The sequence below is a fragment of the Artemia sp. Qi Xiang Cuo genome, chromosome 10 (genome assembly GCF_049724085.1).
Source record: "Artemia sp. Qi Xiang Cuo chromosome 10, ASM4972408v1, whole genome shotgun sequence".
Taxonomy (NCBI): Eukaryota; Metazoa; Arthropoda; class Branchiopoda; order Anostraca; family Artemiidae; genus Artemia; species Artemia sp. Qi Xiang Cuo.
The window spans coordinates 23,485,463-23,551,902 of NC_142803.1; the positions used below are offsets into that span (position 1 = coordinate 23,485,463).

The window sequence follows — 66,440 nt, forward strand, 5'->3', positions numbered from 1 at the left end:
TGGGTGGGCCTTTGGGGGACCGGTGGAGGGCCTTTGGGAGTGTGGGGGGCTTTGAGGCCCGGGGGCGGCGGGCGGGTGGGGGGTAGGAGGATGGTAACCCTTTGGGGGTGGGTTAGAGGACCTCACAACACTGTTCAAATGAAACTTGTGTATTATAACGACCACACTCAAAACCTCTTCCAAAATCTCTTCAAAAATCTTCTTTTAAAATGTCTCTATCTGTTTCGCAGAAATAGTTCCATAACCTGTCTAAAACGGTTTCGCCCAAATAATCACTAAACGTAAATTCAGCGTGTTCCTTTGTTATTGGCATCTCTGTGCTAACGCATTTCAAATTAATAGGAAACCTTCTCGCGCGCTCAAACAATTCATCGCTAAGATGTTTCTTGCCTAATTGTTTCCATGGCCTGGGGTTAGTAATATCCTTTGGAGTTCGACCAAAAGAGTTGTTCCCGAGGCAAAGACATTACTGATATGGATCTATTCCTGGAGAAATGTTTCTAGTTCGAAATTTTTAAAGTCTGACAGATGATGTCATTGATTGATTGATCTGTCAAGAAGGTGAAAATAATTTGTTGTTTCTAAGGGGAATTATTGATTCACGATAGGTGAATTGAGGTCGACTGCACAGGTGTTCCACGGTCGATGTTGTTGTAAGTGCACGCTCTCAGCGAATGTCAAGGTCGTTGTTGTTGTTGTTTACACACATTGATTACGCAATCAAATTATAGGAAAATCACATCCCCGTCGATTACGCAATCAAGTTCTCGGAAAGCCACTTCCCCTTCGATTACGCAATCACTTTCTCGGAAATCCACTTCGCCTTCGATTACGCAATCAAGTTTTCGGAAATTCACTTCCCCCTCGAGTCCTAGATCAATAACATTGGTCCCGTTAGAATTCAATGCTCATGTGCAACCTTCACCCTGGAGCTATTATTGAGCGATTACGTAATCTTTCTCCCTAGGGACTCTACGAGTATATTGTTTCATAATTCCCCACGCTCGTGAATCAATAATTTCCCCATCGATTATGTAAATCGTCCCTCATGTCATTCGCACGTGGCCAAACAACAACAGATCTATTGACCTTGAAACACACACATTAGACTATTTCGATAATTCATTTATTAAATATGTCCCCCATCGATTATGTAAATCATCCCTCATGTCATTCGCACGTGGCCAAACAACAACAGATCGATTGACCTTGACACACCCACATTAGACTCGATCGATAATCCTTGAATAAATTATGTCCCCCATCGATTATGTAAATCACCCCTCATGTCATTCGCAAGTGGCCAAACAACAACAGATCGATTGACCTTGACACACACACATTAGACTCGATCGATAATCCTTGAATAAATTATGTCCCGTCAGCATTAAACTAAATTGTAGATGGCAGCAGGGGTGCGTGACACGAGTCAATAAGGCCCTTCTACTTTTGTCCTTCTGTTTGATTTTAGTGCTATTATTTAATGTTATGTTTAGTCTCCCACTCTCACAGGCCAAAGAGCCTTTGTGGGGGGGGGGGTCTATGTTTTGTAAATTTTTTCTCTGTTTCTTTTAAATAAATTGATTGATTGATTGATTGTTTTTAGTGCTATATCACACTTAAAAATTGTAGAATTGATAAAAATCACGTAGATATGAGCAATAGCTTTCAAATGAGCCATTAAACGTCACTTTAAAAAGTTCTGGTAGTCCACTAGCCCCAGCTTTTCCACTTGAGACAAGGCACCAAAAGTGCCGTTCTTAGTGCCATTTGGAACTTGCTGATGGTGGAATTTATAGAAAGGAAGAACGTATATATGAGCAGTATCTTTTATATGAGCTACTAAAATTTTGTCTAAGATACAGGCGATACCAAAACGCCCAATAACAATACGCCCATACCGATACGTGTGATATCGATACGTCCGATACCAATACAGCGTACAGCCCTTTCCCCAGGGACTATGGAGGGTCATATCATCACTAAAACCATAGATATTGGACCTTTTAACTATGTTGCACAAAATGGCTATATCAAAATTTTGATTGGATGACTTTGGGGGGGGGGCTGTAAGGAGGGGGGCTGGTTGCCCTCCAATTTTTCGGTCACTTAAACAGAGCACTTACAAATTTAAATCCCTTTCGAATGAGATAGCACACATCTCTCTATGATGCTCTGGTCACCCCCTAGTCCTGCTAGAAAAAAAAGGAGAAAAAAACGGGAGACAGATCAGTGCTAACGATGCAAAAAAGCGATTTTCTTTGTTGTTCAAGGAGGGGGACTGTAATTTCCCTTTGAAAGGTTTTCTACCATGCTGATTCCAATGGTACACTTTTATTTTGATCTGACGCCATTTTCGAGGGGTTTCAGGCTTTTTTCGAAATCACCATAAATTTCTTTTCGCAATAAGCTTTAACTTTCAAGACAAACCGAAATAATAGTCACAATTTCTGAATCAGTCTAAGATGGCAATTTTTTTCACTAGGTAGCTTTTTTCTAAACGCAGTTTTTAACTTTTGGTTACTATGGGCTGTGGTTCGCTCAACCATGATGTTCCACATAATTTCTGTCTCTTATTTTTCTCTCGAGCATGTAAACAAGATTTTTTAGGAGTCATTCCTGCAAAAATGAATCTAACATTGCCTTAACAAGAGCCGAATTATCGGGTAAGAATTAGGGCGACGAAATAACAAATTTAGATTGAAGCGTGCATGTCAACACTACAAGGACTGGGGATAACAATTAAGTCTTGATACAAAATTTAGTGCCATGAAATTATAAAAAGTTGAGACAATGGCAAAATGAGTTTCTACCAGGGAGTTTTTGGCAACAAAGAGGGAAAATAATTTCTGAGACCACACTGGCTAATCATGATAAAACAAAAAATTGTTAAGAAAGGAAGAAAACGAGGACAATTTAGAGCCAGTGAAAAAATTGAAAAATTATGCAAATATTTCGGTCAAGACCTCCGCTTGACCGTCCTCAGTGCAGAATAAAACTGATAAAATTATAAAAGACCAAACCTTAAGAGAAAAACACAAAACTAAAATTGGACGACCCTTTCCTAGTAACGGTGAAAGGGTAAGTGAATAAAAAACAAGTTTAAATGGCATTTCACAATTTCATTTTACGTAAAGCACTTTTAAAGGCTAATCGCTTTCCAGTTAGATTATTATCAGAGATTCTATTTGATTGCACAACATAATTTTGTGGATGTATGTAAAAACGATCAGAATTAATAATTTCATCATAAACTGGACTTGGAAAAGTTTCGCCACTCCAGTCTATTGAGAGCTACCTTTTGGTGAATGTGCTTTTTATTTCAACTGCCTCCCTGAAAACTTGCGTGAGACCTTTAACGGGGTCAACAATGCAGGTTTCGTCAAACAAAATGAAATGGTGTGGACTGTCATATGCATGTTGAGCCAAGGCGGAATCAAAAACCTCAGGCCTTTGGCGTAGTCTCATGGCCTTGTCGATTGAGGACCTATGTTCAGATAACCTCTCCCCCAATTGCTGTTGGGTTCTACCAACATAAAAATAGCCACAATAACAAAGACTTCTCATAAACACCACTACCTAGAATGGGGCTGGTTTTTATCTTTGCCTCTGTTGAAGAAGCTCTGTATAGTACTTGAAAGTTCCAAACCAATGATAACTGATTCCCCGTATCCCTATGTCCTCCATTTTGAGAGTAGGAGAGTATGTGATATGCTGTCGAACGCTTTTCTGACATCAAGGAAAATTGCAGCTAGAATTTTACCCTCATCATGTGCCTTGTGAATGAACTTCAGCAAGGCCATGGAAGCATGTTCTTGTGAGTAATAAGGGCGAAATCCAAACTGATTGTAATGGAAATTTTTTTTTTCTATCAAGAAACGACAAAAGTCTAGAGTAAATACATTTTTCAAAAATTTTACTAAAGGTTGATAAAAGAGAAATTGGTCGAAAATTAGAAGGATCATCTCTAGAACCACTCTTATGGCGAACAACTAATCTGGCAGATTTTAGGGCACTAGGAAAAGTTCCATTCAAAAATGATAAGTTAACAAGAATGGTGAGATGAGATAGAATAGAGGGTAGAATAAACTTTAAAGCCTTGGCAGGAACTTGGTCAGGTCCACAAGAGGAAGATCCTATTAGCTCAGAGACGATTCTCTGGACTTCAGACTCAGAAACCGGATCCAAAGCCATCGATTTTTGACAAGAAGGACCGAGGTACTTTCAAAAGTCACTGGCAGAAGAAGCACTAACCAAAATATTTTCCGAAATTAATTTCCCAATTGATTTAAAGTAAGAGCAAAATTCATCCATTATGATCTTACTATTAGCTATCTCTACCCCCTTAGACATTAACTTATTTGCCAAGTTATTTCTTTTGGAATTGGGATGAAGAACTGTGTTTATAAATTGCCAAGTTTTTCTCATATTCTTGCCGAATTTAGCGAACGTCTGGGAGTAATAAATATACTTGGCTTTACGAATTAAGGAATTCAATAAATTTCTATATTTTTTTATACCTTTCAAGATGATGATGAGAGTTAGAGGATTTGAATGCCTTCCACAAGTAAGGGTTTCGTTTAGTGCTCTTAAGAAGAGCTGAAGTCTTCCAAGGGGCACAAGGAACTTAACGCGTGGAGCTTCTAGCAGCTGAGGTTACACAGCTATCAACAAAGGCCTGTTTGACCACATCATAGAATTAATTGAAAAGACTATCAACAGACCGACTTGAATCGGTGAGAAACTCCCAGGAGGTGTCAGACAATCGAAATTTAAACTGTTCGAGTTGATGCTGTTGGTAACGGACTGGTAAATTAAAAGTAGTGGAAGGAAATGAAGGTGGACCAGAGATTGAATAATTCGTAATACATGGAAAATGGTCAGAGATGTCAGATATGATAATAAAGCTCGAATTAGGCATTAAAGTTGAAAAAAATATTGTCGATTAATGTGGCAGATGTGTCAGTAAATCTAGTAGGAATAGTGATACAAGGAAAAATATTAAATGATAAAGCAGAGGATAAAAAGTCATAAGAAGTTGTAAGCGAAGTTTTTAACAGGTCAATATTGAAGTCTCTTAAAAGGATAATTTCATAATTACTTCTGCATATTCCAGACATAACCGTGTCAAAAGTTCCTAGAAAAGGGAGGTATCGACCCACTTGGTGGGTGGTATATTTCTCCAATGATAGTTTTCTTGTTGTCAATCAAAATTTCAATGAAAACAGACTCAAAAACACCATCCAAGTGCTTACACGGTACACTATGCAAAGTATAATCCAGGTACTCAGCAATATAAAATGCTAAGCCACCTTTTTTCTCTCCAATCTGTTTACAAACTCCAAGTTATACCCGGAAATATCTAAAAGCGTTTGCCCTTGTGGAGAAATGTTTCGCAGAGTCCAATAATCTGAGGAGAAGAATTAGCTATGAGAGACTTCAAATTATTATAGAGAAGAACCGAGTCCTTGAATGTTTAAATGAAGAACTGAGAAATTAATACCAGAATTTATATTTTTGGTCATGTCATATCTATATACACAATTAGCAGTAGAATTACTAGTCAAAGAAGAGATATTAGGTGGGGTCCCAGATGAGTCATCAATTAGATTTAAAACATTTAGAGGAATCATCTCAAGCAATTTAAATTGAACAAGAATAAAGTCATCAAAACTAGAGTGATCATCATCAACAGCTGTCATTTATAAGATGCAGATGTACTAAAAATCTAGACATAGTTAAAGAGGAATGCACAGAAAAGGAAAGAATTAACAGGTAATTAATAGAAAAATTATTTGCACAATGATCAATCATCGTATGAAAGAAAAACAAAAAATCATTAGCAATGTAAAACACATTGACGTAGCCAAGAAGTTTGGAAGAAAAACATAGAAACTGAAAAGATAAAAAGAAAGAGAGAGAATTTAGTAGCCTATAATTAGTTCATTTTATACAGAAAAAGAATTCAAACAAAAGATAAAAAAAGAAAACTGGTTGGGAGGCAGGCTCAATAGTAATCGAACTTTTAAAAACGGAACTTTGACGTCAATAAATGTATCAAAAGAATGGGTTTATAATGCTGATTCTAAATATATAAATTTTATTAAGTTTAGTATTACTCATCAAAGGTTACGAGCCTGAGACAATTTACCCAATTTTCTAAATAGGGGGAAACATCCCCTACAAGTGAGAGAATTTTAATGAAAATCATACCGTCAGATTCAGCGTATCAGAAAACCCTATTACATAGGTTTCAAGCTCATATCTGCAAAAATCTGCAACTTTGTATTTTTTGCCAGAAGAAAAATATACGAATATAGAAGTTAGTTCCGTAAGTTCATTTGTAAATTACGTCATAACCAAATTTAGAGACATCCATTTAGCAAAAGAAAAGTAAAATTTTTATGCAAATTTTGTTTACTTATTCAATGACGGTGAGCCAAAATAAAAGCTGCATTAATTAAAAAAGGATCAGAAATTAAATAAAAAAAACAAGTTTTTTAAACTGAAAGTAAGGAGTGACATTAAAACTTAAAACGAACAGAAATTATTTCGTATATGAAAGGGGCTGTCCCCTCCTCAACGCCTCGCTCTTTACGCTAAAGTTTGACTCTGTCTCACAACTTTTATCAAATTTAGAACTATATCACAAACTTAATATTATCTCACAACTTAATACTATCAAACGTCTTGGGAATTAACAGGTTTTTTCTTAGAAGTAACAAATTTTTCTGCTAGTGTATTCCCAAGGATAATACATTTTAGAACCAGCAAACAACACAAAATTACACTTCTTAAAATTTATTTTAAGCTTATTCAACCTAGTCGATATTTTCAATCAAACTTATATCATGTTCGACTGCACAGATCAACCCTTCTTCAGTTCTCGCGCATACCGTTAAATTAGTATCATCAGAAAATAAACCTAAAGCTTTTACAGGGATCACATTTGGGTCTCCGCTTTATACTGAATCATCAATATTAGATAAAACTTCACTAAGAAAAAAACTGCTAGTTCCGAGAGAAATTTGACAATATTAAGTAAAACTTTGTTAGTACCAAGGAGAAAGTGTTTACCTTGAAGAGAGAGTTTGGTAGCGCTAACAAAAATTTTCAGTTTGCAGCAGAAAACTGGTTATCATAAACAAAAAATTATGACTTCTAAGTGAAATTTGTTATCTTTGATGGTAAACTTGCTGTTATTAGAGAAAAATTATTGCTATTAAGAAAAACCTGTTACTTCCAAAGACATTCGATAGTATTAAGTAAAACTTTGTTAGTTTTAAGGAAAAAATGTTACTTGAAAGAGAAAATTTGTTAGTGTTAAGAAAAAACTTGCTAGTTCTACCAGAAAACTTGATATCGTAAACAAGAAATTGTTACTTCTAAAAGAAATTTGTTAGAGTTAAGAAAAACTTGCTACTTCTAGCGGAAAACTTGTTATCGTAAGCAGAAAATTGTTAGTTCTAAGAGAAATATCTTATCTTTGACGAACACTTGCTGCTAATAGAAAAAGTTTGTTAGTTTTAAGGAGAAAGTTGTTACTTCAAAGAGAAAATTTGTAAGTCTTAAGAAAAAACTTGTTACTTCGAACAGAGAACTTGTTATCATAAACAAAAAGCTGTTAATTCTAAGAGAAATTTGTTATCTTTGACGGAAAACTTGCTGCTATTAGAATAAATTTGCTACTATTAAGAAAATCCTGTTACATGGGGAATCAATTACCAGTATATCGTTAAGCATTTCTACCATCAATGAAGAGAACATGGTCTGCCCGATAGCCCAAAGCAGCATCAAGCCCGGTGAAAACACAGTTATATTATCTGAGAAAGGAGCCGATGGCGTTAATATTGCAAGTAAAGAAAGAGGTAGAGTTGCTGCGACGACCGGAAATGAAGTCCACGCCGCGTGTCGTCGTAACTTCTGTGACAGACATCGAATCGACCAAGAAAAAACCCCTAAAAGGAAACACAAGCAAAAAGAACCTGTTGCAGTCCCCTGGACTAGATCGTCGGCTCCAAGCTTTGACTTTCCAGAAAACTGCCTGTTCTGTGGTCAAGCTGTGAAATTATGCAAGCTCACAAGGTGTTAATTCGCTGAAGCTTGTGCAGTACGAATTTTTAGCTTTGACCACTCAATTAGTGAAATATGTAAGAGTAGTGGGCCATGACAGTGCTTGGTCGGATAAATTCAAAGACTTATGACCTTCATGCAGAGGATGCCCTTTATCATCAAATATGCTCAGTGAAGTGCAGGACAGGAAAAGCGATTCCACAAAAATTCTTTGGTCAAGAAGAAGTGAGTCACGTTCCTCCACCAAAGAAACGGAAGGGAAGACCGGGCGATAGAGCAAGGAAAGCCGCTGTCGAAGAAGTGCTTTTTTTTTTGCCAATAGTGAAGAGCCTGTACCTCTGACGATCATTTTAACAAAGATGGTCCATATTCTCTCTTAAAATGACTGTGAAAGTTCGGCCTACAACTTTTGTCAAGTCAAGGATTTGCTCGTTAGTGAGTACGGCGAACAAGTTGTTGTGTCCAATTCAAACGGGAAAGAGACTCTCGTAACATTTAGAGATACAGTTGACAGGATATTACAATAATTTCAACAAGAGGTGAAAGCAGATAGTGAAAACGGAGAAAGGATCAGATCATCAAAGTCATTGGAAGGATAATAACAAGTGAAATCAAATCCATAACGACAAGAAACGATTCATACGAACTTCTTAACAAATTATCGTCAGTAGAGAAGTGTTTGAACTTCGTGTGCCCATCTCTTTGTTTGCTGCTTTCATCAGTAGGGGAAGGCTCGCCTCTTCTAATATATTCTATTGAACTGGCTATATTTCAGGCATGCAGAACGCAGCTGTATCACCATTTTCATCCCAGTTTTAAATTGAAACACTGCACAATCTCGGCTTCTGCTCTTTGTACTCAGAAGTAAAAAAAAAATAAAGATGTGTAGATAATTTCGGAGATGACACTGCCTTTCCATGACGATAAATAAAAGTTTTACTTCTGATGACGGTCACTGTATATGTGACCGAAATATCTGGTATTTTTGTGAATTTCTATCACTGTTATCATCATCACTGTCTATTAAAAGGATTTTATCCCTATTTGAACTTTTATTTAAAGATGTGTAGCAGTAAATCTAACGCTGTGGAAGAGTCCAAAGAGAAAGCACATTTTTATCAGTATGTAGGAGACAACGTCGATCATGATATTGCTGCTATCGACCGCCTGAATACCTTTCATGGTATGAGGCTTATTGAAGTGTCTACACCTGAGTTGCCGGCAACAGAGCTTTTAGTACCAAGAAAAGAAGTAAGTGAAGATGAGTTGAAGTCAATTGGCATCGTGCCATTCTACACTTACCAAAAACTCGCTACGTTGCAATCAAGGACTTTTGTTTGCTTGACAACAGTAGTGACTCTAATGACAATGAATGGAAGATTGAAACGCTCTGGCGCCCCTCTGTATTTTTCAAAAGCTCATACGTGAGTTTGTCCGCCTTTATGGGGTTAATACGCCAGGAGTTACCTCATCCGGTAAAGTCGAATATTCGTTTTTTGCCAATGATTAGCCACAACCCAAGCGATATCTCCTGTGTTTATTCTACACTTGTGCATTCTAACGAGCGGGCTAGTCGAGCTGGAAAAACTAGTCATTACCTTTGACTAACCGCTTTACTGGAAGGCAAAGTGTATCGTTTGATGCAGAGCTTTCACACCCGCATCAGTTTCCTAGGAGCCATTGGCTTCCTTATGGTTGACTCGGGACTTCCAGAAATTGTTATTCGAGTATACGTACCTAACACTGGGTAAAGTATGTTACAAGGCAAAACTGTCCCTCGTGCTGTGCGAGGCCATGGACTGTTAGAGATAGCCCTTTCTGTAAACCTTTTATCATCAGAACTGAATAGCAGAGTTTTTGGTGGCAATTACATACTACCAGAACCCCTTCAAAAGGCAAAACAGGCGTACGAGTCTCTCCTTGAGGGAGATGCCATTGACGAAGCGCAGGTGTCCGAAGCAGCATATCCATAAAAAATTGCATAGTGTAAAAGAACGATTATCTTAGTCCAGAACTGCCCGTCTTTGGTTTCAGCACCTGGACCCGCTTGGAATCTTGAGAAAGAACATGAAAGCTGAACCAAGTGGCAATTTCGAGCTTTATCTACAGTCTTTGTTAGAAATGCTTCCTTATTTTGCTGCTTCCGGCCACAATCTTAACACGAATCTAATTGGCTGTTCCTGCAGTCGATTTTTCAGTTGAGGAAAGACAACCCAGAGCAGTTCACAATGTTACAGGAATACCTGTTCATCCGGAGAACTGATCTCTACTGAGCGGCACTTTCTCCTGATCCGGTGATCGAACAAACGTTAATGAGAAATATGAAAACGAGTGGTGGTCAGACTAGAGGTAGAGGCATGACTGAATTGCACCAAAGAATTTGGACATCCGCCATGCCTACTTTGGTTCTCGTTAACGAACTCATGCAGAACCTGACTGGCCTTGCAGAGTTGAATGTTGAAAATCACACAGAAGATCTTCGAGGAAAGCTAGAGATCTGTTGGACATAGAAAAGATAGTTCGATACATTGAGCACCTAGAACCCGCCAGTCACGATTCACAGCTGTTGAACGTGGTTACCCGTGTCCGGGTTTCGTCAAATGTAAATGTAGACAATGCCAAATCTGTGGGATAAAAGATCCTAAAAGACATGGAAGCGAAAGAAATTGACAAATATGTTTCCAGGAGAAAGGAGAAAGCTGTAACTATGGCTGATAAGGCATCTGTGGTGATATACAGCAAGAGGAACTTGTCAAACCAGCTCTAATCTTCCAACGTCTAGCCGGAGTGGATAGCACCAGTGGTTCTGACTTGAACAAGGTTCTGTCGTTCGACCTCTGTACTTTTCCACCATCGCTCTTTAGTTCGTTCGAGGTGATGAGGACATCCGACAAGTTTAGGTTGTGCTTTAAAATCAAAATGTTTTTGTGATTAAATTACCTGAGTTCTAGACGTTCCTTATTATAATTGATTGATCTGAAGTTTCGACCTCGATTAAAGAATTGTTTTTAAAGAAGTTATACTTATCAACCCCTCATATTACAGGGCTCTCAGGGGTGGAAATCAGGTAAATAGTAAAAAAAAAACTGCTTCTTGACCTCATATTTGGCATTACACTACTTTATATGATATAAAATGATCCTTTAGTCACAGGAATCCGTCAAATAATGATCCATTACCTGAAGCCGAAAGCTGATACTATGATGTGGAAAACTGGATTTCTGACATCGTATTCGGATTCATCATGCTTGATTTGATAGGAAACGACTATTTAAACTCCAAAACATTTATAAACACAAGAATCGATTTCCCCCCTCATTTTCCCCCTTCATGGGCAAATTTGGGACACTTGTGCGTGAGGGATTTTGGTAGATTTTTTGTGTAATTCAGCTGATTTTTCTGAACATTTTGGTGTAGAAAAAAAAATTATGTTGCAACTTCCCCGAGGTCAAACCGTATTTTTACTCTATAATTAAGCCTACAGACTCGCTTTAAAATTTGTATCAAATCTTGAAAATCTCCGTTTTATAGAGAGAAATAACTAGATCTCCACAGTCCATATTATGGGTGATACGTTCTTCATTTCTAGTAATACTAGGTGAGACCAAGATCTTACCCGATAAATCAATCCATTATTTTTGCTGTTTAATGACTGTAAACTATTATTTTATTCCTAAGTTTTAAGATAATTTTAATTGTAAACTGAAAATTACTAATATTACAGCTCCTGTAAGACTACGAAAAGCGTTATAGATTAGTCTGTTATTGTGAGGGTACTTATTTACTTTTGACTCCTAAATCAATATTCTTTTTTTTATACTTGGCTTTTGTGTTTTCAGTGAAGCGCTAGTTTTCTGTAATCGTACAAACAGAGGGAAATATCACCAGTTGATTTATTTGCACTAGTTTTATTGATATATGTTAGTTAGACTGTGAAGTAATAATTTTTTTTTCGTTTTAAGTTTCAACTTCGCTCTTAACTTCCCTCGGAAAAACTTTGTTCTTTTTTAAATTAATATGTTGTAAGAAATGAGCCTTAGTGATAAATCTTTGCTACGCTTGTCCTGCTCTTGTCAAAACTTGACAGTTTTTCCTTGTTTTTCTTGATGGGACAGGAAAGTTCTCTTTGTTTTTCCTAAGACAATCTGGTTGAATCTGTCATAGACTTGCCTCATTGCAAGTTCTTTTCAAAAAAAACTTTCTTTGTCAACATGTCTTTGAAGGAGCAAAAACTCAATACGTTTCATCAAATTAAAAAGAAGGAAAATGTGACACGTTTATGCAAAGTTGTAGGAATTTATTCAAGGCGAGGGCACAACATTTTGGGATTGGGTAAGAGGATGTAGGTGTTTACCCGCCCCCCTGAAAATATCCCTGCGGAAAATACCCCCCTTCCCCGGAAAGATCTTTTTTATAAGTCAAAGTGATTGGAGACCAACCAGCCCCTGTCTTAAAATCGTTTTTGATATTTGGTCCTTTTGTTACTCCTTACAACATCTGATCGATATTTTGAGGTAAATATTTTGTACTTTCTCTGTGGCTGCTTAATTTTGCGTGTGCGGGAATTTTCCATGAAGGGAATTTTCGGGGGAAGATATTTGTGGACGGGTTTTTTTCCGGGTGGGTTATGGCCGGATCCCTTGGTAAGGGTGGTAACTCGATTTTTAAAACGTGCATTCTCTGGAGGAACTAAGGTTATTGGTTGATATTGTCCACATTTGCACATAGTTGCGTTGCAAGGAGGAGAGTGTTGACAAAAAAGCATGGTGTTAAGGGGGTCGTCGTCTTTGACAATCAAGGTTGACCTCAAAGTGAACATATATTACTCTACTGACAAGAGGAGTGGCCACACTTTACGCTAGTTGCCAAAAACACGTTCATGTCAACATGTCTTAGTAGGAGCAAAAATTTAATAGGAGTAATCAAACTTAATGTAAGGAAAATGCAACATGGCTAGACAAGTATGTAGAATTTCTTTAAGTTGAGGCCCAAAGACTTTGGGATTGGGTACGAGTATCAATTAGAGCTTTAAAAGCCGTCAAATGTTCTGGAGGAGTTAAGCTTAATGGTTGACATATTACTCCAAGAAGGGGTATCAAGACAAAAAGTATGTTGTTTTAGTGTTGGTCCTCTGGATTTTTCTTCGACAATCAAAGTTGCTCCTAAATTGAGCATATATTACCGAGGGTTGGCTGCACTTTACGCTACTTTCAAAAACTGGTTCTAGTCAACATGGCTTAGTAGGAACATAATTTTAATTTTTAAAAACTGAGGCTTTATTTGTTGGTTTCTCATGTTCCATGAGTTGGTGAAGAGCTCAAAAGCAATCACCGAAATTTTGCTTCCAGGTATTGTGTAGAATCAGTTATGTCGCTATAGAAAAAAAGCACCGCCTGAATAGTTAATTTTTTATGCCGCGGGCGGCATATGCCTAAATAAATTATATAGCCGGAGGAGCTGAAGCAGTTTGCTCTTTTAAGAGAATTTAAACCTGCAATAATTGTCTCTAAAAAGTTTGCCCTTGTTCTGTGTAGACTGGGTCTTATACTCTCAAACCCTTAAAGGTAAAAGAATGTGTTTGGGGACCACAAATAGTTAAAAAAAAAAGCGGAAAAGACATACGGTATTTTAAACATTTAATGGCATGTCTTTCTATGGTTGCGGCTAGTGCAGGTTCTATTAAGATTTTTTTTACAATAAAATATGCAGCTGTCAGGGGGGTAATAAGGGAGGGAAATGTACAGTTTTTTTTTAGGAAGCAAGGTATATGTGTATGTGTACCTTGATTTTGGGCAATTGGCAGAATATGGAGGTGGCAGGGAATTATAAAACATAAACAAGTCATATTGAAAAATATATGGAATTGTAGGTTGAACAGGATAAATCTAAGTATTTTGCGTGGGTTCGGACCAGAAGCCCCCTTCCTATATTTATTTATGCCTGCTTATGGTTTATGTATATCTGCTACACTAAACATTTGCAGTAGGCTTATTCCTAAATGAAAAAACGTGTCGGAAAACAATGCTTTTAGGGTAATAGCCTATATTTGGCGCCTTTGTGATGCCACAAAATTTTCAGTAAGTACGCAATTAATATTTGTATAGGTGGTTATTCGATGAAATTATTGTAATTTTAAAAGAAAAAAGCTTATCTATAAGACAAAGACCAGCCAATTAACTTATACTTGTTCTTAAATAAGGGGGGGATAACCTCCAAATTCTGTCAGCGGTGCCTTGTACTACCTAATTTGCTGGAGTTCTGGAGTTCTGCAGTTGTCAGGTTGCATCCTTGTGTAGCTCACCGTCGTGTGCCATAGTAGTGTTGTTGATAAAAGGAACAGATGTTTAGCCTAAGATTATATTCAGAAATGTAAAATTGAATCTGTAAATGCACTGTGTTTCCTTTATTGATAAGCATTACATGTAGCATTTACAGAACTGGGGGAAATTGTGTAGATTTTCAATTCATCTAAATAAAATTGTCCCTTTCCCCTATGCACCATAAATTGTATAGTAAAGCTATTATTAAAGTGAGTTGCAAAAAACTACGGCTGATCGAAAAATTGACTAAACATCCAGATATGGTCCAAAATTTATATAACAATCCAGTACTTAAATTTGTATGCAGAAAAACTGAATGGCCTTGGAAACATTCCTAATATTAACCAATAATAAAACTATATTAATTAAAAATGAAATTGACTTTTAAAAAATACTTCCAAAAGTATTTTTTTCAAATATGTAAACCCTGATTTAAAACTGTTTTGGTTCAGTCACGTAACACCGGACTGTCACGGTGTCAGTGGTGCTAGTGATTCCTATTAAACCCGGCTAAAATTCAGAATGTTTTTGTCTTAACAGTTTCCCATATTCTTCGAGCAGAGCCGCAGTGAAAATAGATGGGGGACCTTCAACATTTCCCTAAGCTAAATTGGAGGTTACGGAAGGATGTTTTTCGTCCTTCGTTTATGTGGGTAACACTCTTGGATTGGATCTTGTGATTGAAAATAAGGATATATTTCCAAATTGGGATAGCAGAACAAGAACTCTTTCGGATCCAATTATGTTTAGGATATCATAGGTTCACCGTTTTGAAATAGCGAAGAATTGAATAAGTTTTATGAGAAATTTGGAATACAGGGATATGAGTATAAGAAGCTCTTACAAAAGAAAATACACAAAAATTGTATTTTTATGAATTCTATTTACCAAATCACAGGAAAAAGTTGTATTTCTTTAGCTCAAGCTTTTCGGCTGTGAGGAAAGAAAGGTGTATATGGCTAGGCTGCATTTTATGGATAGAGGGATGCATATTAACAAAGCTTTTTCCATCTTAACTAAGCTAGAATTACCAAAGCCAAAGACATATGTCTGTGGCCAAATTAAAAGCGGTTCGTCCCAGAGTAGGATGAATAGGTCGTAAGGAAAGTTTTAAAGGAAGTTGGAACTTCATAGAATGGGGTAACTAGTGAAATTTGAATAAATAGGGATGAGGAGAGAATCATACACGGGTATGTTCGGTCTCAGGTGGCTTGATGCTATAATGAGTTGTTAGTAATACTAGTAATAGTAGTAGTAGTAATTGTAGAATGATTACTAGCAATACTAGTTAATACTAGGTAAAAGTTGTAGTAGTAGAATGATTTTGTGGAATTTCAGGTGTCCAATAATGTTTCAAATTGTTTCAGTAAAAGCATAAAAAACATTTTTGATCTCCTGTTAGATTTTGAAAATGTGAGATTCGCCCTTTCGTTTTGGGCTAGACGGTATGTCCTTCTGTTTATTCAATAAGAAAGATTTGTATCGAGTTCCATTTGGTTTTGTAGTCCAGTGAAGGAATTTATCATGTAAAACTGGTGGTAGCGCGCTAGTTTCGCTAGCGTGCGGGCACGCTTACTGAAACTAAACGAACCTTGCTTAAAAACAGTTAACATAATGTAACCTAGGTAATAAGAAAAAAAGGTTTACTGTAGGTTTTGAGCGTGTGGCGGGTGCGCTGTGGGTACCCTGGGTCTGACATATGAAAACAAGAAAGGAAAGGATGTAATAAATGAAAAATAAAATCGAATAGGTGAGAAAACAAGGATTTTGTCAGCCAGTGGCAAAATATGAAAACGAAGAAAAAGCAAATATTTCGACAAGGACCTCCGCCAAGTCGTCTTCAGTATTAAAAACAACACAAAAAAACCTAACCTTCTGAAATGAATCTAACGAGAGCAGAATAGGCACTGAATCAAAACAAAAAACCAGCCAGAAAAAAAAATGAAAGAAACAATCACTAATTGGATTGAATAAGTATCTGTTGCCTGGCAATAGACTTCGCCATTCGACAATTTCGATGTTCCTTAGGCATGCGGACAAGTTGTCTTAAGTTAGAGTGGGCGGAAAATATTGATCGAGTCTTTTGAAATTAAGTTGTTATAAATTGGACTTAAAGAAATATCTTCGTTGTCTCTATTTATAGCTAAATTTCTGTTTATATATTTTTGTTGCCTCCTCAAAAAGTACCAAATATGTAGGATTTTCAAAGATATGCATGGCCAAGGCAGAATCAAAGTTGTCATTTTTATTTTCGAATCTCAGGGGCTTATCTTTTGAAATTTTATGTTCACGCTACTGTTCACCAAGTTTTTGATGGGTCCTACCTATTTAAAATTTCCCACATGAACACAGGACTCTGTAGACACCACTACCCAGTATAGGGCCCGTTTTATCTTTTCCTGAGTTGAAAAAATTTTTCAACTTTTTGTGCAGTTTGAAAGAAACAGAGAGATTATGTTTTTAAAATTTTTTTCCAAGTTTATCAGTAAGTTTTGACATGTAGGGTAAAGTGGTGAAAGTTTTGTTCTCAATTGCCGGAATAACTGAATCGGGGGGGGGGGCTCCCTATATTCTTCTTTTATCTTTTTTAATTGCCTATCCATGATATTTCTTATAAGGTTTATTGGGTATCAATTACAGAATAGAATATCTTTGACATAATTTGATGCAGGATTTATATGGTTACATGAACAGACTTTTAAAACTCTGTCGACTAAAGAGATGATTATCCCTCTTTTCACAGATGGAGGGTGATTTGACGAGAAATGTTGATACCGAGCATTATGGGTCGGCTTTCCATATATAGACATTTCAAGGCTAGGAATATTTTTTATAAAGCACACAGAAATCTTATATAAAAAGCTCCGTAGATCTTGTTGACAAGTTAACAAATTAAAGTACAGTAGAAAAAACTATCTTGTCTAGTTTTTATACAGTTTCCATGTACACTTCATGCGATGTCCATAAATGTGAGCAGGCCTTACGAAGAAAATTAGAGGAAAATTCTGCTTGGTCAGATTACAAAACTTTGGAAATTAACACAATAATGACGCTTGTTGGTCTTTGGAACAGGTTCTCTTCGTATTTTAAGTTACGAGAAAAATTTTTCATTCAAATCATTGGCCTATCCATGGGCACTGTTTTGTTTCCTTATTTGACAAATCTCTACATGGGTCTCATAGAACAATCTACTTTGAATAGTTTCCACTTAAAACACTCTCTCTGGTTTCGTTTCTTTGATGATATTCTTTCTGTTTAGGATTACGGACAGGACTCTCTAAGAGATTTTTTAGGACATTTGAACTCTTTTAATTTGAATCTTCAATTCACAATGGAACTTGAAGATTCAGGACAGCTGCCTTTTTAGATGTTTTAATTATGAAAATATTTCTAGCCTTGAATTTTCTATATATAGAAAGCCGACTCTTAACGATCGGTATCTACATTTCTCGTCAAATCACCCTCCTTCTGTAAAAAGATAAGTCCTTACATAGATAAGCCCCTGAGATTCGAAAATAAAAATGATAACTTTGATTGTCATTTAATACAGTCTAATTTAAGAAAAAAGTCTAAGTAAGAAAACAATCTAATTTACGACAACTTGTTTGCATACCTAATGAATAGCGAAATGGCAGAATGGTGAAGTCTATTGCCAGGCAACGGATACTTATTTAATCCGATTGGTGATTGCTGCTTTCATTTATTTCTGGCTGTATTTTTTTATTCAGTTTCAATTCTGCTCTCGTTAGATTTACTTTGGAATGTTAGGTTTTGATTGATTGTTAGGTTTTTTAGCACTGAAGACGACTTGGCGGAGGTCCCTGTCGAAATATTTGCTTGTTCTTGACTTGGGGGTGATTTTTTTCCGCACTATTCATTTTAAAATGACTCACACTGCTGATTACAAGTTCAGGTTCTCTTCTAAATTTTCTCAAAAAAGAGAAAAAAGTTCCACTTCAGTTCTGAATTTCCTCAAAGAAGAGAAAAATTTTTTAAGTTCTGTTCTGGATTCTTTTAAGATAGAAAAAGTTATACTTAGATTCTGAATTTTTTCTTAAAAGAAGACGAAGTTCCACTTTAATTCTGAATTTTCTCAAAGAAGTTAAGAAAATTTCAAGCTCTTCTGAATTTTATCAAAGAAGAGAGAAAAGGTAACAGTTGAATTTTGAATTTCTCCAAAGAAGAGAAAAACTTCCAATTCAGTTCTGAAATTTCTCAAAGAAGAGAATAAAATTTCAAGGTCTGTTCTGAATTTTTCCGTAGAAGATAGAAAAGGTTATAATTCGATTCTGAATTTTTTTCTGAAGGAGAGAAAAAGTTGTCCCTTTCTGAAGAAGAGAAAAAGTTTCACTTTAACTTTGAGTTTTCTCAAAGAAATGAAGAAAAGTTCCAATTCTCTTCTGAATTTTTCCCCAAGAAGAGAAACATTTCCACTTTAATTCTGAATTTTCTCTAAGACGTGAAGAAAAGTTCTCTTCTGAATTTTCCCAAAAGAAGAAAAAAAGTTACAGTTCAATTCTGAATTTTTTCACATAAGAGAAAAAAGTTCCACTTCAGTTCTGAATCTTCTCAAGGAAGATAAAAAAATTCCAAGATCTGTTCTAAATGTTTCCTTACTCTATCATTTCCCTCTTTGGCTGTCATATCATCGCTTAAAATATATATGACTTTATTAATTTCGACTTTATGCATATCCCAATACTAAGCAATCCTTTTCAAAAGGCATTACTCCATCATTTTCCTCATAGGGCTGTTATATCATTTTTTCCCGAAGAAGAGAAAAAGTTCCACTTTAATTCTGAGTTTTCTTAAAGAAGTGAGGATAAGTTCAAGTTCTCTTCTGAATTTTACCATGGAGGAGAAAAAAGTTCCACTTCAGTTCTGAGTTTTCTCAAAGAAGAGAAAGAAATTTCAAGTTCTGTTCTGAATTTTGCCGTAGAAGATAGAAAAAGTTATGCTTCGATTTTGAATTTTTCTCCAAGAAGAGAGAACGTTTCACTTTAATTCTGAGTTTTCTCAAAGAATTGAAGAAAAGTTCAAGTTTTCTTCTGAATTTTATCACGAAAGAGAGAAAACAAAGCACAGTTCAATTCTGAATTTTTCCATGGAAGAGTAAAAAGTTCTACATCAGTTCTGAAGTTTCTCAAAGAGGAAAAAAAAATTAAAGTTCTGTTCAGAATTTTTCCATAGAAGATAGAAAAAGCTATACTTTGATTCTGAATTTTGCCCCAAGAAGAGAAAAAATTTCCACTTTAATTCTGAGTTTTCTCAAAGAAGTGAAGAAAAGTTAAAGTTTTCTTCTGAATTTTTCTAAAAAGAGAAAAAAGTTCCACTTCTGTTCTGAATTTTTTCGCAAAAGATAGAAAAGGTTATACTTCGATTCTGAATTTTTTCCGCAAGAAGAGAAAAAGTTCCACTTTAATTTTGAGTTTTCTCAAAGTAGTGAGGAAAATTTCAAGTTCTGTTTTGAATTTTTACCTAAGAAGAGAAAAAGTTCCACTTTAATTCTGAATTTTCTCTAAGACGTGAAGAAAAGTTCTCTTCTGAATTTTCCCAAAAGAAGAAAAAAAGTTACAGTACAATTCTGAATTTTTCCACATAAGAGAAAAAAGTTCCACTTCAGTTCTGAATCTTCTCAAGGAAGATAAAAAAATTCCAAGATCTGTTCTAAATGTTTCCTTACTCTATCATTTCCCTCTTTGGCTGTCATATCATCGCTTAAAATATATATGACTTTATTAATTTCGACTTTATGCATATCCCAATACTAAGCAATCCTTTTCAAAAGGCATTACTCCATCATTTCCCTCATAGGGCTGTCATATCATTTTTTCCCGAAGAAGAGAAAAAGTTCCACTTTAATTCTGAGTTTTCTTAAAGAAGTGAGCACAAGTTCCAGTTCTCTTCTGAATTTTACCATGGAGGAGAAAAAAGTTCCACTTCAATTCTGAGTTTTATCAAAGAAGAGAAAGAAATTTCAAGTTCGGTTCTGAATTTTTCCGTAGAAGATAGAAAAAGTTATGCTTCGATTCTGAATTTTTCTCCAAGAAGAGAGAACGTTTCACTTTAATTCTGAGTTTTCTCAAAGAATTGAAGAAAAGTTCAAGTTTTCTTCTGAATTTTATCACGAAAGAGAGAAAACAAAGCACAGTTAAATTCTGAATTTTTCCATGGAAGAGTAAAAAGTTCTACTTCAGTTCTGAAGTTTCTCAAAGAGGAAAAAAAAATTAAAGTTCTGTTCTGAATTTTTCCGTAGAAGATAGAAAAAGCTATACTTTGATTCTGAATTTCGCCCCAAGAAGAGAAAAAAGTTCCATTTAATTCTGAATTTTCTTAAAGAAGTGAAGAAAAGTTAAAGTTTTCTTCTGAATTTTCTAAAAAGAGAAAAAAGTTCCACTTCTGTTCTGAATTTTTTCGCAAAAGATAGAAAAAGCTATATTTCGATACTGAACTTTTCCCAAGAAGAGAAAAAGTTCCACTTTAATTTTGAGTTTTCTCAAAAAAGTGAAGAAAAGTTCAAGTTCTCTTCTGAATTTTTCCCCAAGAAGAGAAACAGTTCCACTTTAATTCTGAATTTTCTCAAAGACGTTAAGAAAAGTTAAAGTTCTCTTCTGAATTTTTCCAAAAGAAGAGAAAAAAGTTAGAGTTCAATTCTGAATTTTTCCACATAAGAGAAAAAAGTTCCACTTCAGTTCTGAATCTTCTCAAGGAAGATAAAAAAATTCCAAGATCTGTTCTAAATGTTTCCTTACTCTATCATTTCCCTCTTTGGCTGTCATATCATCGCTTAAAATAAATATGACTTTAATAAGGTCGAATTCATGCACATCCTAATGGCAAGAAATACATTTCAAAAGGCATTATTCCATCATTTCCCTCATAGGGCTGTCATATCATTTTTTCCCGAAGAAGAGAAAAAGTTCCACTTTAATTCTGAGTTTTCTTAAAGAAGTGAGCACAAGTTCCAGTTCTCTTCTGAATTTTGCCATGGAACAGAAAAGAGTTCCACTTCAGTTCTGAGTTTTCTCAAAGAAGAGAAAGAAATTTCAAGTTCTGTTCTGAATTTTGCCGTAGAAGATAGAAAAAGTTATGCTTCGATTCTGAATTTTTCTCCAAGAAGAGAGAAAGTCTCACTTTAATTCAGTTTTCTCAAAGAAGTGAAAAAAAGTTCAAGTTTTCTTCGGAATTTTATCACGAAAGAGAGAAAACAAAGCACAGTTCAATTCTGAATTTTTCCATGGAAGAGTAAAAAGTTCCACTTCAGTTCTGAAGTTTTTCACAGAAGAGAAAAAAAAATTAAAGTTATTTTCTAAATTGTTCCGTAGAAGATAGAAAAAGCTATCCATTGATTTTTCCTGATTTTCGCCCCAAGAAGAGAAAAAAGTTGCACTTTATTTCTGAGTTTTCTCAAAGAAGTGAAGAAAAGTTAAAGTTTTCTTCTGATTTTTTCCAAGAAGAGAAAAAAGTTCCACTTCAGTTCTGATTTTTCTCAAAGAAGAGAAAAAATATGAACTTTTCTTCTGAATTTTTCCGTAGAAGATAGAAAAAGTTATACTTCGATTCTGAATCTTTCCCCAAGAAGAGCAAAAACTCCAATTTTATTCTGAGTTTTCTCAAAGAAGTGAAGAAAATTTCAAGTTCTCTTCTGAATTTTTTCCCAAGAAGAGGAAAGGTTCCACTTTAATTCTGAGTTTTCTCAAAAAAGTGAAGAAAAGTTCAAATTCTCTTCTGAATTTTCTCAAACAGGAGAAATAGTTACATGTAAAAAATTGAAAAAAAGTTTATTTGAAAAAATATAAAAAATAAAAGTTAACAAAAATTGAACTTAAAAAAAAAGTAAAAACAAGAGGGAAAGCAAAAATTGGGGGGGGGGGGAAGGCGCATCGGAGCCTTTTGAGGTTGGGTCATTGCTGACTAAGGGCTGCGGTATCATTGCCTAAAACGTATACGACTTTTTATAGCAGCTCCAGTAGTGTACCCAGTATGACCGTCGTCAAATCCATAACTCCCTCTCTACTGGATTTCTTTTCATTGAATTATTTTGTGTAAAACAGAGAACGAAAAGTATTTTGTATTTTGTAAGAAGAATTTGTAGTAACTCCAATAGTATAGCCTACCCCCTATGGGCGTAGTCAAATCCATAACCCATCAGTACTTAATTTCTTTTCATCGATTTTTTTTAGTAAAACAGAGCACGAAACGTATTTTATCTTTAGTAAGAAGAATTTGTAGTAACTCCAATAGTGTAGCCCACGCCCTATGGGCATCGTCAAATCCATAACCCCCTCACTACTTGATTTCTAGGGATTGTTCTTGATTTCTAAGGATTTTTCTGGATTTCTATATTAATATAGTACATTTAAAATCCCACTTTATGTTCGCTTAATGTAGGAGTCCTATAAAAATGTAAATCTATTTCATCCGACCCAAATATAAAATTTATTCATATTACTATCAATGGCAAAAGGCCAAAGAAATCGATTGTGTTTGCGCATCTAAGTCATTGCACTAATCAAGACTAGAGAGTACGGTGACATTCAAGAATGCCTGGCCTTCATACAGTTCGTCGGCTGTCAAAAGTACCTGGCCTTCATAGAGCTTATTGGCCTTCAAAAGGAAATGAACTTGATACGGTTCACTGCTTCCTAGGGCCCCGGTAGTATTTATTTTATCATATCTACTTTTCTGTTCAGTTATATTCTTGCGTAATTTCTTTTGCCTAAATTTGTTTTGTTTTATTCAGCTGTGGTTGTTTTAATCTGCTGTCTTTTTGACTAAAACATCCTCAGGCGCGTTGTGCAAAAGAAATTTACTTAGCGCCGCAATGTTGGGTATATAATTATTTATTTATTGTTTGTTTGTCTAAGCTACACAACCACTTGATTACTAAAGCAGGGTTAGTCCAGAACGTAGTCCAGTAGCACCAGTAGTCCAAAACGGCTTTTTTTTTTTTCTTACAATAAGTTTGGTCCTGGTGCAAAATAACGTTAAAAACACCATATTCTGATTTATTTACCTTTTTTACCTTAATTTTAAACACTTTTTTCCCATCAAAACATAATATATTTCTTAATTCTTCTATGTTATATTACTAATTTTGAATGCTTTAGTTTCTGGTCTTGTTTTAAATTTATCGCTATGCTGCATTATATTTTATGGTTAAACTCGGTAAAAAATCTGCAACCTCTGCTGCTTGATTTTACATATGAAATATATTTCTTACGCAATAGCCTTAAAACTATTCTTGTCTGATTTATGTTTCAGATTTTTAAATATCCCACCTAATATTATTATTATTAAGGCTTAGAAACATCGTGTTGCAATCAAGCGTTCCACGGGCTTTCGGAAACGTTTAGAAAACAGCTTTCTATTCAGGAAATTTATTTTACTGTTTGCCGTAAATGGCAATGAGTTTTTGTCAAATAAACTTGGTTACTCAATGTGATTGTTACTCAGGCAGCCTACCGAAGACAGGGTATCAATGTCTTTGTGGTTTAAGGCCAATGGAGTATAAGCGTTAGATTGGTTGTAATTAAGCACGGACTCTACTCTTTTTTCTTTTTTTTCTGTTTTTTGACGAAAAAGGGAAAAGAATGAACAGGGCTGGAATAAAACAGAACAGGTCACTAGAAAACATGATACCCATTTTTTTTTTTTTTTTTTTTTTTTTTTTTTTTTTTTTTTTTTTTTTTTTTTTGTTAGAACAGACAACAGCTCTTTTAATTTAAAAAAAATGCAGTTTAAATGATGGTTTTGTTTTTCTTTACTTACATGCAAACAAGCCTATACTGTGAATTGAAGAGCCTATTCAAAGATAAATTTATGCCGTAGCCCCTTATTCAAACGTATCACTCGTATGTCTATTTCTGAGACAAGGGTACTGAAATCAGTAGCTTTCATCGGCGACGCAACTTTTTGAATAGGAGAGACTGACTACATATAAATTTATACCCTTGATCCCTTATTAAAACATGTTAGAAAACGTATCCCCCCGTATCCCTATTCGCGAAGCAATGGTACTGAAATCAGTAGCTGTCATTGACGACGCTACTTGTACGATCTGGTCAAGCCAACTGTAGTTCGTACTGCAGCTCTGACAAGATCTCAGCTTCAGAAGTCTTCTTCTTTTTCGCTAAAATGATCGTCAGATTTTCAGGCGCAAGTTTCAGAGGAAGTTAAATGGAGTCTTAATGCTCAAAGACTACCTTTGTCAACAATTCTAAAATCCACAAGTGAAATTTCCAACATTCTTAAGTGATTACGTTCTAACTCTTCTCGATGACAGGTGTTGCGAAAAGTCAAATAGAGTTCGATAGTAAAACAATCGGAGTATCTCTGATTACGGAGGGTAAAATGCTTGAAGTTGACTGTAGTTCAACTATAGTCAACTGAAGTTCAACTTAACTCTTCTGTGTCAAGATTTTTTGGAAATAACTCGTGGCCTAAGAAGGTATAAACAACGTTATAAATTAATTATCTATAAGAAAAAATGTAGGTGATACTTCTAGGTAAGAGGAAATCTGAAAAAAAAATTGAAGATTCTTCTCGACTGTCGTCTTCGATATATTTCTGCGTTTTGATTCCAGAAAATGAATGGGTCTCCAACCTGATACATCAACTTTTACTCCCTCATTGACTTCTCGACAAGGTTGCTACAAATGGACTTCAGTTCTACTTCTTGCGTTATTTTTCTGGTAGCAGGACTTTTAAAAAACACAGTACTATTATAGCACTTCTTAAACAAAAAAAGCAGTTTTTCTAATAAAAGGATGGAAAATTTTCTAAGCAGGCAAGCTTCGCAATCCTTTTTTGTGTATCTTTCCATTTATGTATTGAATTAATTGCAAACCCTTCGTAAAAACAAACAAGACGGATCTTAATAAAAGATAAATACACAGAAAAAAAAACATTGAGGACAAACAAAGATCACCGAGATGAATGAAACAAGTCACTGCTTTAATACCCACACCCATTCATTTTGACGAAATTCAACTTTGTGATTATGTTTTGCAATTTGTCCAACAGCTCAGACTTCGGGATCTACTACTTTGAATGTAGTAGCAATCTGTGAATTCGAAGGCAAGCGAAGTAGATACTTTGTAACTAGGGAAAAATGAATCTGATTTTTAATTGACCAGCTTTGTTTTTTTTTATTGTTGGTTATTTCTTCGATTTTTCGCACCTTTTTCTCCAAAAAATTGCCTTTGTGTTGCTTCTCGTCAAATTACCTTTGTCTATTACCTTTGTGTTACTTCTCGTCAAATTTTATGCTTCTCGTCAAATTTTCAGTCTATTACCTTTGTGTTGCTTCTCGTCGAATTTTCTGCAGGCTCATAAATTGCTATTGGCAAGGACCAGTCACTCAGACCTTGGTCCACCATCGTTAGTGTCTTGCCACTGGCTGAAGTAAGGAAGTCGTCTTACTCACATAGGTTGAGCAAACTCATGCAAAATGGGAAGCTTACTGGATTGCAGCTTCTACGTAGCTCTGAAAGACATACTCCTGGTGCGAGTTTAAGACATTTTCGTCAGTAAAGGCAATAAAGATTGGCAGGCCAGAAAGCGATCCATAAATGACATCTTTTCAAACGTTGCCGATATGGTGTCTTTTGGAAAAGAGTAACATCAGAATGTTGGTTTGTCATGAAAATAATTTTTAACTCCAGAGCAATGAGTTCTTTGAGGGATTCACCAAAGGGGACACCACTTTCCATGGTATTACAAAAGAACTCACACTTTTTTAGGACTATGTATGGTCGACACAGTTGGATATGAAGAGGCACATAGTAGCACGGTAGAGTCCCGAAAGAGACCAAGTACTTTATTGAGACTCATTGGCTGAAAGCCAGATAGTGGAGTCATTTGCACTGTTGTGTGTGAAAAGGTTTCCCAAAGGCTCCCTAAGCTTCTTTGTAGACTCAGTAATTTCCAATGTAGTACTACATCGTATCATCAGGACAAGAGGAATATGAGAACTAGGGCAATATTTTCCAAAGATAGCATGCTGACCAGTGTAAATCTTAAAGCTTCTGAGCAGTTTTTTGCAATTTTATCAATGGTTGATCAAACAAACGTTATGCGTCTTCGGATAACCTGTGGTGCACCTTCGTCTTCTGACTAAGCCCCCACTCTTCTGTTGTATTACTTTCGTCATACTCTTCTGCAGACACTCATCGTTTTAATTGTATGCGTCTTTAAACTTACCTTCCGGTCTAAATTTTTCAGAACACGCTGCAAGAACGCTACAACCAGGGTTGCCACCGTCCGGGATTAATGCCGGTTTTCCGGGATTTTTTTGCATTCTGGGATTTTTTGTGTCCGAGATTTTCGGGATTTTTTGTAAGAAAACCGGATTTTTTTGCTAAAAATCGGGATTTTTGATTAAAAAGAGATCTTCAACGATTTTGACTGATAGTCTACTATTTTTTTTTCCGTACGATATCCCGAATATTCTCTGTTTTAGTTTGTTCCCTCTGGATTTGCGCTTGTACACTGGGGCAACGATTTTTTCGTTCGGGATTTGGCTTTTGAAAATTCGACTCCAATGTAACGACGTGCGGCGAGTTCAAAACAAAAACAGCAATGATTTTCTTTTCTTGTCATTGTAGTTAATTTTACCCCGTGCAATGCCTCGGGCAAAGTTAATCTCAGAAAAGGTAATTAAAAAGCGTACGGCATTATACTTATTCGGTTCAAAAGGATACTTATTTCAGAAGGATGCTTTTGTAAGAATGAGAGTTCCGCTGTCCGCTTCTTGATTGGCGAGACTTGCTAAACAGAAAAGCAGGTATGGTAAAAAGGAAAGGGACGTGTGAAGACGTGATAAAAGGCAACTTTTACCGCTTGCCAAGCCATATTGAATATTAGCGCGTCCAGACTATCCATTTTCTGGAAAAATGAGACGGAAATCTTGGAATGTAGACAGGTCTGCTGTCCCGTTTTTACGTTTTCTGGGCAGGAAGAATCAGAGGGTCAGAAAATGGAAAAATGGGACGGAAGTGGTAGTGTGGACGGCTTATTTGGAAAAAATTCCAGAAGATTGAGACGATTAGACACGATAAGTAATAAATAAAAATAGTTGTCTAAGATGGTTTTGAATAGAAAAAAGGTAAATTGTCTAACTGATGCTCTAAATTTATTTTCTATAGGTTTTGGCTCAGAAAAACAGATTTGATGAGGATAGCGCCGATAAATTTGTACAGATATCTTCTGAAAAAAACACCAAGTTTTTGAAAAAACCGCCTTGTCTGGACGACTATTCCTTTTTCCAGATTTCTGTCCCATTTTCCAGAAATTGGATAGTCTGGGCGCGCCATATGGCTGCGAAGCGTGACGTCAATTCTTGGGTGGAAAATTCAAATAACGATGAAGCGGGGATGCGTCGACACGTTTTATCGGAACTTAGGTGAATTTCTTTGGCCTAAAATATTTGTCGTAGATCCTACTAATCCACCAGAACGTTTTCACAGAAATAATACTAGGAATGTTGACAATCAGTTTTAGTTACAACTAGAAACCACGTTTCACAGTACTTCAAATTGCGCGTTTTGATTTTTACGTTATCACTGTGCAGCCCTATGTTGTACAGTCTAAAAACCGTATTCTGGGATTTTTCGGGATTCTTTTAGAAGAAAAATCGGGATTTTATTTTTGGGCTGGTGGCAACCACGCCAGAGAGCGCTACAATCTTTTATTTTTGGAAAGTTCCTTGCTAAATTTCTAAAGCCTGTTTTAATATTCTTTTAAATATGTTTAATCAAACAAAAAACACTACATTCCTTCAAAATATCACTTATGTGTAAGTTATCAAAGCAAGCCATGAATTTGAAGCCCTGAAATAGTTTCAGCCTGGTAAATTCTGACCCAATAGTTGAAAAACAGTCATATTTTTCGAGACTAATTGAATTATGACTAGATGGCTCTGTATACATAGAGGCATAGAGTAAAAGAAGCACGGACGTTGCATTAGAAGCAAGCTGGGAGGAGAGACTAGAAGCACAAGGTTGAATTCACACGTCACATGAAGTTTACGACCCATTGCAAAGGTCTGTCTGTCAATTTGTCGTGCCTATTGGAAATTAAATTGAAAAACAAGTTATTTGAACTGAAAGTAACTAGAAATAATAAAACTTACAGCGAACGGAAATTATTCCGTATATGGGGGGAGACCCCTCCTCAATCCCTCCCTCTTCACGGTTAAGTTTTCTAGTATTTTGTAAAAAAAAACTTCCTAGTCTAATTAAAAGTCAAACTTTAGCGTAAAGAGCGTGGTATTGAGGAGAGGGCAGCCTCCTCATTTGCGGAATAATTTCTGTTCGTTTTAAGTTTTAATTCTGCTCCTTACTTTCAATTGAAAAATAGTTTGTTTTTTTATTTAATTTCCGATCGTTTTTCAAATAATGCCGGGAAATCTGCCTCCCCCCTCTGTTGAAAATTTGTCCATGGACAGTTCTTCCTGTATAAAAACCCTCCGGATAGTTCCCCCGGAACATCTCTACATGTAAAATTGAGTTGCCAAAGAGAAAGTAAGACAATCAGAAGAGAGTACTGTATGAAAATTCTTGCAAATACCCCCATTTGAAAATGTCACTCGGAAAGTTCACCCCGGAAACTTTCCTCCCGCTGGAAAATTCTCCCTGTGGAAATCCCCCCTGGAGAAAAATTCCTCGCCCCTGAAAAATGTCAGCATACTTTCCAATAATAAATATTATATGTAAATAATGGGCAAATATCATAACTTACAGCCCTTTCCCCAGAAGCTGTGGGGTGTTAGGTCATCCCTAGAGGCATAGTTACTGGACCATTCAATTATACTGAACAAAATAGTTGTCCCAAATTTTGATCTGATGACTTTGGGAAAAATAGGGCTGTGGTAGGGGAGCTAGTTGCCCTCCAATCCTTTTCGTCACTTTAGAAGGACACTAGAAATTTTAATTTTCATTTGAATGAGCCCTCTCTCGATCTTTTAGGACCATTGATTTGACAGGATCACCCCTCGACTAAAATAAATAAGCACGTGTCCGTGATCTTTTATAGGGCAAAAAACACAAAATTCCATATTGTTGCAATTAGGAGTTTAAAACCTCTAAAGTATGATTCTCTGATACGCTAAATCTGATTGTGTGAATTTCATTAAGATTCCTTTGACTTTCTGGGAGTGTTTTCCCCCTTTTTCGAAAATCAGGCGAATTTTCTCGGGCGCGTAGCTTTTTATGGGTGACATTAAACTTACTGAATTTTATATATTTAGAATCATTATAAAAAGTCAATTCTTTCGATATATCCATTGCTACCAAAATTCTGTTTTTTAAAGTTTCGGTTACTAATGCGCCGAATTGTTCCTTACATATAGTAAGGAACAATTACTGCTATTAATAGGAAGATCCTTGTAACCTTAGCCTGAAACTATATTCCATCCAAAATTTCTTTTTAGTTTCAAAATTTCAAAATTTCTTTTTCCATCCAAAATTTCATTTTAGTTTCAAAATTTCAAAATTTCTTGTTCCATCCAAAATTTCTTTTTAGTTTCAAAATTTCAAAATTTCTTTTTCCATCCAAAATTTCTTCTTGGAAAATAGAGTCATGAGGTGCATATAGATACCTCAAATCTTTATTCTTATGTTTTTATGTATAGACGAGAGCAACGCATAATCAAGGTACATGAAAAAGCTTTCTTTTTGCTTTCCCCTTGTTTTTGAATTGTGAAAGAGTTTTGACGTACATAGTTTTGGAAAGAGCCTCAACCCACGTGAAACTTGAACTAAGAAAAGCAAGCTTAAAGATATCCTCTAAGAAACAAAAATAACGTTGTTTGTCATTTTGTGAACTTGTTTTGTATAAACATTCTTAATGAAAAACGCATAGCTTGAATAACAAACAGTTAGATGAAGATACTCAACTAGTTAAAATCACGAAATTGGAATTTTCCAAGAATATGAAAAAATTTGGTAGAAAATAAACTGAAGTTCGTTTCTAAAAAAGGGAACGCTATCCAGTGTTACCCCGCAAAGTCCTTAAGTTAATTGGAAAATAAAACCACCCAAATAAAAATACTACTTGAATTTTCCTTGCTATATTTTTCTTTTTATTTTCCCGAATATGGACAGCCCCCCCCCCCCTCTCAGTCCGGGTGAATTTTGTCCTCTTGTAGATTTCGTGTTTTTGTATATATTTCTCGAGCGAAAAAAATAAGTCTAATCCCCCCATCATCGTCGATCAGCCATTGCTTGTGATTTCTCGCTTGTTTAGATCAAGATCAGTGGTGGATACAGGAATTTTCAGGGTGAAGTAAGCTGGCTGAAATTTAGGTGACTGTGTTTTGCTCGATATACTCGTGAATTAGGATTCGATGACCTTCTTGCACTTAGAACTGAATTTTGGTTATTTTTTTCTTCTATTGCTGGACAGATTCGTCTACATATAAGCAAACACTAAGTTAACTACACCCAATCTAGGGATAGCCGTCCCAAACTCCACATTCACCCTTGGATCCACTACTTATTTTGATCTGCTTTTTATTTACATGACTTCTTTTTCTAGTGTGCAAATCAAGTCTCATATCCATGGGGGCCAATACGTGATTGTGCCAGATCAATTGAGGGTGCCAAACTGCATAAAGTATATGGTGATATGACGCATAGGCTTCAGCCACCTGTTTCGTTTATTCCTACAATTCTGCTTGACCAGGTGGGTTACTGTTTAACATTTTTCTTCTCCTTTTTTGCAGTATTCTTTAAAGCTTTTCACCAAATGAACAACTAAAGACAGACTAAGCTTTATTTAACACAAGTATATTCGGAAAAAGTATATAAAAAAGCGAAAGGAAATATCATTGAACTATAGGCCTATACATAAAGTCCTCTCCCTAATATGAGTTCAATTATAGCGGGCCATTGACGAGGCTCCGCCAAGATGATTTTTTTTTTTTTTTTTTTTTTTTTTTTTTTTTTTTTTTTTACCAAAACATGGCCATGCCTGTTCTTTAGCTAATAATTAATAAAATTAGTCCAACGGAACCTCTGGTCTATCTCGATGGAACTTTTTATTCAAGTATGTAATGCATATTTTTCTACTACTCAGATGTTTTTGATTTTTTTTTTTTTTTTTAAGTAATAAACGTATTCGAAGAAGTTTGTAAGTATGATTACATGTTTGAACTCAAAATTTAAAAATGTACTTAAGATATAATGGATTTTCCAGCTGAAATAAAAAAAAAAAAAAAAAAAAAGATAAACGGACAATTCCAGCAAAATGTTACCATTATTTTTTGCACTTGTTTTTTTTTAATTAAAAGATATATTCCAATAAATATCGTTTATATAATTATATATTTAAATTCAGTAAAAAATGGACTTGGAAAATAACTGATTTTCTGACTGTATTCACAAAAAAAAAATCACCAAAATATCAGCAAAAAGGAACTAAAAATATTACCTAAAACTTTACCTGGAAAAAGAATCTGATCTTATATTAAAATCATGACAAAAGCCAGAATAGGAATCCAAAAACGACCAGGTGTTTTATTCGAAGTACATGAAAAAGATTTTAATTTGTTAGATCACTGCTACTTGGCCTGAAAATGTTTTTTTTTAGGCCAAGTATAGTATAGTATATAGTATAGTATATAGTATAGTATATAGTTGAAAATGAGATGATAAATGAATGAATGGATGAGCTTCATTTCCCACTAAAAAGACATAATGTCATTAGCGGAGAAATAAAAGAAAAGATAGCAACAAAAAAAGTATCAAATACGAAATGCATAAATGTATACAAGCTCAACAGCAAATGGAGACTAATATCGCAAAGCATCACACAGTTCCTTTCCATTGAGTTCATAGAAAACTTCTCTTGTCTTTTCTGAACAACCATATAGGCCTACGGGTCTGGAATGGTATATCAGTGTTGCCAAATGTTTGGTTTGAAGCTGCACCTCCAAAAAAAAGTGAGAATGCGCCGAGGGCTCCATTTTTCTGATAAAAATGCACCGAATGAACGATTTTCCCAAAAAACAATGCACCGATTTGAAAAAAATCAATGAGCAGAAGCCTCAAAAAAGCGCCAAAATGGCGCAAATGCACCCCATCTGGCCACTCTGTGGTTTATTGGTTATTTAATAGCTGCGTCACTCTTCAAAGGAGACACACGCAAAAGGAATTGCATGCAATGCTTATCAATTTTTTATTTGTTTTTCCATCTTACTTATCGGCCAAAAAAGGTTTAAAGACCAAATGGGCCTGATCTTTTTAGCACCTTTTGCAGTAGTCGATATTATTTATTTAACAAGTATTTTTGAGGGGTGGGCTTATAAGATTATATAGGAAGTTTTGATATTGAACTTGTGGTCACTATATTTACGAGGCGTGTTTTTAAGTAAGGTCCATTTGAACCACAGTTTATATAATTATCCAGTATGATCTTTCCCTGTCTCACCCATTATAAAAACCCGGATCGCGGTGCGAGTGCTCCAGAGAACGTTTTTGCAGATATAAACATAAGCGGCATTAGATGTTCTCACGGGTAGACAAAGAATAATCACCTACGGAACAAGTACTGACACAAACACTTCGCCGGCTCAACCAATAAGTGGACAATAAGTGCAGAAATAAGTGGGAGGAGCTTTTTGTTCGCACCGAGAATGAAGAGCCAGAAATCATCTGCGGTAAACTTACTGGTATATTATATAAACTGTGTTTTGAACATAAGTACACAACGAAAAATTATTTCAAAAGAGTAAATTTATTTTCAGAAAGCGCATACTTTACTCTATTTTTAGACATAGTTATCAAGGTTTTTCAAACACTTATCATACCTCGCAGCTAACTGTAAATAAAGTCTTTATAAAAACTTGCCGTCGGCTCCAATAACCAAGACATCACTGCAGTTTTTACATCGTCGTCATCTTTGTAATTGTTGCCACTGAGGTGGCAACCGGTTGAAACGGAGACGAAACATGGGTTTCGCATATCACGCCCAAATCGATGCAACAGAACATGGAATGGAAAAACGCACATTCCCCTGAAAATTTGAAGGCCGAACAGACTCCCAGTGCAAAATCATGCCGTCGGTGTTTTGAAACACCGCATGGTGTTTCACCGCATCATGGCATGGTGTTTTTTTAGTCGACTTCATGCAACGAGAAACCACTATCAATGCAAAAGCATACTACCTAACACTCAAAAAGCTCCGCAGAGTGGCAAAAAAAAAAAAAAAAAAAAAAAAAAAAAAAAAAAACTTGGCATGCTGACAAAGCAAGTTGTCCTTCACACTGCTCACACTGCTGGTCAGACCCGCAATTTTTTGGACAGTTTTGTCTGGGAAGTTTTAGATAACTCACAATACAGTCTTGACCTTGCGGAGCGATAACCATTTGTTTCTACACCTCAAGGAACACCTCAGTTGTAACCGTTACAATGATAATGACAACGTAAAAACAGAAGTGAATTCCTGATAACCAGAACAGGCGGCAAGTTTTTATACAGAGGTTACTTTAAAATTAGTTGAGAGGTATGATAAGTGTTGCAACAAACTTGGTACCTATGCTTTTAAATAGAGTAAAGTATTTAATTTTTTAGTTTTTTTTTTAAATAATCTTTCGTTGTGTACTTGTGTTCAAACAGACCTCACTCAAAATACACGCCCGTAAATGCATCCATCTTATTTTAATTAATTTTTATGCATCGTCAGAGACTGGAATCTCGCAAGGATAATAAAGTATCCTATTTGTGTTTAAATTTGAAAATGGGACTCCTTTTGCTTCTTTTGCCAACTTCTCACGGTTCAAATGGTTGCCAAGTCCCCTTTAAGCTTTAAAAGGTCGAATAATATTGGGACAAGGAAAGTTTTTTATGAGATTTAAGATAGTCTTCTTCTTCTTCCTTTTTCGTTTTTTTTTCCAGTACCGGAAGACATCTTGGTCCAACAATTTTTTTTCTACTTCTGTTATTTAGACGAAGAATTATTTCTGGGGAGCGTAAAATATTCCAAGAACTAGCGTTTATTTGAAAATTATGCGAATTCTAGTAAATAACTTTTTTAACGTTTAGTTTTTCAAGAATAAGGAGTCATGCCTAGAACTCCTCCTTTCTGCTTCGTGCGCGTCTTATCTGCCTGTATCAGAGGCAACGGTCTAGCGCTGTTTCCCCCTCCCAGCACTTGAAATTTCTAGTGCCTTTTTTAAATGCTGAAACTGATTGAAGGACAATCGCTTTCCCTCCCTTGCCCATTTTCTGCTAGTGGCCCCATCCTCCAACCCCTGTCCTATTGAATCGAAATCTTAAAATATAAATTTTGTTTAAAACTTCAAAAGTTCTAATAGATATGCCTCAGAGCCCGACACTTACCCCACAGCCCCAGGGGTAGTGACACTAAACTATGTAAATTAACGTTGCTCACCGATAGGTTTTAGTACAAAAGGCAGCCATATTTGGTTGTCCTGTCAACTAAGAACTATGAGAGTCTTGAGAGATCGTTTGCTAGGACAAGACTCCCAAAGCATGGATATGTTCTGGACTAATACACATATCATAGTAAATCAAAAGATGTTATGTGCACATGCGTTTTCAAGTTGTCTGCAATACACCGGAAATGGCTTGGGGGATCGTGTTAGAAATTGTTAGGTAGTGGTGGGAGGTGTCAGAGGTTAATTGAAAGACAATAATATATCTGCAATATCTTGGAATGGCGTAGCATTTGAAGTTGAAACTTTCAGATACTGTTAGGGGAAGGAGAGTCGGAGAGTACTTCAAGTTTTGTGTTGGGGGAGCTGGAAGGGCCTAACAGTTTGTCTCTGTGGTCCATCAAATGCTTTTGCACATTAAGCTTCAGTGGGACTTGTAACCTGTGCTTAGTTAAGTACTGAGGAACATCGAAAGACAGTGTCTGTTGCCAGGTTGGCATCTCCGGGATAACTCGGTAAGGGCTTGAGGTATCAAGATCAAATTTTAAAGGGGTGTTGGTCGGGGCTCCTGGTCTCAGGAATATGACTCGGAGGGAGAGGGAAGAGGCAAATCAAAAGACATCATATGCACCCATGCTTTCAAAACACCATATCCGCACCATCTCGGAAAGGGCCTGGAGATGAATTGAAACTTTCAAGGACAGGGAAATTTCAATTTCGTGTCGGGGGAAGAGGTTAAATATATTTTTTTTTTCTCTGGTCGACCTAGACGCTGATGCACGTATAGGCTACTCTAGGACTTCATCGAATAGAAAACTAATCTATTCACTGAATCTATTCACCATTAAATAGAAATCCAAATCAAAGCACATTGTATGTTGTTTAAATTGTATGATATCCTCCCACCCCGGTTGAGGTGGGAGGATATCGTAAGGAAAGATTTAAGGAAATGGGAACTTCCTGGGAGGGTGTAAAGAGGGATGCTTTGAATAGATTGGGAATGGGAGAGGAGCATGCGTAGCTATGTTAGCCTCAGACGGCAGATATGCCACAGCACAGTTGTACATGGTACCAGGCTATCTAAATATTCGTGTCTGCAATATCTTGGGAGTGGTTTTGAATATCAAAATGAAACTACCAGGTAGTTTTTTTTTAGGGAGAGGATCATGTAGCTCTTTAATTTTAATCTAGGAGAGGGAACAGAGAAGGACTAAAAATATTTTGTTTGAAATCTTACTAAAAGCTTTTGGGCTTTAAGCCCTTCTGAGATTAAAGAAAAATTTTTTGGTAGGTGAATGTTAAAATAACAATATTAATAGGTAACTATCAAATAGTTTGTGGTGACGAACTGTAAGTAAGGAGCGACTGTGCTCCATAGTAACCGAAACTCTAAAAAATGGAATTTTGATACCAATAGATACATCAAAAGAATTATATTTTTATGCTGTTTTAATATATATAAGTTTTATCAAGTTCAGTCCTACCCATCAAAAGTTACGAGCCTGAGAAAATTTGCCTTATTTTCGAAAAAAAGAGGAAACGCCCCCTAAAAGTCGCAGGATCTTAATCACACCATCAGATTCAGCCTACCAGAGAACCCTACTGTAGAAGTTTCAAGCTCCTATCTGTAAAAATGTGGAATTTTGTGTTTTTGCCAGAAGAAAGATCACGGATGCGTGTCTTTTTTTTTTTCTTCTTCAGGGGTGATAGTATCGACCGAGTGGTCCTAGAATGTTGCGAGAGGGCTGATTCTAACACGGAAATTAAAAGTTCTAGTGCCCTTTTTGAGTGACCAAAACATTGGAGGGCAACTAAGCCCCCTCCCACGCTAATTTTTTCCCAAAGTCATCGGATCAAAATTTCGAGATAGCCATTTTGTTCAGCATAGTCGAAAAATCTAATAACTATGTTTTTGAGGACGACTTAATCCCCCACAGTCCCGCAGTCCGGGGGGAAGGGCAGCAAGTTATTAACTTTACCCATTGTTTACATATAGTATTTGTTATTGGAAAGTATACAGACGTTTTCATGGGGGATTTTTCTGGTGGGGGTAGGGGGAGGGCTTAAGTTGGAGGATCTTTCCATAGAGGAATTTTTCATGGGGAATAGAATTTCCATTAAAGGGGGGGGGCTGGATTTTCCAGCATTATTCAAAAGACAATCAGAAACTAAATAAAAAAACATTTTCTTTCAACTGAAAGTAAGGAGCTACATTAAAACTTAAAACGAACAGAAATAATCACGTATATGAGGGGTTTTGCCTCCTCCTCAATACCTTGCTCTTTACGCTGAAGTATTTTTATTAATTTCAAAAGAGCTATTTAATCTAATTAAACGGCCTTTGTGATTAAGGGTCATTCTCTAAGAATTGGTACAAAATTCGAACTCAAGTTCAGTAGTTATTTTAGCCACATAAATTTGACTTCATTAATCATGCATTCATTCAAACATGTCCCGGATTTTGCAAAAAAAGGAAAAAAGAACGGAGAGAGAAGCGCTAGCTATGCCAAGATAAGCTGTGACGGTAGTCGTATCAAACAGTTCTTGGTAACGAACTGTAAGTAAGGAGTGATTCGGCTCAAAAGTAACCGAAACTCTCAAAAACGAAATTTTAATATTAATAGATGCATCAAAAGAATCATTATGCTGATTCCAAATATATAAGTTTCATCAAGTTTAGTGTTACCCATCAAAAGTTACGAGCTACGAAATCAAAAAGTTACGATTTTTGAAATAAAGGGGAAACACCGCCTAAAATTAAAGGAATCTTAATGAAACACACCATCAGATTCAGCGTACCAGAGAACCCTACAGTAGAAGTTTCAAGCTCCTATCTGCAAAAATGTGGAATTTCGCTATTTTTCCCAGAAGACAGATCACGGATGCGTGTTTACATGTTTTTTTTTTTGTTTTTTTTTGTTTTGTTTTTTCAGGGGTGATTGTATCGAAATAATGGTTCTACAAGATCGGTAGAGGGTGTGTTCGAACGGAAATGAAAATTTCTAGTGTCCTTTCTAAGTGACTAATAAGATTGGAGGGCAACTGGGCCCCCTCCCACGCCTATTTTTCTCCAAAAATTATCTGATCAAAATTTTGATATAGCTATTTTGTTTAGTATAGTTGAAATATCAAATAATTATGTCCTTAGGTGTAAAATGACCCCACACAGTCCGTGGCGGGAGGCATGTAAGTTATGAAATTTGCCCTTTGCTTATATATAGAATTTGTTATTTGGAAGTATACATACATTGTTTTTTTTCGGGGGGGGGGGTATTGGGATGGATTTATATAGGGCAAATATTCCTTGGGGAGGAAAATTTCTGGGGGGGGGGGTGAATATTCAAGGGGAAATGTGACGCTTGGAGGATTTGACAGAATTACTATACGAAATTCTTTTTAATTTGTCTTCAGTTCTCTTTGCCAAATTGTTCATGTGGAGATGTTCCGTAAGAATTATCCAGGGGCTTTTTTCCGCGTGTTTTAATTTCCAGGAAGTAATTTCCACGGAAAAGGGCATTTCTGGAGGGATCGAGAAACCGATTGGAGATCAAACTCTTATTCAAATGAAAGAATACTAAGGAGAATTTTTCAGGCTGAATAGTCTGCAAGCAACTTTACAGGGAGCGAGGATTCTCATCAAGGATGTCTGGAGGGAATTTGACGTGGGGGGTGCACTTTATGTTGGATGAAATTTCCACGGAGGTTTCCGTGAAGGGGAGCGGTATATTTAATATTGGGTGAGCCAGATTTATCGGCAGCATTTGAAAAACGAACGTAAATTATTCCATATATGAAGGGTTGTCTCCTCCTCAATACTTTGCTTTTTACGCTAAAGCTTGACTGTTTGTCCCAATGTCTTAAGAGTGTCTACTGAAACACGGGGTCGTTTAATTAGAATTGGAAGCTTTTTTAAAAGTAATAACAGCTGTAGCGTAAAGAGCAAGGTGTTGAGGAGGGGGTAACCCTTCATATACGGAATAAATCTGCAAAAGTAATACGCAAATTTTGTTTTAATTTCTCATATACTGTGAGCCAAGTTCAAACCTGCACTAGTTGAAAAACGTTCAGAAATTAAATAAAAAGGAAAAAAGTTTTCTTTTAACTGAAAGTGAGGAGCGACATTAAAACTTAAATCAATAGAAATTATTCCGTATATGAAATGGGCTGTCCCCTCCTCAACGCCTCGCTCTTTACACTAAAGCTCTTATTATTTTAAAAAGTAGAGTTGTGACAGAGATTCAAACTTTGACGTTAAGAGCGAGGCGTTTAGGAGGGGACAGCCCTATTCATTTACGGAATAATTTCTGTTCGTTTTAAGTTTTAATGTCGCTCCTTACTTTCAGTTAAAAAAAACTGTTTTCTTGTTTAATTAGACAAAGAATAGACGGGACGTAACGTTTTTACTTTTATTTATTTTTTATTTGTGAGAATAGTTGATGGTTCGATTGAATTATTTATTTGTTCTTTGACCAATCATAATTACTGTTATATTATAGATATTGTTCCGTTTTATTTGCTATTACGTGCTTGAAGCAGGACCATATCCATAAGGGTTACATGATCGGAACCTCCCCTCCCCCCCCCCAAAAAAAAAAATAATAATAATTTTGTCCGACTCGAACAAAAGTAACAAAAATACATATAAACAAGTTTTCGTTGGGCTTTTTGAAAGTTTTTCTTATATAAATTCCACCCCACCCCCTCCAAACAAAAGTTCTGGATACGGCCGTGGCTGCAAGCATTTAAAACCTCACAGTTTTCCTTACTTCAGCGGTAAGTGTCGATTTTGTGGATTGTTGTGGCTGTATGTCAATAAAATTAGCGCACTTGGTAACATAATTTTCCAGATAAAACGTATTTTATAATCTGGGAACTAACTTCACCGTGTAGTTTGATTCATAAAAGAAAAAAACATACAAAGGCATTTCTTAATTTTGTAAAGTGCTTTCTTTGAAGTCTAATCTTGAGAATACATCGCAGGAAATGCTGTTATAGCTGGAAAGAAATTTAAGAGCTAAGAACCCCATACAGTACAAAAGCCATTCTTTAAACTGAAAATTTAACCGAAGAATCAACATTTTATATGACGACAATACACAAAGATCTTTCCAAGACTCGAACACTTTAATTTCAGTTCAATTTATTAAGTACTACAATAATTACATAAATACCCTTAGGCGCTAGAGGTCCTAAGACACATAGAGGGCGCTAGAGGTCCTAGAGGTCCTAAGACGCATAGAGGGCGCTAGAGGTTCTAGAGGTCCTAAGACGCATAGAGGGCGCTAGAGGTCCAAAGACGCATAGCTTGTGGAGTGCCTCGTATCAACCACAAAATCCACACAAAAAAAAATCAGGGAAGGAAAAAAAAATACAACAATACCTCGAAAATATAACCACAATACGAGAAAAATCAACAAAAAAAAAAAGCAAAAAAAAAAAAACTACTGCTACACAAAAACCTTAATTAATTTTCTCCAAACTGAAAATTTCCTGTAATTTATTTAAATTCCAAACCATTAATAAAAATATTAAACAACGGGGTTCTAATCTGATTTAATATAATAAGAGAAGAAAAAATAAAAGAAAAAGACTAGATAAAGTAAAGCGGAAATGAATAGATAAAGCTAAATAAATCAACAAATAAAGAAAAAGAAAATACTTCAAGCCTTAGAGAATATTTTTCTGCAAAACGAAGTTTTTAATAAGAGAAAGTTCACTGGGAATAGAGTTCCTAAGAGCAGTTGCTCTATAAATTGGTGACCTCTGAGCTGCTGAGGATACCCTTTTAGGCAGCCGAAATTGGTGAACAGAGTTCCGAAGCAAAGTCTGGCCCTTACGTGTTGATGATCGATCGAAGTAGGATATGATGTTTGGTGGAAGCGAGAAATTGAATGCTCGATGAGCTAGTTTTATGTCAAGACAGCAATGTTATGAAGAAAAGCTTTAGTATACAGTGAAATTTTTTTAGTAACCACAAAACACCCCTTAAAGTTCGAGGCCCCCTGAATTTTATTTACTACACTGGTTCTCCCATGGCGAAAAAAATGGGTAAAAATAGACTGTAAAAAATATCACTGTTAGTGTTTTTGAAATTTTGCTGCCTCAAATGGGATGCCTTTTACTCAATTGTGGGTATTTTCGTTTTTGCAAAATTTCAGTATCTCATGCCTGAAATTTTGACTCTTTAATTTGTTTTTTCATTTTTAATTTTCTCTTTTCTTCTTTAGTAATTAGGCAAATATCCTAAAGAAAAGAATAAAGTTCCAATTGATTTGCGTTTCAGATTGTGAAATATACTTGGAAAAAAAATGCTAGCGTTTGTTGATGTTCTTTTTTGTTTTTCGTTTTTATTATTATGCTTATACTCCACTTGTACTACTTGTTCTCTTGTAGTTGTAGGTAATAAATGATTGAATTGAATACCCAACACCGGATTAACTGTTTAAGAGCTCAAATTTTCAGGGTCACATCTTGATACCTCTTATAAGAGGAGGTAACAAGGAATCAAGTTAAACAGAGGGTTGCAGAAGAAATTAAGTTAAACAAGAGTTGTGGAACTGCTTAAAAATCTAGATGTTTGTGTTAGAGGATAAAAATTTGTGCTAATCGATTTATAACTATTTTATTGTATTAGGAATTTATTACTTCGAGCGACGCTTTTAAAAGATGATTTTTAAGACCTTAAAGGCTAATCATCATAAATGAAGTAAAAATCCAAAGATAAATCTGAATAATTAATAGCGCTTCTTAATAAATCGCTCATATTTGACAAAAGTGACGGAAAATGAAACAGCTTTTTAGAAAGGTACAAACAACTGTTTCGGACCCTACAATCTCGTCATCAACATGGATATTTGTTATTATGACGCGTTATAACGCGCTTAGCAGTTTTATAAGAACTTGGATTAGTTTTTATATCACTAACATGAAAATACAATGTCTCTTTGATGAAAACGGGCAATTATTTACATCATTCAAACCTTTTGCCTAATATTAATATGTCAAAATCATTTCTTCTTCTTCTTCCTCTTCATTTCTTTCTTCTTCTTCTTCTTTCTTTTCAAAATCATTTCTTCTTGCCTCTTATTAATATGTCAAAATCATTTCTTCTTCTTCTTCCTCTTCATTTCTTTCTTCTTCTTCTTCTTTCTTTTCAAAATCATTTCTTCTTCTTCTTTTCTTTTTTTACACGCTTCTGAATATATTATTTCGAATGTTGTAAGGTGTGGGAATTACATTTGTAACACGCCTTGTAACAGAGGATGAAGTTGCTGATTGTCCATGTTGAAATTTACTTTAACATCACATCTTCCACTTTCAGGGCAAAATAACTACCTTAGGGTAAAATAAAACTTTATGTACTAGATCCCGTCATCGGGGAATTCAGGTGATCTAGGTAAATCCTACTAAACATAGGAGAACATCTCCGGGAAGAAACAAATAAAACTATAAAACAAAAAATCGCGAAGAAATGAAGAAAACGAGGACAATTAACAGCCAGTGAAAAAATTGAAAAATTATGCAAATATTTCGGTCAAGACATCCGCTTGACCGAAATATTTGCATAATTTTGTGCAGTGCAGAATAAAACTGATAAAAATATAAAAGACCAAACCTTAAAATAAAATCGCCAAACTAAAATTGGACGACCCTTTCCTAGTAACGGTGAAAGGTTAACTCTTCTTCTATTATAAAACTATTTTCTTCGACAGTTTGAATTTTAAAATTTCATCTGTGAGACAAATCTTTAAAGGTGGCAGACTCAGATTAAGATGAAATGCTCTGAAGAAATAGACCGAAGTCAAAGAAGCTTATATTTTCACTTGTTGATTAAATCTTAAAACTAGTTTATTGATAGGTAGTTGTGTAAAGTCATGGATCAACGTTGTCATATTTAGATGCGAAATCCTAATAACAAACCCAGTGACTCACATATTCCCCTCTCAACGTTTTCAGTCAGTTGGTAAACAAAATAAAGAGTTGGTAAAATAGTGGCACAAAGTGTTACTATTTTACTGGCTCAATTGTTTTTATTAGGTAAGTGGAGAGATGTAAATAAATTAAGTAAAATCAATGGAAGAAGATCGGTTTCAATCAGTAAAAAGAAATAAAGTAACCTTATCACCGACATCAACAAATCAGTCAGTAAAAATAGCCAGCCGGGCTTTAAAATCTACCCCCTCCCCTCAAAATATTTTAGCTAGTGATATCTCTGAACATAGCAAACTCTTCTGCCTTACTGCTGAACGTATTGTGAATATTTAACTTGCGTAAAGTCTGAGCTAGTAAGACATACCAAGTCACTGTAGCACAAGAGTTGATGTAGCACAAGTAGCACAAGAGTATGTGTGTGTTAAAGACAAATAAGAAAGTGTTTTTTCAATAAATCATTTCACAATATCCACTCACGCAATAAAAGCATTTTCCTCGCTTAAAACAATGCCTCTATAACTCCTGCGAATACAGTAATGCCTCTTCTAAAAGTCTGTTTACAAGTAATTTTAGTCTCTTGAGTAACAGGGTGGAGAGTAAAACATCGAACATTTATCTGGCAGAATTTTAACTAAGTAACAAAGAAGAAAAAGAATTTGGTAATATATAAGACTTCGTTTTAAGTGATCATTAACAAAACAATGTATTGTTCAGTTGAAAATAAACTGAGAGCCAGTTCAGTTTATAGCTGGAATCTGTTAGGGGATATCTTGGGCTTGATGTAATTTTTGGACTGCACATTGAATATACTCCATGGTAAGGTAAAGTTTGTTACTGAAGTGAAGAATGTTCAGTAGCAAAACATCTTTGGTTTCTGTGCTGATGCTTGATACTGCGAGATTTGGAGATATGAAATCCGCGGTCAGTCACCTTAGGGAAAATCGCCGAGCCTATCATGTAGTTTTTTCATTGAATCATCTCGTACACCAAGCCCTTCCAGAGTGATGAGCAATGCCTTAACAACATGCAAAATTCCTGAATTTGATCGCTGATTCCTCGTAACAACCATCCTTTTTAAAATTCCAGCTTATTAAGTCGAAAGTAAAAGATAGAACTGATGCCATTGCCTAAAAACGGCGGATTCTGTGCTCTAGTAATCCACTAGAGCGCTGTAAGCGCTGCATGCTCTGTACGAACTAATTTTAAGCAGTCTAAAAAAAACTTTGTAAATGAGCAAGTGAGCTCATGAGCTCATCACAAGCAGTATCAACTCGTGAGTTTTTTGGAGCAGTCATGCTCAGAGTGGGCCTTCATATCATACAATACGCTAATCGATGCCAGTAAATATGTGTGAAAAGAATTATACCCTTAGAAATTTACAAAATCAAGCGGCAAAATTTTCTATTTATTTACTTCTCGCTTTACCTACTGTCGACATATATTTTCTGATAACAAGTTTACTTCCGCCTGGCTGTCCAGATCAAGATTTAATTCCAGAATTCCAGATCAAGGTTAGTAAAGGTAATATCTAAGATGATTGAGTCTTAGGGCTCAAAATATTGGTGACAAACTTGATTGAGTAGCCTTGTTGTTTTTGACACTCACCAGAGGAGAGTATTCATTAATTTCAAAAGACGAGATTATGAACAAAAAACAATTTTAAGATTATGAGTTTAATGGAAGGAAGTGCCTTTTTCCGTTTTTTTCCCGGTCCCGACTAAAAGCTATGACAAAGACATTAATAATTTGGCAACCCACCAGGCACTATTGACAGTATTTTGGAAATTTTCATCTCTTCCCCTACCTCCCACTTTAAAATAAATCATTGGAAATGGTTGGTTAAATCTGTGCTGATATTTCGCAAAGAAATCACTATCTATAATTTGATTCATGTGAACACATGTACATTAGATATTCCACATACATTTGTCTGTGAACCATGCTTTTGAAAATTGTTTTTATAGTTTTAACTATCATTAGTTACTTAACTGTAATTATTCATAATTAGTTATATACTTATTAATAACTTTGTCAATAATAATATATTTACATAAATAATATTATTATAAATATATTTATATAACAATAATGATATAAACACCTGATATTATTTATTTAGTAAAATTGTTTTAATAACTTGTAAGAAGATTATTTTAATAATTTGAACAAATTTATCCATTTTTTTTACTATTTGGTAGTATTCGTCTGGATAAAGGCTATAAGAATATTCAATTGGAAAGAAAGAATACTATTTACTGTATACTGTATACTATTTACTGTATATAGATGAGTATAAACATACATGTGGAATATATTTTGGATTAAACTCTTCTCAAAATCGATTGATTCATAGCTAAAAGAATTGATAGTTTGAGACTACCATAAATTTGAAAACAGAATCGCTGAATGTTAAACACATTTTTCACAATCTAGCTAGTGGTGAGTTATTACAAATCTGTGATTGGTGATGTCCGTGATCCATTATAGTCCGTGATCCGTGATCTATTATAGTCAAAACATCCCTTGCATATAAATGCACTTCTCATTTGTTCTTTTTGAAGCACTCCTATAGGGTTGAATCTGAACTTCAAAACTTTTTTCCATTCCTCGAAAACTTTTGGATTTTGTCAAACTTTGTTTCTCCTAAAAAACAAACTAATAAATTAACACAAATTTATTAGAAATTGATAAAGGTTCGACTGCCTTATTTGGTATTGTTTGAACTAAGATTTCAAGTTCAATTTGTAATTTTCTCTTCTAATTTTTTTTTTTTAAATCCTTTGTAAATTTAACTTTTTTCCATCCGTCGAAAACTTTTGGATTTTGTCAAACTTTGTTTCTCTTAAAAAACAAACTAATAAATGAACAAAAAACTATTAGAAATTGATAAATATTCGATTGCCTTATTTGGTATTGTTTGAACTAAGATTTCCAGTTCAATTTGAAATTTTCTCTTCTAATTTTTTTTTTCAGGTCTTTGTAAATTTTGAACTTCAAAACTTTTTTCCATCCGTCGAAAACTTTTGGATTTTGTCAAACTTTGTTTCTCCTAAAAAAAACAAAGTAATAAATGAACAAAAAACTATTAGAAGTTGATAAAGATTCGATTGTCTTATTTGGTATTGTTTGAACTAAGATTTGCAGTTCAATTTGTAATTTTCTCTTCTAATTTTTTTTTCAGGTCTTTGTAAATTTTGAACTTCAAAACTTTTTTCCATCCGTCGAAAACTTTTGGATTCTGTCAAAGTTTGTGTCTCCTAAAAAATAAATGAATTAAAAACCATTAGAAATTGATAAGGATTCGATTGTCTTATTTGATATGGTTTGGACTAAGATTTCCAGTTCAATTTGTAATTTTCTCTTCTAATTTTTTTTTTCAGGTCTTTGTAGACCAGCGTGAAGCACTAAAAAACTTAATTGGCTCTGTTTGTAGCATACTTAAAGTAAGTTTATTTCCTTAATTAAAGCTGTTATTGAACTATCGTACCCTATCTTGTATTCTTCTGATGGTGTTGTTTAGCTTTGATGTTTCTTTTCTTTTTCGTTAGATTTGTTTTAGAATAAGCTAGTAATTTTCCAAGGATAAAATAAATTTTTCGTGCTAAAATACCAATACCTTGCATAAAGAAAACTGTAATACAAGTAAAATTGTTATCAATCAAGAACGTATTCTTTTCTCCTATACAGTTGAGATATCTTTCCTTTTTTCTATTTTTGTTGGAATGACATTTCAGGCTGGGGAAAAAATGCCGACAATTGGTTTAGCATTTTTAGAATTGATGGGTGGTGCAACGAGTACAACGTACAACGTACAACGCTGTCGTACAACGAGTATTTTTTACACCAACTTCAGGAATAAAATTTGTTATTGAATAAATAGCAATACATAAATAATATATAAATTATTAATTTTCGAAGAATTAGATGGATTTTTCGTGCTAAAACACCGGTCAAACAGTTCGTGGTAACGAACTGCAAGTAAGAAGTGTCTCGGCTCGATAGTATCCGAATCTCTAAAAACTGGAATTTTGATAACAATAGATACATCAGAAGAATTAGCTTTTTATCCTTATTCCAAATATGTAAAGTTCATTAAGTTTGTTGTTACCCAGCTACGAGCTTAAAGAATATTGCATGATTTTTGAAAAAGGGGGAAAACGCCCCTCAAATGTCCAAGAATCTTGATGAAAACCGTACCGTCAGATTCAGTGTATCAGAAAACTCTATATTAGAGGTTTCAAGCTTCTATCTGCAAAAATGGGGAATTTTGCATTTTTTTTTTTTTTTGCCAGAAGAAAGATCACGGATGTATGTTTATTTGTTTTTTTTTTATTGGGAGATTTTGTTGAACCTATGGTCCTAGACTACCGGGAGGGGGCTATTTTGAATGGAAATTAAATGTTTCAGGGCCTTTTTTAAGTGACCAAACAGATGGGTGGGCAATTAGCTTCCCTCCCGCACTCCTTTTTTTCCCCAAAGTCATCTAATCAAAATTTTGAGATATCCATTTTTTAGCATAGTTGAAAGGTCCAATTAGTATGCTTCTGGGGATGACATAACCCCCATAGGTCCTGGGGAAAGGTCATTAAGTTATGGAATTTGCCCATTGTTGCAAATAGTATTTGTTATTGGGATGTATACAGAGACATTTTCAGGGAGGAGGAGGGTTCTCTTCAGGGGTAATCGTCACGGGGAGAATTTTTAGTGGGGAGGGAAGTTTCAGAAGGTGAACTTTCCCGGAGAAATTTTATACGTGGGGAATTTTCCAGAATTCCGTTAGAATTTCTTTTACATTTCTCTTACTTTCTCTTTGGTGACTCAATTTTACATGTGGAGATATTCTGAGGAATTTTTCCGTGGGGAGTGGGGGGGGATTTTCCGTGAGAGAAATTCTCCACATGGGAAATTTCCCCCAGGAGAAACTTTCCTTTGGGGGGCGGTGTATTTTTTGAAAAAATTTCTGCGGAGGGGATTATATCCGGCGTGATTTGAAAAAGATAAAAAATTAAATTAAAAAAAAAAAACAACTCTTTCCTCAAATGAAAATATGCTAAAAGGAATTTTTCAGACGCAATTGTCTCCAGGAAATGTTTTGGGGGGAATTTCAGCGTGAATGAAAATGTCCGTGAGAATTTTCTGAGAGAAATTTTACGCAGGTGGTACTTTCCAGAGAAGAAATTTTGTGTGGGGGGATTTTCCATGGAAGGGGAAGGCAGATTTCCCAGTATTATTTGCAAAACGGTCATAAATTAAATAAAAACACAACAAATTTTTTCTACTGAAAGTAAGGAGCAACATTAAAACTTAAAACGAAGGGAAATTATTCTTTATATGAGGGGCTATTCCCTCCTCAATCCCTCGGTCTTTGCGCTAAAGTATGACGGTTTGTCCCAATTCTTTAATAGCGACTCCTGAAACACGAAAGCCGTTTATTGAGAATAAGAAGCTTTTAAATACAACAACAAAACTTAAGTTTGACGTGCAAGGTATCAAAGAGGGGCAGCCCCAATCATATATGGAATAATTTCTGTTCATTTTTACGACCCTTACATAAATAGAACTGGAATAGAAGTAAAATTGTTATCAATCAAGAGCATGTTCTTTTGTCCTGTACAGGTTAAGTATCTTTCTGTTTTTATTTGCTTGTTTGATTGTTTTTTTCACTGTTTGTCGGGATGCTATTTCATACTGAAAAAAAATATATATCGACAAATTGTTTACTATTTTTAAATTTGTGGCTGGTGAATATATAACCGCTGTACAATGAGTGATTTTATTTACACCAATTTGTAGATAAAAAGAGGCAAATAGATGTGTGCATTATAAAACTGCTTTTCTAATAATCTTTATTCTAAAGAGTTAAACTCCTATTCTGGTCAGAATCCAAGGCGTGGGGTATCCTTAACGATATAGTGGCTGGTGAATATATAACCGCCGTACAATGAGTGACTTTGTTTACAACAATTTATAGATAAAAAGAGGCAAATAGATGTGTGTATTATAAAACTGCTTTTCTAAGAATCTTTTTTCTAAAGAGTTAAACTCCTATTCTGGTCGGAATCCAAGGCTTGGGGTATCCTTAACGATATAGTGGCTGGTGAATATATAACCGCCGTACAATGAGTGACTTTGTTTACAACAATTTATAGATAAAAAGAGGCAAATAGATGTGTGTATTATAAAACTGCTTTTCTAAGAATCTTTTTTCTAAAGAGTTAAACTCCTATTCTGGTCAGAATCCAAAGCGTGGGGTATCCTTAACGATATAGTGGCTGGTGAATATATAACCGCCGTACAATGAGTGACTTTGTTTACACCAATTTGTAGATAAAAAGAGGCAAATAGATGTGTGTATTATAAAACTGCTTTTCTAAGAATCTTTTTTCTAAAGAGTTAAACTCCTATTCTGGTCGGAATCCAAAGCTTGGGGTATCCTTAACGATATAGTGGCTGGTGAATATATAACCGCCGTACAATGAGTGACTTTGTTTACACCAATTTGTAGATAAAAAGAGGCAAATAGATGTGTGTATTATAAAACTGCTTTTCTAAGAATCTTTTTTCTAAAGAGTTAAACTCCTATTCTGGTCGGAATCCAAGGCTTGGGGTATCCTTAACGATATAATCAGCATTCACAATAGCAGATCAAAGTACTTGCTGGATTGGAGTATTTTCTAAGCAGACATATTCTGAACATTTTCATGGATTGCTTGGCCATTAATTCCCCCTGTTGATATGATGATTGAAAGGTTATTCAATGCTGATACAATGGAAATTCCAGTAAAATAACTGTTCCTCCAATCTGAATCTCGACTCTACAAGAGCTGAATCTCTTTCTCTAATTGAACGACTGCTGTGTATCTTTTCAGATTTCAAGAACTGTTGCATATCAAAGCTGCGAATTTTTATCTTAATTTTGTTTTACCTGGTGAAAAGAAACTTTCATATAATGCATAAGGGGGTGTAAGGGGTTTGAGGACACTTGGTTCTACTTATAGGAACAAAACTGTCTTCAAATGCTTTTCATTGTCTGTAAGCAAAAAGTATGGGTAACTTGTAAGAGTGGGAACTCGCGCTAGTGTTGATAAAAAAAAGCTATCAGCACCATCTAGCTTTTGGCGACACTTGGCATTTTTTTAAATGTAATAACAAAAGTAATTAATTTAATTAGTGCAAATGGTAAAATTAGGGTAGTAATAAGTGTCTGATCTCAATTACTGGCAGAAAAACGATTTCAAAGCTTTAAAAAATGCCATGTGTCACCAGACGCTAGATAGCTTTGATAGTTGTTGTTTTTTTGGCATTAGTGTCAGTTTCTACTCTTATAAGCTACCCATACTCTTTGGTCTGTAAGTGTAACCTAAGCTAAATATAGCTTAAGGTTTTTTGTTCCTTGTGTAATTTTTAGTGTTACTTTTCTCCTCTCCTAAGGTTTTTGATATATCACCAAAAGACGACAACTTTGGTGTCATTTATTAGCTGATATATATCGGCCGAATTACATTTATGAAATTTGTTATTCTTGTTTTTTTAGATTGAAAATATGTAGAAAATTGTTGAAAAAAGACAATTTTCCGATTTTTCAAGCAAGTTCAGATCCTCCCCCCGCCCCAAAAAAAAGAAAAAAATGTGTAAGTAATACGATTATTCTGGCTCTTTGAATGGATAGATTTGAAACTAATGAATCCAGTAGTACAAAAATCTTGTCTTTTTGATGCAAGTTACAGCTCCAGGCTTGTCGCAAAATCACTAATTTAAGAGAGTTGATCTCTAAACAAGATTATCTTAAGCTATAAAAAAGCTTTTAAGAAGAAAGCAGCAAGGAAAGCAGCCTTTTTGAATTTAAGCCCAGTTTCCTTTTTTAAACGTTGACAATGTTCAGTTTGTAGTGTATTTCCTGGATATAGTTGCTCTCGTTGTTTTATTTTCTGCTTATTTGATGCTTTTTCCCTCCAGAAGTAGAGCTATGTTTTGTTTTACTCCATAAACTTTTAATCTGGGTTAGACTGCATTTTCGATGATATTGTTTAATACGTCTGTTAATGTGAGCTAATAACTGAATTTCAAAAGGTAATTATTAGACGGATTAGCTAACAGGCCTGTAAATTCTCTTTAAGTAGTGGCGTGACAGGTCCATTTTTGACACCGTTTTTTTTTATAGTTATCTGTATCAAATACTATCAGCCCTATTCTTTTTAAGAGAATTATCAGGCGCTCAGTTGAGGATAGAAAATTGCAAAGAAAGGTCAAAATGACTGATTATCTGCTTTAAGGCCTATAGAAACTCTTCAGACTTATTTCATCGTATTGTTATGGATCTAGTGTATTTAGATAGCGTGCAGACGGGGCCTTTAAGTCCTTTCCCTCTGAACTCATGGGTTGATTACGGTGTTTTCTTTAATCCTATGTACTTGAGTTAATCTCGCCTATTTTCAATTTTTTTTTTTTAGTTTGTGCCCCCCCCCCCAACGGAAAGAAACTTCTGCGCACATGCCTGGTTGGTTTTATTTATCTAGGCCAGTTTAAAAAAAATTCTAGAGGTCTGATAAACCACCAATTCCAACAATTGTCAACACTTGCATCCAATTAATACAAAACATTAAAATGATAACAATATTTGATTTTTATTGGGAAGTGAAATTTTAAAAAGATGGAATATGGTAAAGAGTATGGGTAACTTACAAGAGTGGAAACTGGCACTAGTATCGGGACAAAACCATCAACGTCATCTAGTGTTTGGCGAAACTCGGCATTTTTTCAAACATTATTATCTTTTATCTATCAGCAACTGAGATCAGACACTTATTACTAAACTAATTTTACCAGTTGCACAAACGAAATTAATTATTCTTGTTGCCAAAGGCTAAATGGTGTTGAGGATTTTATTTGCAACACTAGTGCCATTTCCCTATTATAAGTTTCGCATACTCTTTGGTAAAGGGTATTATTCCTTAAACTGATATTGAACGTCACTTAGCTTCTGATGTATCATAAACTCAACTTCAACATTCTAGCAAATTTCTAGGAGACAATTTTCTGGCAAAATCGCTTAAGCTGGAAATCGATACATAAATCGTTTTGTAGATACCAAAATCTTTCTTATCAGATTTCGTTTTATTGCTTTGTCTATCTTCTTTCTCCGGAACTCTTTTATAATTTTTGAATTTATTACTTATGAAAATCTACAGAAAGTGTAGTAATTCCTCAAGGTTGAATTGATCATAATGTTTGAAACTTCAGAATTCCCAGTAGCTACTTTGTTACTCAAATTTCAGTGTTAAACCCGTAGACGTGTTAATCTATAATAGATTACAGTGCCGCCAACAAAAGCTTCCAAAAGTATCTTGATTTTTCGCGTATTGCAATGACTACCTCTATATTAACTGCTATAGCTTCTATATGGGCTCTTATACATATACTATCTTGTATCTAATGTAGCTTCTAGAATCTTTTAGCTATAAGAATCTTCTAGAAGATAGAATATCCTAGAAGATAGAAGATTTTGAAGATTCTTATAGCTTCTATATATCAGAATCTTCCATCTTGTGTCTAATCAGGTTATGAATCTAAATTTCTACACTAATACAATTGAATCCCTTTTTTTGCTTTTATTTCTTTAGAACGGTGTTCACTTCTGTCTTCGTCATTCCTTTGCAAAGTTGTAGCAAAAATTTGGGAAGAGGGCTTGTACACCCCCCTCCATCCCTAGACTTTGAAAAATATCTTTTTTGGAGGTATTTTCATTGGAAAAATTCCTTTTTTATATTTTCATTGAAGAATTGAAAAGAACGACAATCGTGTCCCCCCCCCTCATAGGTATTGAAAAACACGTTTTGCCTTCACTCCTCTAAATTTTCCTGAATTGACGCCACTGTTAAAAAGAGCCAAATCTCAAATAGAATAGGTTTAAAATTAAGCAACCGATGGTAAAATTATTAAAGCATTGTACATTTATAAGTAGATACTATAATACAACTACTAGTCCATTGTGTGCCAAAAGTTAGTTTCTTGTGATAAATTTTTTATGCCTAGTAAGTCAGTAATGTCTCTAACTTTATTAATTATTTTCTTTTCTTTTCTTTTTCAGAAAAATGACGTTTACCTGAAGGATTGTAGTTAACAAACAAGTTATTTTACTGTTTCTATATATAGGCCTTCTGATACTATTCCATTTGCTAGATGTTTTAATACTTTATTTATTTTAGTGATATTGTATAATCAAGCAGCTTTGGTCGTAAAGTCTTTCGTCTACGAAGCCAAAACCAAAATTTAAAATTTTTGGTTTTCAAAAAAAAAACAAAAACGACATTTTGGTTTTCTAAATAACCAAAAACGACATATATCAACGGAAAACGACGTTTGTGATATCATTCCATAGCTGAGTTTCAGTTCTATCTATCTGCCGAATTACAATTATGAAATCGGGTATAAATATTTTCTTGAAATTTTACCATTTAAGCTATGTTCTAACTAAAAAAACTAATTTTTGGGCGGTATTTAATATCTTACATTAAGGAATAAAACATCGGCATTGATATTAGGGCCATTTTTTCACTCATCAATGTGCTAAGTTCTTACATCTTTGGTCGTTTTTGCGCAAACGTCTTTGATCATTCTGCTCTGATCAGCGGCCCGAGAACAATGACGAGTAGATCATCAAAGTTCTCTCATCATTGTTCTGTATGGCAGAACAGTGGCGGTCTCCACACTTCTTGCTAACATCAGTGAGCTGTAAGATCTTAGATCAAAGGTGAGTTAAAAAACGATAATCTTTGCAGAAAGATGCAAGATCTTAGATGTAAGATCTTAGTGCTAAAAAACGGCCCTATTATTTTAAGCTTTGGTATTGATCATTGAGCTACACAGGACCTTGAATTATTATTTGTTTGGTTTTTTGGAGGGGTTTATTGGGTTTCTAACTTGGTCCACGCGTATCACGCCTCTTTTATAAACGTAACCAACCAGTATCGCTGTTTTGGACCAGTGCGCTTGCGCACTGTAAAGTGCATACACATGTATGGCGGGTATTAAAAATTACCGTCTGTCATAAATTTGAACCAGCATACAAATTTGAGACACATTTTTCAAAGTTGAAACAGATATCCAAAATTTCAGACATATAGCCAAAATAGCAATACTGGGGGATTACGCAATAGGACTGCTGGGCTACGTTGGCCTCCCTGTTTTATTATAACATTTCAAATAAAATAGATGCTGTTTCCGTGTCTTCAATATAGGACTGTATTTTAAGACTCTTATGAGATAAGTCTAGATTCAAAATTGGATATAGATCATGATTAAGATGTATAAATACTGATCATATAAAGTTTATATACGCTAGGATGATTTTTTAGACATCTTTTGCTTGTATGTACTCTCTTTTGAAATTACATTTCAACCTTTTAGTTAAACACAAGAAAACACTCTCTCTCAAGTTCCACCCCCGTCCTTAAACTTTCTATCTTAACTAGATCTAATTATCCTTTACTTGTCTCCTAGGTCTGCTGGTGCAAAGCTTTAGAAATATTTTCTGGCTAATCGATTTGGTAACTTTTTTTTGGAAATAAAAAAAAATGTGAAAACCCTGACCTTGCTTCTCTCGCCAGTGACGTAATTTCGTCAAAATCCTGTCGTGGGGGCAAAGTGTGAGCCAATTTTCCCAAATCAAATGAAAATGACCGTGAAAACTGAAAAATGAGTCATGTATTACCGTAAAGGCAAAGATATACTAAAAAAAATGACCTGTTTCTCTGGATACCTGAATTATGTTGGCTTATCTTAATTTTGACAAGATTTTTTGCAGAAAATAAATTTCAGATGGGGGGGGTGCAAAATTAGGTTTTGGGTAGGACTTGGGTCGGGAGGGGGCAGTTGCCCCCCTGTCCCATAGCAAATTACGCCCATGTCCCTCACTATTTTTATCAGAAAATCAAATTTCATTCTGCTCTAATCAGATGTCTAAAGACTTTGATTTGATTAACATACCATCAAAGTCATGTATTTAATGTCCTACTAGAAAAAAAAATTATTTCAGAAGCTTTTCCTTACGCCGGTGAGCTCTAATGTTTCAAACAGTTCGTTATAAGTAAGGAGCGACACGACTCAATAGTAACCGAAACTCTAAAAAACAAAATTTTGATACCAACAAGTATACAAAGTAATCGGCTTATTATGCCGTTTCAAATATACAAGTTTTAATAAGTTTAGTGTAACTTTAGTGTAACCCATCAAAGGCTACGACCCGGAGAAAATTTACCTGATTTTCTAAAAAGGGAGAAAAATTCCCCTAAAAGTCAAAGAATCTTAATGAAAATCAAACCATCAGATTAGCGTATCTGGGACTCCTACTGCGGAGGTTTCCAACTCCTGTTTGGAAAGATGTGCTTTTTTTGTCAGAAGAAAGATCATGGACGCGTGTTCTTTTTCAGGGGTGATCCTATCGATGTAGTGGTCCTAGAATGTCGGGAGAGGATTCATTCGAACGAAAATCAGAAGTTCTTGTTGCGTTCTTGCGTGACCAAAAAGATTGGAGGGCACCTATGCCCCCTCCCTTGCCCCTTTTTGTGAAATCGTCCTATCAAAATTTTGAGATAGCCATTTTATTCAATATAGTTGAAAGGCCGAATAACTATGCCTTTGGAGTTAAAAACGTCTCTCAACAGCCCTGAGCACAGGTCTTTAAATTATAAAATTTGTCGATTATTTACGTATAGTATTTGTTATTGGGAAGTATGCATACATTTTACGGGTGGGAGGAGGGGTGAATTTCTGCTAAGGGGATTTTCCACGCGGAGAATTTTCCATGGGGAGGGAAGTTTCCAGGAGGTGAACTTTTTAGGGGAAATTTGCTAGAATTCATGTACGAAATTCTTTTTATATGTCTTACATTCTCTTTGCCGACTCAATTTTATGCGTGAAGATGTTAAGGGTAATTGTCAGGGGTAAATGTTCACCGGTACTGAATGGTGTAGAGGATATTTCCCTGAGAAGAGTGTATTTTTCCGTTTAGGATCAGATTTTTTGTCATTATTTAAAAAACGATCAGAAATTAAATAAAGAAAAACAAATTAAATAAGGAGCAATATTAAAACTTAAAACGAACATAAATTATGATTTTTTTGAAGGGGGTTTCCCCCTCCTCAACACCTCGCTCTTTGTGCTAAATTTTAAATTTTTTCCCAATTGTTTAAGAACGACTCCTGAAACACAAGGATCTGTTAATTAAAACAAAAAGAAGCTTTTCTAAAAGTGCTAAAATACTTTAGCGTGAAGAGCGAGGTGCTGGGGAGGGGGAACCCCCTCATATAAATAACAATTTCTGTTCATTTTGAGTTTTAACGTTGCTCCTTATTTTCAGTTGAAAAAAACTTGTTTTTTTATTTAATTAACACATAGATTAAGTAAAAATAAAATATATGAGCAGAACGTTATAAGATCAGAAAAGTATCATCTTAGCATCAAAAGGATAGAAGAGCAAAACCTCTAGTTTTTTCTATTATTCTGTAGAGGACAAATATTAAATACAGGTTAGATTATAATATGTTGATCTTTTCCTTTAATATCCATTTTTAATTTATAAAAATCTAAAACGAGTCTTAACACATACTTTGTGGTTAAAGACATACGAGCAATTAGAGGCAAGGCTGTTTGAGATGGTGTAAAAAATCTCGATACTCAAGGTTCTATGGAGCTCATTAATTACTCTTAGAGGTTAAATCTATGTTAAAAAGAGATTTTTTTATTCATTCATATAAAATATGAACCTTTATTTATATACATTTATTTACTAGATGTTTATACCGCGGGCAGGAAAGGCTAAAATGGCAAAATTTCACACTGTGCGATGCTAAAATTATATTTTTTTTAAAAGAGTGGAAAGCGAATTTCAGAATCACAAAATGTAACAGCAGTAGACATTGAGTGTAATTTCAGTTCTTATGTTACTCTTCTATTTAGAAAAGATAAATTCGCCCTGAGAAAAGGAGAAATTTTAAGTCTCTATGGGGGATAGCCGAAAATAATGAAGAACCTTCTTGTCCTATTTACTCTCTAAAGATTCTCAGAGTTAGGTAAACCGAGATTCAAGCTGTACCGAATGTTGAAGTGGTCTGAATTACCTATCTAAAGATTATTTTTCAGTAAAATATCGTTGTTGTAGCAATTTTTCAAAATCAGATCTTTGGAAATAACTGAGCTCCTCAAAACCTCAATCGGTCAACTTTTCCTGTAAAATATTTTTATTAAAATAATTTTAGATTTTATTTTTAGAAATAATTTTAGATTTAGGTTTAATTTAATTATTAAAATAATTTTAGATTTAATTTTTAGATGTAATTTTAGATTTAATTTAATTATTAAAACAATTTTAGATTTAATTTTTTGAAATATGTTTAGGTTTAAATTTAATTTAATTATTAAAATAATTTTATATTTAATTTCAAATTACTTGGTTGACCCCTAGCTTTGTGTTTTCATGATCAAATTGTCTAAAAATAAGGATTGAAGTAAATTTTCTCTGTGAAATTTTCGCTAAAAAAAAAAGTGTTTGATTTCCTGCTCTCCTAAGGTTTTCATATATCAACGAAGAACGACATTTGTGATATCATTCCATAGCTGAGTTTCACTTCTATCCATTTGCCGAATTATATTTATGAAATCGGGTATACATATTTTCTTGAATTGAGAACACGTTGAAAATTGGTTGGAAATAGTTGATAAAGGGACAATTTTCCTATTTTTTAATCAAATTTTTATCCTTGCCCAAAAAAAGTTTCGGTAATATCATAATTCTGGCTGGGTGTATGAATGGACTTAAACCTAATTAATTCAAAGATATAAGTATCTTGTCCTTTTGATGCAAGCTACAGCTTCAGGCTTGTCTCGAGATTGAATTTGAATCATAATTCACATCTTTCAATACAGCTACATTACAGTATAATAGTGAATATCTACCACTCGTTTTGTCTGACTTTATTGATGTTTGGAAAAAAGGGGCTGGGGACAAAATTCACAAAAATCTTTAATTTATTTTGCATTTTCAATGAAACTTAAAAAATGGAGACTTAGACGCTTAATTCCTCCTAAACCATGTTGAACGATTGGAGATTATCGTAAGATTGGATACTTAGTTCAAGCCGTCCTTGTCCTAGCCATATTATTGACAAAAATAAAGTAGTCAATAACATGTATTGGTCGACTTCAAAATTAGAAAGTCATTCCACATTAGAAACAGTTTGAAATCTATTCACAATAATATCTGTGAGATGATTTCTTTGTTTTATTTATTTATTTTATATACATATTTTGTTGCCCAGTCACATCTTAATTATCCACTCTCTCGCTATTCCTTTACCAATTTAATCGCCAGGTTGTATCTGTATGTTAACCTTTGCTTGAAGTAATTTAGCTGATAGCTTAGAAACCAAAAAATTTTTCTTCCCGTGTGTGTGGGGGGGGGGGCATCTACGAACATAAATATTTTTGTAGCTTAGGCCCAAACGAGGGAGGTTCGTTGTATTTCATATTAAAAGCTGATTTTGGAATGTTTCGACACTGAAGGGATATAATTTGTGGAAATATTGAAAGGAATCAGTAATGCCGGTTGCGGTGGCTAAATGGAATTCAGATTTTTCTCAGGGTTCAATTGGTCTATATATTGCTAGTATTTTGACTTCTTGAAGGTAGAATTTGTAGTTATTTTTTTTTATTACGTTTTAAGATTGATGTAAGTGTGTTTTTTTATTTTTATTTTTCATAGAAACATAATTTAAGTCTTTTTGAGGAGAGGAAAAGAGATGAGAATTGTCTATGGGGGGAGAGACAAAAAATTTTTGTGAACTAACCAAAATATATGTTAGTTGTGAGAAAATTTTCTCTTGGTGCTCATGATTTTTTTATGCAATTATGAAATATTTTTTTTAGTATTTATAGATAGTTTTCCCTTATGAGTATATCCCTTCCTTATGATTCTCCCTTAAATTATTTCTTGCATTGATTCTGACTAATGCCATTATAATGCTGCGGACTTTTTCTTGCGCATTTATGGCGTCGTGTAAAACCAAAGGACATAAAGAACATTGACCGTGGTTTCAATCCGGCGTTGCCAACGGTGTGAAATAAACTACCAGTTTTCCGACTAAAATTGTACCGCAGGAGTATAATTTGTACTATCTGAACAGCAGGTTAAAAATTTGCGGTAACAAGAAGAAAATTTTCGATTATCTAAAACCTGGAACAGATATCTGAATCAAAAAGGAGTAAGTAAAACCAAAATGTAGAGAAAAATTTGATTTTGCCAAAAAAATCTAAATGTAACGCATTGTACCAGAACTTCTAAATTGTACCAAAAGCAGCACAGTTGTACCGCATTGGTAACGCTACCTGGGGACCACATAAAGTACTGAAAAACTAATTTGTGCTATCAACTTAGTGAGCATGGTTTAGGATGGTATAAACCATAGTTTTACAAGACGTACAAGAAAATCTATTTGGGAAATTTCCAAATGTACCGCATAGCACCAAGACTTCTAAATCGCTCCAGAGACGGTATAATTGCACCGTATTGGCAACGCTGTTCAAATCGCTATTTTGTACTACTTAATGAAAAATTATAAAACGGCTAATGAATGGCCAGCTAAAAATAATTCTTCGATCAGCAGCGTGTCTACATTCTTACGTAACTTAAATAAAACCGGTGTGATTTTTCTACTTAGCAAAGTAAAATCATTTTTTTTTTTTTTAATGGGGTAAAAGGTGAATAAAATTCTTTTAGTTCACTTGTTTCGATTGCTGACATTTATTACATGTGAAGTAGGAGAGAATTCCCATGTTCGGAAGACAATATGTTTAAGCAGGCTACTTCCAGTTGAAAGACTGCACAACTTGATTTTACGTACCAGAAGCTGCATTGAAAGCGGTTTCAAATCGCTATTTTTTTAATATAAGTTACTTAACGCAAAAATTTAAAACGACCTATGGCTGGTCAGCTAAAAATAATCCACTGGTCTGCAAATTCTTTACATTAAAATAAAAAGTTGTGATAGTTCTGTTTGCAATTTACTAAAAATTATAGTGACACCATAAAATGAAAAGCTTTATTTAGTAAATTGATTTCGTGAACGTTTTAATCAAAAAGGAGAAAAATACCCGAATTAAAACATGTTGCATATGAGACTGATAAAACTAAATTAATAATTCAATATTATGATTGGTGTTATTTATAATTCAACTCTAATCTATAATTGTGATTCCTATAAAAAACTGAATTATGATTCAAAGTTCTGATTATCACAAAGTTGTGATACAAAGTTGTGATAGTTCTACTTAGCTAATGTAAAACCACTTAATTCTAAATGAGTTAACTTTTTTGGATCATTGACATTTACAGAGGCGTATTTACTTCATGTGAAATTGGAGAGAATTTCCATGTTCGGAAGACAATATGTTTAAGCAGGCTACTTCTAGTTGAAACACTGCACAACATAATATTACGTGCCCAGGGGCGTAGCTCAAGCATTTTTATTCAGATGAAGAAAAGGTACACATACAGAGAATCAATGGGCATGGGCTACATAATGATTTTTCTCAAATTTATTTGGACGGCACCTGCCCCCCCTGCTACCCCCAAACGACGCCACTGTACGTACTAGAAGATATTTTTTTGATTTACAATAATATTCTTCTCTTTCACATCCATGAAACTAAAATTATTCACTTTGAGAACCCTATGCTGTACTTACACTTCTGTAAAGTTATCAAAATGCGAGGTCTAACCGTAGAAATAGAAAAGGTAATAGATGCTAAATTATCACTAGCTGGTGCCATTTATTCCATTTTACTATAACAGAAATTTCATTCCAAATATTTATCTTGACTCCGGGTTGACAGCGAAATTTTTCAGAATCTCGCCTTATACCTTTTTCTATCTCTATGAATTCAACATTTCGTTTTGGGTAGGACAATATAGTGAGCTATTTTTGTATTTCAGTTTTTATAGCATTTATATTTGTGTCGAGGTATTGTAATTTGAATTTTTGGCTATTATTGATTATTTTTATGTATCGGTTTTGTATGGTGATAACAGTTCAGTTGAAACCATGAAAATAAATTATTTTCATTGACTAATTTTGGCTTTATGAAGAAAAACAAAGGGGCAGGGGACAAGATATGAAAGGCACCGGTGAATACAGTAATTAATGTTTGGGGGAGATCGATATAAATTCGGCTCCCTTTCGGTATTTTTCGTCACTCGACCCTGTAATTAGTTTGATTTCTAACTTTCTGAGAGGATTTACCCCTAAAACAACCCCCTGGATACACCCCAGACGAGCGGATAGGCAATCCCTTATGAAAAATCCCTTTTGCGTTCACAAATTCTTTTAAAATTAACCCGTTTTAAGAAGTTTCCCCTTTCTTTTCATGTACACTGATGCAATTATAGAAAAGATGCTTGATTGTCATTCAAAAAAAATTTGCTGAGGTTTTTATTTCTTTTTCTGTTTTTACCAAGATCTAAAGCGCCATCAAGCGCTCTGTCGGTCATTGCTGGTTTCCTGTCTCGCAAGAAATAACTCCTTATAAAAAAGTTGGACGATGGCTCTCTGGGAATTACTTATGTTGTAAGGTCATTCTTGTTGCAACTGCTCTCCAGATGAAGATTTTCCTAAATTCATTGCTATGAAGGAAAGGCTTTTTGCTGAATAAATCATATCTGGTTATTGCTACCTACATGTTTACTGATGAAAGTAATAGAGCAGGGGCAATGAGTGACTAATTCTCTTGTATCGATTGCGTCTAAGAGGAAACATGTAAGCAAACTACAAGTTCAGAGAGTTCAAGTACAAGTAGTTTATAAGACTCCATAAAATAAAGAAAGGCAGAAGAGTGAAATATGACTTTCTAGAAAGCATTGTAAATTTTGCTTTAGCCATTAAGAGTTTTTGTGAAAAAAAGGAAAAAATTGAAGAAGAAAAAGCGATATTTCATCGCTTATATTTCACTGGGTGAAAGATATTTCACTGGGTGAAAACATCCTCGGTTTTTCTTCTTCATATTTTGTTTCATTTTGTCATTAACAACCAGTTTGGTATTAGAAATTGTTTAATTCTTTTTTTGTCAGATAAGTTGCTTGTTTTACAAATTCATATGAATTTTCTACTTTCTTGGGAATGGATTTGGGTATTTACCCCTCCCCAGTGGCGGTTCCGGCCTCTCTTGCCCGGGGCTAAATGCTAATTAGCCTTCCTACCTTGTCTCCCATAATTTTCAGGCCGAATTGTTGCAAAATTTTCATCTATCAACAAAAATAACTCTATTATTAATATTTAATTTTAATTGTTTTTAATTAATTTATTTAATTATTACTAGTTATTTTAATTATTATCATTTAATTACTGTTCTTTTTTCATTTGTTTTTTATTTTATTAATTATTTTCATTTATTAACTGCGCCCTCTACTTTATTTTAATAAAAATAAAATTTAAAGAATTATAAAATGATTCTAAACCGTTAGATTATTTATTAAAATTTTGCGCCCTTAAATTTCTGTGCCCGGGGCATTTGCCCTCTCTGTCCCTAAGATATAGCTTAAAGACCATATTTAGACTCTGAAAAGAAAGTTATGCATTAATAGTCAGGGAGCTACATGGAAACTTTTTTGCTCAGTTTAGAACATTTAACTTTTTTTTTTCTTTTTTTACGGCAACTGGTCTGAAAGGGTGTCAAGAAAATGTAGTTTGAAATATTTCTGTGCTCGTGACCCATTTCTCTCGGTCCATGATGAAATAAATCCGATTTTGAACGCCCTTGGTTTAGGGAGAAATTTACTTCTAATGGCTCTAATTCCCAAAATTCATTGAAGTCCAATATTTTTTTTGACATTTGTTTTTCCATGTCGTGAAAATGATCCCCTTTTGATGTTTATTCGAGGTATATAGATTTTATTGGGTTGAATTTCCCACTCAAAAGTCATCTACATAATAAACCTTTGTTCGGGAGATCCATTGCTACAACGGAATTTTATGTTGTTAGTTGTTTCTAACTGGTAACTCCAATGATAATAAAACTTACATGTAAGAATCAACAGTATGATTACTTTTCATTTGTTGAACTACAAAAAAAATCTATAGATCAGAAAAACAAATTTTGGATAAAATAAGAATAATAAAAGAAGAAAATGTGAATTTTCTCTTGTTAATATAAAAATAATATTTTGAACTTTTAAAGTCAGTATTATCATTTTGTTTTTGCCCTGCCCACGTATCAATGAATTTCCACATTGTTTATTATCATGAGGGGTATGGTTTAAGTGAGATATATAAATGTCAACAGTGAAGTACCAGTACTATCCATCATTTAAAATACATATCCTTGTCTACTTGAAATCCCGTTGCGTCCGGTTTTGAACTACTGCCTGGGCTTCATTTTGTTTCATGAGTAGTATTATCAACCTATGACTGAGATCTAACGACGTCTGAGACCTAGTTCGTACTGACTTTGGAAGCACAACATAAATACGTATGCGAACAGTAGCGAAATATCCTATACTCTCTATTAAAGATTTTTGAAACACATCAATTTATATCTCTCTTCACGACCCCGCCTCTTCGCGCACGCGCAATGACAAATGTTTAGCGCATTGGGACGGGAATGATCTGATCGAATGGCAGCATACCAAGTAGCAACTAAAACTATTGCTCTGACGTACTGGGAACTTCCCATTCAGCGCGCTATGATGTGGGTCATTTTTGAAGAAACTTTTCGCGACTGTTCGTATATATATATATATATATATATATATATATATATATATATATATATATATATATATATATATATATATATATATATATATATATATATATATATATATATATTTATATATATATATATATATATATATATATATATATATATATATATATATATATTTATGGTGTGATTGGAAAACATAAGCATAAATATTAAATAGTTGTGAAAATGGGACACATCACACTGCACGGAAAGGAAAGTTTCCCTTTGCGTCACAGCAATAGCTTCAGGGGCTACCACAACATAAATGTTAAAGAAGGCGGAGTCATGAAGAAAGTTGCGCCACTGATATGTCTGGAAAATCTTTAACGAAGTGTATAGGAATTTCCACTGCTGTTTAATATTTATTCTGTGTTGGAAGAAATCGCTGCTGCAGCCACGCTTCGGGACGAGTGGAAAGGCTCCTTTAACGCCATACTCTGTACTAATTACTTATGAGGAACTAAGACTTAAGATAATTATCACCCTGAATGCCGAGGCTTTAATACATCAGTCTGGCTCTGGCTTAGGACGCGAAAACGGTCAGTAAAGGTGCTTACCCTTATTGATTTTGTTGTAGTTCACTAAAAGTTTTTTTTTACCTGTTTAAAATTTTTTACAAATAATTGCCAGCACACATTTAAAAGCTCTGTACCTGAAGACCCGTTTTCTCCGAATTTTGTGAGTTATGCTCTCCTCCCTGAAACAAGTGGAACCTATCAATTTAATTTATCTGTTTTATATTAACATTGTTGTTTTATATTAACATCATCTTATTCAAAAATAGTGTTTCTACTTTTCTTGTCAAATAGTCTATATAATCTCGGCGATTTTCGGTAGAAGATGGCAGATATCTCTCGGTCTGAGAGCCATCTACCAAATCAACCAGATATAGTTTTGGTATTTTTTTTTTTTTCTTTCTTTTTTTGGTAGATCATTTCGGTCGATCTTCTGAAAAACTGGTAAAAGGCATACTTCAAAAGTTTGACATGTACGAGCCTAATTTTTTCAACTGCGCTACCACACCACATGGAAACTAACGAGCTACAGAGATGGCCCAGTAAAGATGCTTTCACGACGTAATGATCAAAAATCGGCTTTTTTCTGTGAATTCTCGGTTTTAAAGTTTTTCGATTTTCTTTCATGTATTACGTTGAAAACACGGTTCATATTGAGAATATTTTCTTCTTGATTTATTGCCCATTTGCAGTGGCGACTATCCTTTTCTTGTAAACTTCTGATTTCCACATTTTTGTTGTCTACACCCATCTATTAGGCTCTAAAACTTTGAGATGGTAGAAGCCTGTGTGATTTTTCTATATTTGTCTATTTGTTTAAAAAAAGGAAAAAAACCTCTTAATCACATGGGGGAAGTCTAAAAGAACCTAAACATGCCGGTAATATTTTTGAATTCGCCCGTAAGGATCAAATTTCAACCTCCAAAAAATATTTCCTTCGCTGATAGCCGCTGATATAGGCGGCCTACTTACGGTGCCATATTTAACATCAACAAGTATTATTTTTTTTTTTTTTTTTATCCTCATTGATTGGAACCCGAACAATCTAGAGGCTAATTCAGAGAACACCCTAAAATAAACAGTGGAACGAATTAAAAATAAACATTCTTTATTGGTTTTGATTTTGTTCGCGAGTATGGGCAATTACTTTATTCACACTCATAATGAATTTAGTCGAATTCACCCCTAAATAAAAGGTTTATGCCTGTGCCATATCATAGTCACATCTATCGAGGAAAGCCAACTATCATGAATAAGAAGGCAATTTTTTTGATTTTAGTGTCACACTTGTATTTAAAAAGCAAAAAATCAAAACTGCAAGAAATTAGTTTAAAGAGTCTGCGTCAACAGTAAGTTGTGTCCAACTGTTCTCTACTAATACTAAGTCTTCTTAATTTTTGTCAGATTCCTCTCGCAGATAGAAAAACCGCTGTTCTAAGTTTTCATCTTTTCTAGTTTTAAAAATTATGCCCTAAACCTTGACTCTGATTGGTCAGTCAAGAAATTTATGTTTGAAAGTTGGACAATGTTCAACTCGAGAAATTACTAACGGCGACCGTAATTGGCGCTACAGTCGTGCGTAATTTTGATTTTATAGACAAGAGTGATTATAATGTGGCACGGGCATTAATTTTTGATGGCAGAAAAGACTTTTTGTCATTTTGATACTAATGCTGATTCTTAGGAAATAGCCCTGTGGCTGCATAAAGTTAAGATACAATAAACTATTTTGACACTGAAACAAAAATCAAAAAGACATCAAGAGTGGACCTCGTCAAGGACCCTTCTGAGAGGGGCACTGAATTAAACTAGCTTACTTAAAGAAACACATGAGTTTTTTAAAAGGTACTAAGGCACTTTCGACAGGCTACTTAAGTACTCTTCTGTCCTTAATCCTTTTTTGTTGCATCAGTTTTGTGTTTTCAGTATAGTACTAGTTTTTTAGACTTCTATCAATGTAGTCAGATGTCACAAAACAAGGAAGAGACAAGGTTTTCTTGTTTCTCCTAAATTTTGGAAAATACATCTCTTTGTGTCGTCATTAAAAAAAAAAAAAATCCCGTATTTTTTTAAGTCAACCTGTGTCTCTAGCTTTGTTAAAATGTTAATTAGATTTTTTGAATAATGTCTTGAGCTATCTGCTGTCAATATGTTATTTGGTTTTTGTTTAATTTTTTTGGGCTCTTGTATTGTTAATATCTGGTAAACGGTCCACAATATTGTAGAAATAATAACTGAAATAAATAGAATAATCATTAGAAATAATTAAAATTGTTAAATCTTTTTCATCCTCTTTAGCCTCTTTAGGTGTGATTTAAGCTATTTAGCGACTTCCCTAGTTTTGTGTGAAGAAGGAAAACTTTCCTTCCTCTTTTTAGCACAATCGATAAGAAATTCGTAGATTTGCAAGGT

At 34.7% G+C, this 66,440-nt stretch overlaps 1 long non-coding RNA gene across 1 annotated transcript; it reads left to right on the forward strand.

Annotated features, from left to right (window-relative positions):
* Nucleotides 1–27,545: 27,545 nt before the first annotated feature.
* LOC148947599 (uncharacterized) lies at nt 27,546–53,330 on the forward strand. Its single transcript, XR_016142385.1, has 4 exons — nt 27,546–27,798; nt 30,933–31,079; nt 46,104–46,166; nt 52,811–53,330. It is a non-coding gene; the product is annotated as an uncharacterized LOC148947599 (long non-coding RNA).
* Nucleotides 53,331–66,440: the final 13,110 nt, after the last annotated feature.